This window comes from Prosopis cineraria, unplaced genomic scaffold, assembly GCF_029017545.1.
Source record: "Prosopis cineraria cultivar Desert tree isolate PC_DT_omini unplaced genomic scaffold, ASM2901754v1 PC12, whole genome shotgun sequence".
In the NCBI taxonomy this organism is placed as follows: Eukaryota; Viridiplantae; Streptophyta; class Magnoliopsida; order Fabales; family Fabaceae; genus Prosopis; species Prosopis cineraria.
The window spans coordinates 26112583-26184671 of record NW_026555343.1 but is presented as its reverse complement, the minus strand read 5'-3'; the positions used below and the strand labels follow the sequence as shown (position 1 = coordinate 26184671).

General features: G+C 31.9%; 3 protein-coding genes across 7 annotated transcripts; all 3 read left to right on the top strand.

Moving 5' to 3' along the window:
- The first annotated feature begins 27841 nt into the window (after positions 1 to 27841).
- On the top strand, positions 27842 to 43571 carry LOC129289393 (probable disease resistance protein At4g27220). Of its 5 annotated transcripts, none has more exons than XM_054926146.1 (11): positions 27842 to 28320; positions 28452 to 31422; positions 31606 to 31762; positions 31991 to 32685; positions 33326 to 34147; positions 34370 to 35091; positions 35235 to 35972; positions 36740 to 37477; positions 38007 to 38846; positions 39492 to 39795; positions 40431 to 43571. In XM_054926146.1, exon 2 carries the CDS (start codon positions 28510 to 28512, stop codon positions 29911 to 29913), a length of 1404 nt encoding a protein of 467 aa, XP_054782121.1. In that variant the 5' UTR covers positions 27842 to 28320; positions 28452 to 28509; the 3' UTR covers positions 29914 to 31422; positions 31606 to 31762; positions 31991 to 32685; positions 33326 to 34147; positions 34370 to 35091; positions 35235 to 35972; positions 36740 to 37477; positions 38007 to 38846; positions 39492 to 39795; positions 40431 to 43571. The 5 variants fall into 5 exon arrangements, with proteins under 5 accessions (XP_054782121.1, XP_054782122.1, XP_054782123.1 ...); XM_054926147.1 differs by having other exon boundaries at positions 27842 to 31422; positions 40431 to 40920; positions 41080 to 43571; XM_054926148.1 differs by having other exon boundaries at positions 27842 to 31422; positions 31991 to 32633.
- LOC129289195 (uncharacterized) lies at positions 30997 to 40709 on the top strand. Its single transcript, XM_054925998.1, has 12 exons — positions 30997 to 31422; positions 31991 to 32058; positions 32634 to 32685; positions 33326 to 34147; positions 34370 to 34426; positions 34528 to 34975; positions 35545 to 35972; positions 36740 to 37252; positions 37304 to 37477; positions 38007 to 38846; positions 39541 to 39795; positions 40431 to 40709. The coding sequence occupies exons 1-12, from the start codon at positions 30997 to 30999 to the stop codon at positions 40707 to 40709; spliced, it is 4362 nt and encodes a 1453-aa protein (XP_054781973.1).
- A 2883-nt stretch (positions 43572 to 46454) lies between the features above and the next one.
- LOC129289394 (plasmodesmata-located protein 8-like) lies at positions 46455 to 49592 on the top strand. The gene is made up of 3 exons (XM_054926151.1): positions 46455 to 47150; positions 47252 to 47615; positions 49242 to 49592. The coding sequence occupies exons 1-3, from the start codon at positions 47136 to 47138 to the stop codon at positions 49364 to 49366; spliced, it is 504 nt and encodes a 167-aa protein (XP_054782126.1). The 5' UTR covers positions 46455 to 47135; the 3' UTR covers positions 49367 to 49592.
- The last annotated feature ends 22497 nt before the right edge of the window (positions 49593 to 72089 follow it).

Here is a 72089-nt window from a genome sequence, read left to right as displayed (position 1 = left end):
AAGTTATGTTGTATTGTTTTAAGACTTTAATGATTTATGATAGATATGAAGCATGCTATTTTTTGATATTTTTTTATTTCTTTATATATACTTTATTTGAGTGGGAGCTCTAAAGTGATAAGTCATTTAAGAGCTATATATAATGATTATAAAAATATTTGTAAAATTATTTATAGATGTAATGATTTTGTTAGAATCAATGTGATGGGAGATATAAACGTAGCCTCCTGATTGTTGACCTAAGAGTATTGTTATCAGATAAAGCATAATAGAAATATAAGACATTGTATTCTCTCATAAGTATTTTATTCTTAGTTTAATATAGAAAACTATTAATGTGAGATAGTTTCGTCTTAAAACTAAGAATGGCAATAATAAGCATTATCACTGAATTAAATAAGGGTGACAAGTTAAAGGAGGATAATTGGGATATATGGCACCGTAAGGTGTCATATATTTTAGAAGAACAAGATGCTGTTGAGCCACTGACTTGGTCATGGCTGAGCCAAAGGTAGGAAACTCGACTTAACATAGGAGAGACTAAGAGGCATTTACAACATGAAAATGAAAAAATAATATCACACAAATTACACTTCTAAGTGTTATGGCAAACAATCTGATATGCAAATTTGAAAAGCACTCCACTGCTTAGGCCATGTGGGCTGCCTTAAAAGAAAAGTTTGGTGGTACCTCAACTACTAAATTGAGAAGGCTGACAATTAAGTTTGACACTTATAAGCTAAAGCCAGATACTCCTATATGGCAGCACCTTAGGGAGATAGCCAACATGATCCGCGAACTTAAGAAAGCCAGGCACGATTTGTCTGATAAACAGTAAGTACAGGTTGTAATTAGATTGTTCCCAATTAGCTAGGAGCATATGAAGGTTAGCCTAACCCATAATGAAAACATCATTAACTTTAAAAATGTGGCTAAGCAGCTAGAGCTAAAGGCTGAAGTCTAGAGGCTCACAAGTTATCTAGACAGGCTTACCTTGCTGAGGAAAGTGGTCCTTCAAATGCTAAGCCCAAAAGGGGCAAAAAGCAATAAAAGAAGGGTAACAAGAGTGGCCTCAAGGTAAAGAAAGACAAACAACCTTTCAAAAAGGGAAAGAAGAACGAAAAAAGGAAAATTAACATTAAAAAGGTCAAATGTTTTGCCTGTCAAAAGATGGGCTATTTTTCAAAGGATTCTCCTGAGTAAAGTGGACGTGATCAAGTACTTGTGGAGTATGTGACTTCACATATTTCTTATGTTTCCAGTAATGTTTTTCTAATAGAAACTATTTTCTCTTTTTGGATTATAGACTGAAGCTCCACAAACCATGTAAGCAACGATCATGGATCCTTCGTAGAGTACCATCAGTTGCTAAATCAAATCAAGTAGCTTTATGTTGGCAACAACATGAGGATTGAGGTGAAAGGCATATGAACTTGCAAGATGATCTTGCAAGGTGGCAAAACCTTAATTCTCTATGATGTTTTACATGTACCGGACATCCAATGGAACTTAATGTTTTATTGCTTGCCTTTTAAAATTTAGGTTTGTAATTAATTTTCATGCTGACATTACGTACAATTCAACCTTTCATGGTTGTGTTTTTCTTTCAAAAAAGTCCTTTATTATTGATATTGTTGACAAAGTTTAATTTCATGATTGCTTTACCACTTCTTTCAATAACATTTATATGAATATCTGACATGCTAGATTAGGACATATTAATCAGAATAGAACAATTAAACTAACTAAAGAAGGAATGCTAGGTCCAACAACAAACATGGAAATGTCCTTGTGTGAAAATTGTTTAGCTGGTAAAGCAATGAGAAAACTTTTCGATAAAGGTGTTAGGGCTAAAAATCCGTTGCAATTAATCCATTCTGATATAAATAGTCTTATGAGTATGAGGGAAAAACATGAAGCTTGGTATTTTATTACTTTTATTGATGATTTTTCACATTTTGGTCATGTCTATTTGATATCACAAAAGTCTAAAGCTCTTGAGTGCTTTAGATTATACATTAATAAGCTTGAAAATCAAATGGACAGTAAAATTAAAGCATTGCGAACTGACCGAGGACGTGCATACTTGTCTGATTAATTTAAAGAACTCTGTAAAGAAAAAGAAATAATTAGACAACTAACTATTTCTGGAACTCCACAACAAAATGGAGTTGTTAAAAGAAGAAATAGGACTCTTCTAAACATGGTTAGGTCAATGAAGGTACAAGCACATCTTCCAATCTCATATTGGGGGAACGCTTTGTTAACTGCAGCCTTTATATTTAATCGTGTGCCCTCAAAATCAGTTACTTCCACATCCTATAAGTTATGGACAAAGCGTAAACTAAATTTAAATATCCTAAAACCATCGGAGTCAGCTACATATGTCCATAATGATTTCCATGAATATAAAAAATTAGGTCTAAGAGAGAAGAAATGTATCTTTATAAGATACTTTGAGCAATCAAAGGATTATGTTTTCATTAGTGAAAATAATGATAGAACTATAATTGAAATTAAATCTGAGAATATCACCTTTTTAGAAAATGAGTTTTCTAATAAGGAAGAAGGTGATCGAACTGTATCTCTTTACAAGACACGAGAGCAACATAATATAGAACAAAGAGATAGGTTTAAATCATTGCAAAATGTTGATCTAAGTGGGAGCTCTAAAAGGTTTGCTAGAAGACCCAAAAAGAATCAAAATTCATAAGAGACCCCCTTCAGAAAAGTAATAGAGAGAGTGTGCTAAAAAGACACTTTTAAATTGAGGGTGAAGCATTGATGTAACTCCTCAAGATGATGATGAGTCACATTTTGTAAATGAATCTTTATGTAGACCTACTAAGGATAAATGGAAGAAAACAATGGATGAAGAAATGGATTCTATGAGAACTAACCAAGTATGAAAATTAGTTGATTTACGATGTGGCTAAAAGGCTATTAGAAACAAGTGAGTTCTCAAAATCAAAAGAAAAGTTGATGGATCAATTGATAAATACAAGGCTTGCTTAGTAGTGAAGGGGTATGCACAACAAGAGAGAATAGATTATGAGGATACATTTTTTCCTATTGTATGCTTCAATTCTATCAGACTGATTCTGGAAATAATAAATAGTCTAGAATTAGAGTTGCACCAAATGGATGTAAAAATTGTTTTTCGAAACGGTGGTTTGGATAAAGAAATTTATATGCAACAACCATTAGGTTTCCTTGAAAAAGAAAAAGAAGATAAAGTATATAAATTAAATAGATCAATTTATGGACTAAAACAATCATCCAGATAGTGGTATTTGAGGTTTCACAGAGTAATAACCTTATATGACTTTCAAATGATTAAGGAAGACCCAAGAACTTTGTGATATTATCTCTTTATGTGGATGATATTCTACTAGCTAGAAATAGGATTTGATAATCACTATTAAAAAATGGCTTTCATCAAATTTTGAAATGAAAGACATGGGTGAAGCAAAATACATTCTTGGAGTTAAAATCCAAAGAAATCGCTCTAAGATACTCCTTTCTCTTTCATAAGAGAATTATATAAGGAAAATTCTTGAGTGTTTTAATATGAAAGACTGTAAACACATGGATACTCCAGTAGCTTCAAGTGTGAAGCTTAGTCTTGATATGAGTCCTAAAACTAAGATAGCCAAAAAGAAGATGGAAATGGTTCCATATGCTAGTACAGTTGGAAGTTTGATGTACACAATGATGAGCACAACATCAGATGTCTACTATGCTATAGGACTTGTGAGTCACTTCTAATCCAATCCCAATGAAGGACATTGGAAGGCTGTAAAATGGATCTTAAGATATTTAAAGGGTACCGTTGACTATGCAATGTATTACCAAAGGAGTGATCTATACCTGACAGGATACTCTGACACTGATTTAAGCGGAGATGAAGATGAACAAAGATCGACTTTAAGCTATACTTTCTTGCGAAATAATGGGGCCATTTGTTAGAGCAGCAAGAAACAAATATGCATTTTACTACATTCTATAGAAGTAGAGTTTGTTGCATGTACTGCAGTAGTACAAGAGGCCATATGGCTAAAGAGATTTTTGAAACATCTTGGATTTGGAAATGAAAGTACAAATCCAGTGTTAATTCATTGTGATAATACTGCAACCATAGCCTACACCAAAGATCCTAAGTACCACAGCAAAACTAAATATATAAACATCAAGTACAACTCTATAAGAGATTATATAGCACAAAAGGTTATCATTATTCAATACATGTCCACAAAATATATGATAGTAGATCCCTTAACAAAACCCATAGCCAAGGAGATATTTGAGAAACATGTAAGGGCTCTTGGCATGTCTAGATTGTAAAAAAGATAGACTTGATGTAATATTTTAGTTATATTAATGAGAATTTTCATTACTTTCATATGTGTGCGCTCGAGAATATACAATGTCTAGTATGTCGTACAGGTTGATGTGGTTGACTCTCTCACACGAGTAACTACCTTTGACATTTAAATCAAAGTTGAGACATTTGTATTCCCTAGTAAGGCAATAGAAGTGTTGACATGGTAGAGAAGAAACATAAATCATATGTTGCCTTGATCAAAGAGTAAGTCAAGATGAGATTTATAAGTATACTTGGATCGAGTCATGGATTCCCATATCCATGATGCCTGTAGCAAAATAATAAATTCTTCTAAATTGACGTCATGCGAGATCAATGGAATAGAAGAATTTTGGTTTAGATACAATGAGTATATGAACTTAAGTTTGTTTGGTGTTAATAATAAATGAAAACAACATATGTTCCTACAAGTAAGAGTAACACCATAACGTGTATTTCATACCACATGTGCTTAAGAATCACAATAGGAAGCAAGTTAATCCCTTCATTACTGTGTGAATCCTAGAAAAGAAAAATCCTTTCAATAATGTCCTTTGACTTTGATATTATCATGCAGATATGTCATAGTGTCTGCTACTTCAACATACATCCTATGGTCATGATTGATGTGACCTAAACGTATCATGTTAGGAAAGCGATTGTCTCCTATCAAAGTAGTATATGGGTGAAAGGAAGATTACCTTAAATATACACACCCATGCTCATATTCAAGACATGTCTCTTATGAAATGATTTGTTGATTCATAAGTGTGGATGCTATGTATATAAGAGAGACTATCTGAGTCTTAAACTAACTCAAGAGGGATCAAATTAGTCATAATAAGAAAAGTGTATATTGCTAAATTTAGGACATTAAGGCACAAATTCAATAAAGAATAAATTCAACTATAAAATTATTTATACTGGCCCTTAATAGGATTCCCAGTACGAACACTCGAAATGAAGATGTCAAGCCTATGCAATCATGACAAAGCACCTCATGTGAAAGAAGATAGATAAAGACCTATGATATCTTACCTACCAAGTATGAGTAGGAGATATTAGGTTATCCACCCTTGATGGATTGGTCTAGTATATAAGCCTATGGGGTTTTACCACGAATATGAAAAAGTTTGGGTTCTTAAGCATAATATTTCTTAGGCCTTTTGTAACATCCTAAAAATTTTAAGACTCAAATTTTTTAAAAAAATAAATAAAAAATAAAATAAAATATCTATAATTAAATTAAAATTTAGAATAATTTAATAGAGGCCCAGAGTTTGAATTTTACTAAGCAAAAGTTTGGTTTTATTTGATTTTTAACTATGAGAAAAATTACCAAAGTTGACCCGGGCTTTTGTGCAATAATAAAAAATGTTGGGCCCTTTCTTGTAATTTTCCCCAAAATTTTTACCAGCATTTTAAAGAGCAAACAGATGCAGAAAACGCAGAAAATGAACAAGGGAAGGAAACGCACAAATGGGAGAGTGAGAGAGAGAGAGAGGAAGAAGAAAGGAGAAAGAGAGGGAGTTAGGCTCGGGGGGGTGTGAGACTTAATGGTACCAGGTTCAGCCCCAACTTCGTTATGTAGGAAAGGTTTTTTATGTAACAGTCACACCCCCCCGAGCCCACTGCTGCGAGTGGTGGACTGGGCCGTGCCACCTCACGGCAACCAAGCCGGCTTTCCCCATGGTAGTTCATGGGTTATTCCCCGCACCCACTACGCTCAGGGAGCCTTCCCAGGTTCGATCCTCTAACCTCTCCTACATAGCAAAGTTGAGGCTGAACCTGGTACGCCTTTTATGTAACAGTCACACCCCCCCGAGCCCACTGCTGCGAGTGGTAGACTAGTACCAGGTTCAGCCCCAACTTCGCTATGTAGGAGAGGTTGCGGGATCGAACCTGGGAAGGCTCCCTTAGCGCAGTGGGTGTGGGGAATAACCCATGAACTACCATGGGGAAAGCCGGCTTGGTTGCCGTGAGGTGGCACGGCCCAGTCCACCACTCGCAGCAGTGGGCTCGGGGGGGTGTGACTGTTATATAAAAGGCGCCTTTTATGTAACAGTCACACCCCCCGAGCCCACTGCTGCGAGTGGTGGACTGGGCCGTAACCACCTCACGGCAACCTAGCCGGCTTTCCTCCTGGTAGTTCAGGAGTTATTCCCCGCACCCACTGCGCTAAGGGAGCCTTCCCAGGTTCGATCCCGCAACCTCTCCTACATAGCGAAGTTGGGGCTGAACCTGGTACCATTGAGTCGGGTGTGACTGTTACACCTTTGTATGTAAATAACCCCATGATTCAATTTAGAGATTGGAGGGAATAGTTTTTTGCCCACGTCCGAAACCAATGTAAAATAGGGGGATTAGTTTTTTTACAATGGTATCGGTTTTCTATCATATTCTCTCCGGTATTGTATTCTTTCTCTGGCCAGTGTATTTGCTGTGAGACCACGAACTGAGTTTGGTTTGTAACTTCATTTCCACATATGGTATATCACTCGGCAACATATAACAAGTATGCTTTCCTTCTCAAAATCTTATTCAATAATATTGGATGATGTTTGTTATGTTCCTCAGGTCCCTATAATTTCAATGTTTCCAGTCTCTATAAGAACTGAAAATATTAGGAAAAAACTATATGACTAAAAAAAATCCAATAAAATTATTGAAATTAATGATTATGTTTTCTCTATCTTTTTTTCATATATATTGTGAATATAGGTTGCCTTTTTTTGCCTATTTGTATTCATATATTATAGTGCAAACTTTTCAACAGAACACTAACATTATTAAAAAAAATATAAACACAAAAAATATGATTTAATTTGCTGGACTCGTTATATTAAAGTTTCTTGAATAAAAAATTACTACAATGATCCAATGATATGGGTCAATGCAAAATATTCCACATCATATCCAAAAACTATCATTTGAATAACTTGATAACATCATGATGTGTTTGGTTTGGTTTCGGGATGTGATGAAATCTGCACCATGGTTCACATTTAAAGGTTTATTTTATATGTTTATTTTACATTTTTATCTTTATTTTTAATATTATATTTACCAAAATAAAAATTTATAGAAATTGTAAAAAAATTTAATATTAAATCTAAACTATTTAGAATATCTAGATAGTCAATTTATAAAAAATTATTAAATTAATTAATATTAAATTAAACCATTTAAATTACATTTGTATTGTTAGATTAGTAATGGTGATAAAGTAGAGATATTAAAAATTTTATAATTTTTATTTTAATAAATGTAAAATAAAAATATAAAATGAACCTTTACATTTGAGCCATAGTACAGATTTCATCACATCCCCAAACCAAACCAAGCTCATCATGATGTTATCAAATTATTCAAATGATAGTTTTTGGATATGATGTGGCATATTTTGCATTGACCCATGTCATTGGATCATTGTAGTAATTTTTTATTCAAAACAGTTTAATATAACGGGTCCAGCAAATCAAATCATTTTTTTATAATTTTTTTTAATAATGTTAGTGTTCTGTTGAAAAGTTTGCACTATAATATATGAAAAGGTGAAAAAAGGCAACCTATCTAACAATATAAATTTTATTTAAATGATTCAATTTAATATTAAATTTTTTTTATAATTTTTATAAATTGACTATATATATATATATAGATATACCCTAAAGAGTTTATATTTAATGTTTATTTTGTTTTTACAATTTCTAAAAAAATTTATTTTGATAAATATAATATTAAAAATAAAGATAATCTCCATACTATCATTTTCAAAAAAAATGTTTTTTTTGGAAAAAACTGTGATTAAAAGTATAGACTTTTTAGTGTATATCTAAATAGTTAATTTGTAAAAAAGGATTAAAATATATTTTTGCCCTTGTATCTTTCTTTGAGGAGCACTAAGCATTCTGTACTAATAAATAAAATATTTTTTATCCTAAACTATTTTTCAGAGTAGCAAAGATCTCCATCCATTAATGGATCACAAGGGAGATTTTCACTTCTCTCAAAAACAGTTTAGGAGGAAAAATACTCTACTTACTAGTACAAAGTATCTAGCACTTTTTGAAGGAAAATACAAAAATAAAAAATATTATTATTATTATTATTATTATTATTTTACCAAAATAAAATAAACAATTACAGAGATAGCACAAGCATCACCATCGGCATCCGGTAAGCAAGCGCGGGAACTGAGTTCGGTGATGATCATCCAGTGAGTATGGTGGAAATGCCACTGCATTAACAGTGCTGCGGCTATATGTACAATCTTAGTTCATGTCTACTCCATGAAAACGCGTGGATCCTTGAGTACCGACAATGGAGCAATGGAATATAGTCGATCCCAGTTGAGTGTAATATGTAAATAAACAATTAAAATATTACTAATACATCATATGACATTTTTAGCATAGTTTCATACATTTAATAAGAAGTAATTAAATTAATTACGCGCAAAGTGAAAGAAAACAAGATTGAGAATCTGCAACAAGCCAATAACCATTTGACCCGCGCAACTTGTAAGTAATGGAATAAAAGTAATTAATCGGGCAGTGAATACAGGAGCCGGGTCATGTAATAATCATGGCAGACAAAATGTTTTTTTTTTTTGGGCCAAAAATGACAGACAAAATGGTTGGAACGTTAGTATTACTATGACATGACAAAAATCTGATTATTCATTTAATCTTGATTTTTTCATGGTATTAGAGCCATTAAGTGGTTGGAGGATGCTTCTCCCAATGTTTGGTATCATATATAATGGTAAATCTATTAAAAATAGAGAAATTATATATAAGTTTTATGGAATAAATTTATTACAAATTAATCCCGCAAAATTTGGAAACCATAGCCAGGTCTCTTGAGACTTAAATGTAATTTAAAATTAAACTATAAAGACAATAATATATATATTAAACATATATTACATTAATTAAATAATTAATTTATAACTATTTTATCAACAATTTATAATTATAATTTTACTTTTATAACTATAACTTCATATATTCAATAATTAAACAATCATGTGTTACTAATAAAGTTTAATGTTAAATTATAACTTCACTTTTTTAATAGTTAGTTAATCTTAACTATTAAAAAACTGAAGTTACAGTTTTAAAAAGTTAAAGTTATAATTATAAATTATTAATGATGTAGTTGTAAATTATTTAATTGATATAATGTATATATGTTTAATAAGGGTATTATTATCTTTTTATCCAAATCTCAAATTACATTTAAGTCTCAAGGAACCTAGTTGTGGTTTTTGAATTTTGTGAGACTTATTTGTAAATAAGTGTATTCCATAGGATTTATATGTAATTTTTTCTTAAAAATATATCCCTAATTATTATGTAAATCTATCTAATCATAACTCTGAGACTTTCATGTGCTTCAATTATAACGGTATTGTATTTGGGAGAATTTCATTTAAGGACTTGGGAAGAAACATATTTTCTAATGGGTCCCAAAAAATTTTAAGATATCATTTCAGTTATCAGGGATTAAATTAAAAATAAATTGAATGTAGAAAAAACAAAAATACCCTCAATTCAAATATTAAAAAAAAACCACCAGCCACTGTTGCCGGAGCACCACCACAAGTAATTGAAGCCTCGTCGGCAACGACAATTGTTGGACCTCCTTCACCGGAGCTTTAGCCACCTGGTAGACCACCTCCAGTAGTTGCTAGAGAATTATGGAGAATTAAATTCTCCAAAGGTGACTAAGGTAGGTGTAGAACCCTTGACCTATCCACTCAACCCATTCAATCATATAATGCATGAAATTATATATATATATATATATATATAAACCTTGTTTCCAAACTACTTGATTATTATGTTATTTATTAATCATGTAAGTTTACTTGTTAATACCTTAACAAGTCTTGTTAATCACTTAACTTTCCTTGTTAACCCTATAATTCCCACAACAGAATTAAATTACTTATTAATTGTATAATTATACTTGTTAATACTTTAATAGGACTTGTCAATATCTTAAGTTTCCTTGTTAAGTTTATGACTCCCATAACAAAACTACATTACTTGTTAATTGTGTAACTACACTTGTTAATACTTTAACAAAACTTATTAATTACTTAATGTACTTGTTAAGTCCATGACTCCTTCAACTGAATTGCATTACTTGTTAATTATATAACTTTACTTATTAATTGCATAGCTTGACTTGTTAATTATGCAACTTTACTATATTAGCTTCTACGTTTCACTTTAAGTCATAATTCAAGTTGCTCATCAACTGGGTTCCAAATCTTATTCTTATATCACACATGACCTATTTAACCCCTTACAAACTCATTTGAACCCTTATTATGACTTAAAGTTTAAATTTCTACATTTTGTTCACCATGATTAGCATTTCAAACTTATAAATCTCTTATGTAATTGATGGTGGCTTAATTAATCTCCATAATTCTTACTTACACTTCTTTTATAATAGTTTCATCAAATGCACCTCATTGATACTCATGTAAAGTCATTAAGAAATATTTTACCTTCAATTGATGAAAATCAACCAATTGATCCATCAAAGACATCTCACTAATAAGACTTACTACCATGATATTCAGGCATATAAGAACACTTAGAATTAAGATCAAGCAATGCATAAATCTTGTGAGAACAAAATATAGTAACACTTATGACTACTATATTATATGATCGAGTTTCTTATTGAGCCAATCTAAATACCCGCATGTGAAATATAACCATGAATTCTAAATCTCTCTCTTGAAGTACCTTTTCTTGCCATTTAGATGTTGCCCTAATAATTCAAACCAATAAGTATAGAACTCGAAGAAGTCCACATTAACAAAAGGTTCAAGTTACCTGATTTAAGGGCAATCCTTTATATGATGTCTATTAATAATAATAACAACCACAGGTAACTTTATTATATTATATTACCTAGAGTATAACAAATGCATAAGAATATTTACTGAGAACAAATCCACTACTCTAATTGCTAGTTGTAATAAGTAAGAGCAAATTTAGGGTCAGTAACTCACTAAAATTTCTTACACCCTGTGACCTCACATCTCTTTTCTCCTTGGGGTACTATCTTATTTTATTTCACATTCAATTACATACACACTTACTATAATGGGATAAGAAGCAAACTAATTGATTTATAAATATGTTCTTCTAAATTCAAAATAAGGTAATTCCTTCACAAACCTTTAGCTTCTTTCTTTTTTTTTTCCCATCTTTGAGTAGATGTTGTATTTCTATCATGAATATGAAGAGAGATCTTTCTATACTTGAGATAAAGCTTCTATTAAAAGCCTTAGAGTTCTATTACTTCCGTCATGCCCTTACAACACTTGTAATCTTGGGGGCACCTTCTCTCTAAAATAAAAACACAAAAATTATTAAACTCAACAAGATTTATAACCTATAGAAGAACATGAACTTCAAAAACAAGGACATCTCACTAGATTGAGTACAAGTTCCGTCAGAAACTCTTTTGTTACATTCCATGAGGGTAAATAATTTTGGAATTTATAGGTTATCAAGAACCATACAACTCATAAAATTATTAAAAAGAATTCAAATAATGATATAATCAAGAAAAAATTTTTGTAAATGAATAATATAAAACAATAAATTTTTAAATCCAATCTAGGAGGGAACTTACCATATAAAATCATATACGATAAAACAACAATTCCTTTAATAGAATAAATTTAAAAATGATAAGTTTCTAAAAATTTACTTTGTAGTGGGACTATATCAGAATGAATAACAAGTATGGACACACAATCTACAAGAGTAAACAACTAACAAACATGGACACACAGTCCATGAGGGTATGTCACCAACAAGCGTGACTCGAAGCCACAAAAACAAGCGTGAGTATAAAGCCCACAAAATCAAGCATAGGCACAAGGCCCACAAAAACAAGCGCGAGTACTATACTCATGAATAACCATTTCTCTATCTCACATGCATTGGCCATCGCACAGAGCTAGCAACTCTTAAGTACCCTGCTAGTTAAGCATACCATTGCTGCTAAGGGCTAATAAAACTGTCATTAGCATTCAGTATTCTAAACTTAGTTCCCCAAATTAAATCAAGCATGTATGAAGTTGAAACATTCATTTAAGGCTATTTCTTTCAAAATATAATTTCAGCTATCAATTTTTTTTTTTTCAATTTTTCTCCATGCATGAATCATTGTGTTAACCACTATCATATAAATTATAAAATTTAAATAATAGAAATACTTAAAATAAATAATTAGTTAATGATGCACTGGATCTAAATATTCCTTAACAAAAGCATAATTATTAATGAAAATAAAGCATATTCTATAATGAACCAATTAATATAAAAGTGAAGAATTGTATAAATTATAAAAATAGAATTGTATAAATTTTGATTAGTAATAACCCATCAATATTCAGTATCAGCTACACTATCTAAGATCAAAATTATTTTTAGTGAATAACATCCCAATAATAAATCCAAAAGGAAATAGATGAATATTTTCTAATAATTATAACAAATTAAAAAGAGCCACTAAATTAGAGAATTTAAATATCTTGACAACTTCCCAAATGTTAAATGTAAGGTCTTTCTTACTTAACTACATTGAACTCCATAATCAAGGTAATCAAGGATTAACACTGAGAGGATTACCAAAGTTGTAAAATTACATAAATAAGAAGAATTCTCAAATAATTTACAATGGGATCCCTAAGCTTCAAGTTTCAATCTCTGCCACACACTCAAAATGTTTAAATCAGAGTTTAAAAACAATGTGAAAGTTTGGAAATCAAATGAGACCCAAAACAATGAGTTTCAAAACTCAAAATAGTATTTTGTACAAAAAACATCCCATGTGTCATGGCTTATGACACATGTACCGCGGCTCACTCACCTCTGTGCCATGCACCACAGCACATTGCATGAATGTCATTTGATAGCAGTAAGAGCAAACTTTTGACAGGTTCTAAATCTCCGCCCAACGTTCGATTGAGGTGGTTTTGGTGTTTACACAAAGCTTTCTCCTAACTCTAGCTAATGGCATAGATTTCACGCTCAAATTCATTTTCTATAAAAAGTTAGATACTAAAACCCATTTTATCACTTTCTCATTAAAATTTCACATCAATGGTGTTTTAACTCAACCATAAGTGTCAAAAGCCTACACCGACCATCTAATCACACTTAATGGACTCTAGCAAACCCGTGCAATGTATCATACACAACCAAAAACACATAAATTTCAAAATTACCACTCAACCCTAAATTTCATAAAACACAAGGGGGGAAAATTCATGCACAAAACCATCATTTTCATTTCAAATCATTTAAAATACACATGTTCCTACTTGCACAAGTATTTTGGCCCTAACCACGGGTTTACAACCAAAACTCACCAACTCGGAGCACAAAATACATAAGTTGTACACTATAATAATACCAGTAGTACAAAATAATGACATGTGATCCTAGTTGGCAATTATACAACATTAACACACAAAAATAGAGTAAAGAGGAATGAAAGTAGGATTTCACCACAATTCTATGGCTCGAAATGTTTTTCCCAAACTCGATCCAATGAGCTAAGCCCTAAAAATATTAAGAATTAAGGATTAAGTACAACCATTCAGTAACTAAGTTTCACCTAATATATACAGTTGCATGTCAATTATAAACAGATGTAAATAAGCAAAAATACATAAACACAATACATATGATGGGTTTGGCCATAGTTCACAATACTAACAACTATGTGACCGGGCCCAAGGCATATATTCATATCTCCAACATGTTAATGCACATCTTGGGTTGCAATAATACCAACTATATGCCCCTAACAATTACTGGACCACAATACTAACAACCATATGGCTAGATTTAAATACATGATCAAATGTTAACCTTATACCCTCCTGTTACCTTTAACATGAAATCGGTGGCTATCACATGGCTATATCCTTCACGGACTAACTCAACCTTCCACTTGTGAGGAGTTATCAAGCCAGGGTTAACTCACTAACTTATGTAATCCAGTTTCCCTCAATACTATTAACCATAGGGTGTCGTACCCCTAACTTAACCTCCTCATGAATTGGTAGAGACTAGTTAGGTTCGAGTCCCTTACAAAACAAGTGGACAGTCTCAAATCAACTATGAGATAAGGGCTACCTCCTGATTCCAATGGTGACTGTCAATACCATGTGGATTTAACCTACTTCTCCTCTCCTTAGGTGAACTCCCGCTAATAATCATGTTATGTGCATTCAACTCAAACATATCATGTCATATGACTCACATACTCCTACTCAATTACCCAAAATACTCTATATTACAAATCACAATTTTTACTCACAATAACATGCCAAGATAAATTCATAAATCATAATTGGATGACATGTAAGAGATTTTCATTTATTAAACCATTCATAAGTTCATCATTTGCCTAAAATTGCATCTATAATTCAAAATATAAATCATGATTCAAAACAACCCATTTTCAACTAATAACAAATTAATATTCAACTATATAAAGTTAGGTTTTTTTTTATTACCTCAAACCTTTGAGAGATCAAAGATTCACCCCTTACATAAAAAACTTCCAAAGTTTATCACAAGCTTGAATGGTGCCACAATAATTCATATTACAAACACAATACAAGGATATCATCATTATCCTATTTTGTGAGTTTTCTAACATTAATCTTCACACACTCTATTCTATAAATCTATAAATTTGCTACCCATTCATACCCAATAGATTCAATAGGTTTCATTAATACACATTATCATTAATAGATCTTCAAACCACCATTAAGGGATATCAAACTCTCCCAACTATTTCATTAATGGCAATTTTTGCATATTAATGGCTCTACCCAATAAACTCTTGATAAAATCATCAAGGTAGAGTTTATCTACCACAAACAACTACCATTATATTAATTTATCTAATGAAATTGGACCTATAACTCCTATAAACTGAAAATCACCATTAATACTTGAACCCTAACTCAAATCTCTATAAATGAGGGAGAGAAGGGAAGAATGAAGCTTATCACCCTTACCTTATGTGTTAGGAAGCTTAAAATTGCCTTCACAGGTCCCAATGTGCATGCCTTAATAGAGCTTCAGATGTGCTCTTCATTTTCTCTTCTCCCCCTTTTTGTTCTTCACACGCAGAGATGAACTGATTAAATCAAATTTTTAGCCGTGCGTCGTGACACACGATACCCTTCATCATGTTGCATGGCATAGAGAGGCTTGTTGTATTTAAATCTGCCGTTATGCGTTGCGGTGGATTGACCACATGCTGCGGCATGTGACACAAAGGGCTTCACCTTACTTTTTCTTCCTCTTTGCTTGCCTGAGTGGCCCACCATTGACCCAGACCCACTTTTGAGGCTACAATCACAATTAATTTCACCAATTACCCCCCTTTAGCCACACACCTCAATTCACTAATCATGCTCATTAAGCTAATAAATCATGATTAAATTTTCTTGAATGTTACATTGAACCATTAATTTTTTTAATAAATAAATAATTTATCACTTGGCTTTAATAAATCAAGTAAATTAAATAATTAAATATTAATAGAAACATTTACTAATTAAAAACAAAAAAGTTTATTTTTCACAAACCCAATGAAAATAATTTATTTTTTTATGAGAACTTTATAGAATAGATCACAAACATGGACACACAGTCCATGGAGTAGTTAACCAAACGTGGTTGGACATTAACTCAATAACTTAAACCAAATATCTGACCATTCTGTCATGCCTTAAAAATTTGATGTGACCGATATGGGATATGAACATAAACACATATCCTTTAAGCCTTACTCAAGGAAACTCTAATTTAATATTTTAATGCATTAGAAATGGAAATAAAAATCACTGCGACATTTTTTTATTAGAAGAATAATCCCAAATTTTCTATAAAAGTTTCAACAGAACTTTCTCTATAATTAGGACCTCTCGAGATCACTACAACCACCATTTACAGAACCAAATCAATAATACGGAGCTTTGCTCCATCACAACACCCAAATAGTACAGATTACATATCAGGATCTTATCTATAGTCGTGGAGTATAAAATAATGCCTAATTAAATATTTACATAAAAAAGGAAGATATTCTTAAAAGATCCTCTAGTCAATTCAACAATGAGCCTCTCAATGATCCTTAAAAGGTGCATGATGATTATATTGTCTGAGACCAAAAATATTTTTTTTAGTGAATAACATCCCAATAATGAAATTAAAAGATTCAAGATAAATAAATTCATCAAGTAAATTGGTGTACAATTTAAAAAGAGAACGTCAATAAAATATAATAAATGAATTTGGAGATTAAGATATTCCATATAGCTTAAAAAAATTATTGAACTAGCAAAATTTACAATGACAAAACCTTAAAACTTGATCTTGTAAAACAAAAAAAAATTAAGAAAGTAAATAAAAATAGTAACATTCACTGTTTAAAATCATTAAAGTGTATATATTCACAAATCAATTAAATCGGAGGGCTTGCAGAACAAATAATAAATGTGGACACACAGTCCATAAAGATAAATAACCTAATGTAGCTTACACCATGAAAATAAACATAGACATACAGTCTGCGAGAATAAGTGATCAAATGCAGCCGAAGCCACAAAATAAATGTGAACACACAGTCCATGAGAATAATACTAACCAAACATAGTCAACTTAATAAAAAATTCATCTTCTATCAACTTAGATAAACTTGAAATTTCCTCTTCTTTCAGCAATCAACATTCAATACCCAATAATAATAATAATAATAATAATAATAATAATAATAATAATAATAATAATAATAATAGTTTCTCATACCCAGATGGCATTAATGAAATAGGGTCAGTTACCAATAAGCATGGCTTAAAGCCACAAAAACAAGCACGAGCATAAAGCCCACAAAATCAAGTGTAGGCATAAGGCCCATGAAAACAAGCGTGAATACTATGCTCACGAATAACCATCTCTCCATTTCACGTGCGTTGGCCATCACACAAGGTTAGCACCTCTTAAGCATTTTGCTAGCTAGACGTACCATGATATGCCGAGGGCTAATGAAACTGATATTAACATCTAGCGTTTTGAACTTAATCCCCTAATTAAATCAAACGTGCATGGAGTTGAAACATTCATTTAAAGCTATTTTTTTTCAAAATATAACTTTAGTTATCAAATTTTCTTTTCAATTTTTCTCCATGCATGAATCACTATTAACCATTGTCATATAAATTATAAAATTTAAATAACAAAAATGCTTATAATAAATAATCAGTCAATGATGCGCTGGATCTAAATGTTTCTTGACAATAGCATAATTATTAATGAAAATAAAGCAAATTATGTAATGGACCAATTAATATAAAAGTAAGGTAAGTAAGAAGAACTGTATAAATCATAAAAAAAATATTTATACAACTTATAAAAGAATAATATAGAAATTTAATAAAGAAATTTTATAAACACTTTATAAGAAATTATTTGGAACACTACCCACTTATCTGAGAGATTTTCCAATTAAGTTAACAAAGCTTTTGAAGAATAATGCAGTGCAATTGAGAGTGATTCCTTTAATTTCTAGACTTATGAGATAAAAAAATTATAAATAAATTCTTGATTAAGGCTTAAAAGATGTGTGAAATAATTCACACCTCATGTCAATCATGCTTTATTTTTAAGGTGTGATACAAAGTTTTTAAAAATAAAAAATGAAAACAGAAACCAAACATGCCCTAAAAATGTGTGTTCCGAGAGAGTAATACGTGTGCTTATTGGCTAGCTAAACATAGTATTAGTCAAAAGAACTCTTATAAATTTTGATGGAGCCTCCTCCTGAGTTCCTTCTGTGGCTCTCTCGAGATATGATGGGCAAGGTCCCATCTTGCTCTAGTTGATAAAGTTTTTTTAGGGCTTTGTTATGTTTTCCAATAAAAAAAATTTACTCCATCTGTTTAAAAATGTAAGGTATTTTTTGAGAAGTTGAATGTTTAAAAATGTTAGACATTTTTAGTCTTTTGAGGTGTAATCATTGCCTTTTTTTTTCAAAAGTGCCCCTATTGATAGATGACTTTATATTTATTATGGGGCATTTAATAGGGGTAAATATGATAAGATAGAATTAGTTTAAAAGTAGGTAGCTACTTTATTAGGGTGAGATTTAATTAAAAATACCTTATATTTTTGAATGGAGGGAGTGTATATTAAGTTTAAGCATAATTTTTATACTTTTTCTTTTTTGGTTTTGTATTTTAATTTTAAGTTACATGTTTGACTTTATCATTTATAAATGTAAACGAGTATTATAACTTAAATAAAAATATTTCAATTTTATTATCAATAAATACCAAAGTATAAACATTTATAAGTAACATTAGTTAAATTTCACTATAAATTATCTTTGATAATATTAATTAATTAAAGTAATGAGAAATTTTTAGTATTTAATTACCAAGAAAACATGTGGCCTTTTAATTTGATCAGTTTAGTAATTATAATTTTTAAGTAATAATAACTTTAACATTTAACAAGGATAATGTTTAATAAAAATAATTGTAGATTTTAGAAATTTAAATGAATAATTAGCAATAATAAGTCATAATATAATTCATTATATTATTAACTATTGAATAGTAATTAATAATATAGTCTAATGTAATATCCTGCTCCTTCTAACACATGATTAACTCCAAATTTCAAGTAATAAAGAGATTTGATTAAGAGAATTAACATAATACTAAATTACAAGTGGTAGAAAAGTTGGGACCCTAAGTTTACAAAACTAAAACAATTTTCAAAGTCTTCCATTAGACAAATCAGAATTCATAATTGTGCAGAAGCATGAGATCATTTCAAAACATGAGTATATTGCACAAGAATTTGAGAACAAGACAATTCTGTAAAATTTTGGGGCATGCGTCGTAGCTCGTCGAACATGCGCCGTGGCATGTTCGCCTATGTGCCATGCGTTGTGGCTCATGGCACCCTGCGTCATGGCATAATTGCACAAGTTTTGACAATAAATTCTGCTATCCATTTGACAGCTTTTGGGGCAACTTTCGACATGCTCCAATTCTCTGTCTGACGTCCTATTGATGCGACTAGATGTCTACGAAAAGCTCTTTCTAAGATCTAACTAATGGCTTTAGTTTCATATGCAAAATATTACTCAATCAAAATTTGGACACACATTTCAAAACTTATACTTTTTCAACAATTTTTGCAAAACCAAATGTCCAATCTATTTACCAAAAGTCAATAGCCATTGTCATCAATTTGACCACATGCAAAACATTAAAACTAACTCGGAAATGACACCATATCACATAATACTTATAGATCAGAATTTCACTACTTAACCCTTTAATCTTAAAAACATACGAGGGGGAGTTTAAGCACATTTTATCTAATAATCCATAATATGCTCCATTCTTACTTGAAACAGTACTTTGACCCTATCACAAATATTATATTTTATAAGCTCCATTCCTAGGGCTCAAAATATACTTACAGTTCACAAAACCCATAATACAAGTAAGGATTAAATGAACTATCCCTAGTGGGCAATTGAAATTATCAAATACTCATAATGGTTCCAAAAATAAGAGGCATACTAAAAAGGATCGCAATCCTAAGCCTCTGAGTGCTTTCCTCTTTTCGATTCTCTTGAGCTATTCTTTGTAATATTGAAGACAGTAAGGTGAATACCATCACTCAGTAACCAAGGTCCAACTAATTCATACTAATACATGTCAATTAGTTTAAAATGCAAGTTGCAACTAAAATCAATTCTTCAAACTATATAGAATGTTGAAGAGTATAATTCACATTTCTAAGCATAATAGCACATATTGAGGAAATAATGCTTTTTAACAATTTTCATATCAAAGATAGTATGTCATATGATTCATTGACATATACTCAAAAGTGATTAAGACTTAACTCATGATTATTATCGTTAGGGTCACAATACAAACAACCATATGCCCTTACTTACTATATGCCTGATCACACCTCCCTTATATTCTCCTTATTCCTTTGACATAAAACCGTGGGCTATACATAATGGGATAGTCTATAATCCACAACTTTTCTGGCCTAAACACTTATGAGGGAATTACTTGGCTAAGGCTCACCTAACTTACTTATGGAACATGGTTTTCCTCATTTTCGCACACTATAGGGTGTCATATTCTCTAAACTGGCTTCCACGTTGAACCAGTGGATAGTTAACTAGGTTTAAGTCCCTCATTAAACTAGTGGGACAATTGCTCATTGAACAAGTGGAACATTATGAATATAATCAATCTGGGAAAGCCATCACTCGAATGGGAGCCCTACTATATGGATTTTATTTTCTACTCTTCTTCCTAGACGAACTCCTGCCTCTCAGATCATGCAATACATATTCATGCAAAATTCAAATTTAACATAATTCATAGCACTTCACATAACCAATTTCATTAAACTTCACTATTTTACAAATCATTGAACTCCTTAAACATATTTTCATTGAACTCCAAATTAAACAAGTCATTAAACTCTGATTTAAACAAGTCATTGAATTTCAACTCAACAAATCATTGAACTGCAATTCAAACAAGTAATTGAACTCTAAATTTCAAAATTATTATACCTTACATATTCACAATCATTGAACTTTATAAATCTCAAAATCATTAAACTCCTTGCAACTTAAATCATTGAAATCCAAGTTTTTGTAATTGTTGTACCTCACTCATTAGAAATCATTGGACTATATTAAATCATTACTTCAATAGTGGGCTTTTCAAACAGAACAAGCCACATTTACATTTTAACCAATTTCAAACAATTCAATCATCAAACATTATTCAACAAACTAATCAACACACAAAAGTATAGGATAGAATTTTCTCAATTACCTCAAACCTTTAAGAGGTTAAAGGTTTTGCCTCTCAAATACTTACTGCCAAAGCTTCCAAGAAGCTAGAATGGTACCAATGATAGTTACTGTAACAACCTAAATTTTTTAATCTTGAGTTTAGAAGTTAATTGGGGGTGAAGTGGAAATTAAAGTGGGATTAGAGATTCAGATGATTAATTAATATTTTGACTTTTGTTATGTGTTGTATGAATAGATATGGTTGGTAAGAGTTCATTTTGGGTCAAAGCAAGTGTGTATGGTGAGAATAAATCTCATTGTGGCATGCGCCATTGCTTGTGTTGCATGTGTCGCGGCGTATGGACCAGAAAATCACTTCTTAAGTCGTGAAATTGGGTGATTTTTAGAAATAAAAATTTAGAAACACACGAGATAGAGAGAGGAGAAGGACTGAGGAGTGAAGACAAGTTATTTTGAAGCGGTGGAAGGTGATTCAGATTGGTAACTTGCTAAATAAGCTATGTATAACTCTTACCTTCCATTCTACACAAATTTCTCTGAAAATGAGTTATAAAGAAATTGAATCGGTGGAATTTGAGGGGTTTGATTTTTGCCCAATAGTAATAAAAAGGTTCTCGAAAATTAAATTGGAGCTTTATGACAGGTTTAGAGCTGAATAGTAGAATTTTGAACCCATAGGCTCAATTTTTGCTTTTAGAGAGAGAAAGTTAGGGCAAAAATTTGATTTGAGTAAAATAAGACTGGTTGAGGTAATCTAAAATAGTAATTAGATAGTCATATTATTAAAATGGATAAATGAAAAACAGTTTACGAATGAATATAGCCCTAAATGGTAAAAATAAATTTTTGATCAAAATGGACTAAATGATTAAAATGTGCCAAATGTGTTCAGATTGGCATATTGGACATGTGAGTAGAGAAATAAAGCTTGAGATAAGCTTTGTGTGAAAGTTGAAATTCATGGGTAACCTTTCTAGTGACAAAAGGGTTGAGGTAACTGAATAACTTCCTTTGTTTGACTGTTTATTGTAATTGTATGTTAGTATGCTATGTAGTGCATGAAACAGTTTTTAAATTAAGCATGTTTTATAGCATTGAGTGATTGGTGTGTGAAATGACTTTTGGTTGAAATAAGCATTAAAATTTGTGTTTTGTAATGTAAAGTGTTATTCATATATATTATGTGCAAGAAAGTGTAAAATAGTAAATTGGAACCTTAAATTCGAGAAAGCATGATCATAGGGGTGGGAGTTCATCCAAGTATAGGAGATGATAAAGACCATATGGCAAGATTTTCTTAGTACCTGATAGGGTGCGGTGTTGGAAACAATTCTCCTTAGTGCCTTGAAAGATGTGGTGTTGGAGAAGATCTCTTTAGTGCCTATTGAGGGACGGTGTTAGAGATGAGAGACTCCTAATATCTTTGTGATATGGTGTTGGAGTCAACGATGTCTTATTGTGTGTTTTAGGGGAAATCGTAGTCCGTATTGTGTGTTAAAACATCTTTGGTCGAGTGATTCTACCACTACAGGTGAGCTCAAGACTAATGAGAGTATACATTGGTCTAAGATGAACCTATGGTTTCGTGTCGAGGTAATTTAGAGATTTGGTATGCTAGTATATTATGCAATATGATGAAATATCTTGAGATACCATTGAATTATTTGTGATTGAGGAAAAGTTCAAAAAGGAAATGAGATATGATATAAATGCTATTTTATGAGGTTTCAATGGTATACTATGTTTACTTCCATATTGTTGCATGTAATAGTCAATAGAAGTGAGTTATTCTGTTACTGAGATTTTTATCTTACCCCTGTGGTTACATGTTTACAGGATCGAGAAGTGATAGGGCAAGGGAAGAAGGCTTAGATCGGGTTGAGTTGTGAAGCTGTGTACTCTAAGGTTGTGTAATAAACTGAATTGAGATTTGTATATATAAGTGTATATGAGTTGTCATAGGATTGCATGCATGTATTAAATTGAGATTTTATAAAGATCAAGCTCGATTATGTGTATATGTGTTGTTTGAGACAAAAGGGCTATGATTTGTGTATGTTTGTGTTAACATGGTCGGTTGTGTTGGTAAATCTTTAGCCAAGAGACAAGTTATGATGAAATGAGTAATTTAGGGGCTAAGATTGTATTATGAATATGATTGTATATATATGAGTTGAGAAATATTCAAGTGAGCTAAATTATGCCAAGAAATGGCAAAGTGGGTAAAGTTAGTGAATAGTGGAAATTTACCATAGAAGGGTTAAATTTTGAAATATGAGTATGATTATAATTAATTATGGTCAATTGGGTGTATTAGATCTTTGTAGACTTGGTTTAAGGCCTAGTATGGTTTAATGAGAGAAAGGGATTGAATTGAGCGCTTGGGTGGGCAAAATTTTTAGAAAAAGTGACTTTTTGCACTCGAGTGTTCAAATTTTGATTAGATCATTAGATCGTGTCCAAACTATCTCATTAGTTAATATACGAGCTAAGCTTCGTGTGGGCGCTTGAATTACTCCAATCGGATGTCATATGTGAAAATGACGCACGCCAAAAGTTTATCATTTTTGCTATTAAAATGGCAGCAGAAATATAGACATGTGTACTGTGGCGCATGGTGACACATGTCGCGGCACACGGCACAGCAAGGGCAAGCGTGTGGCTCTGTGCCATAAGCCACAGTGCATTGACCATTAGCCGCGATGCACATACCAAATTTCAGTTTTATTTTTCTGTTGAAAAGCATGCAATTGGGATAAGAATGCTGGTAGGTTAAGTTCACTATGTAATTGAGGAATATATGATTTTCTTCCGTTGTGTTTTTCTCTGATTGTGTTGTGAATTGATCAATTTTACAAAATAAATCTTCAGTCAAAGCTTTTGAATTGAAATTTGTTTATTCTAATTAATGTGAGATAGTGGTAGCACTGTAGTCTTCTTTTATATTGAGAGAATATATGAGGACGTTACAGTTACTCTACAAGAATTTACAATGCAATTCATCAATATCCCCATTTAAGCTAATTTTCACTAATAACTCAACATCTCTTAATACTCAAGATTTATTCTTAACTTATGTAAAAATACCTATAAGGTTTCTTAGCCCCTTTTAACCCTCGTTAATATCATTGAGCTCTTTAATGGTCATTAATGAAACCACATTGTTCCCAACCACCAAATTTATGAGGATTTTTGGACATTAAATGCTCCTAAACCACAATCCTCATATAATCATGAATACTAAGTTTTCTTAGCTTAATCTACTCTTATTAACTTATTTAAGTCAATGGGTTTGGACCCATAACCTATGTGGACAAAAAAGTACCATTATTAATCAAATCTTAACTTCTACCATCTAGAAAATGGAAGACGAGAGAAAGATTTAAGTGTAAAAAGCTTATCTTTGTGTTTACGAGCTCTAAAACACTCCCAAAACTCATATTTCCCAAGCCCTAACTCTGCTCTTTTGCCTCTCTCTCAACTTCCTTTGCTTTTCCTATTTTTTGCTTCATTTCGTGACTTATGATTGTAATAAAGTGACCATTAACCGCAGTGGACGCACTATGCATTGTGGTGCATGGCATAGAGAGCATCTTCCCATGCATGTTGTTACACATGCGCTACGATGACTTATCCACAAGTCGTGATGCATGGCACAGAATCTCCCTCTTCAGAATTTCTTCCTCTTTCATTCCCGGATAACCCGATTCTCCTTCAAACTTGCGTTTAGGGTTGAAATTGAAACCAAACATGCCCATTAGGCCTTTCTAACCACACACCTTGCTAATACACTTAATTAATTTGATTAAGCTTATTTAATCTGATATAAAAATTGAGGATGTTACATTTAACAATAATAACTAATTAAATAATATAAATACTCCCTCCGTTAAAAAATGTAAATTATTCTAAACTGAACGCGACCCCAGTTAAAGTATTTATTTGTCTTCAAACTAATTCTATCTTTTCATATGTAATCCTATCTAATAGGTGTTTTACTTTAAAATAAATATAAAGTAATTTATTTAATAGGAGCACTTTTAAAAAAAGCAATAATTAAACATTAAAAGATTAAAAATACTTTATATTTTTGAACATTCAATCTCCAAAAAATGCCTTATATCTTTAAAAGGAGGGAGTAATTAATAATAAATTAATTATTTTTTAAAAAGCTAAGAGGTGGTATTTCATGAGGTGGTAAAGACTACATTTCTTGTTGTTTATAATTCAAAATATGTTTTAAATTAATATTTAAAATTTGAATTTCATTTTTTTAAGACATGGTTGATAGAGGTAGCAATTGGCGCATGGGCCTCTCTATATTTGTTCATGTTGATATTTAGAAAATAATTTATAAATTTTATATGAATATTTATAAATAATAATATTTAAATTATTAAATATTTATTAAATTTTATTTTTTACAAGATTTTAGAGTATCCAGCGCTTCTTAAAAATGACTTTAAAATGCTTAATGTTTTTAGAAAAAGAATTTAGAAGTAAATTAATAATAAAAGAAATGGTTATAATCCTACATATCACTATGAGCTAGCCTCATACATATGTCACGTTAGTAAAAAATGACAAAGTAATGGTTAATTAATAGAAGGCATTTTTTACTCTTTGGAAAAATGGTTTAGAGGGAATATTGCTCTACTTATTAGTATTAGGTACCTAACACTTATTGAAAAAAATTTAAGGATAAAAATACACTTTAGCCTTAGATTTAATGTAGATGATCTAGATTTAATATTTATTTTTTTATAATTTTTATAAATTAATTATATAATTTACTCTGGATATTATAGATTTAATAATAATTTTTTATAATTTTTATTACTTTTTATTTTGATTTTTTTAAAAAAATTACCATTTAAAAAGTCATATTTTCTCTAAAGACATGTAAAAAATAATATTTATTATAAACGATCTTAAAAATAGTAATTACTGAGAATTTAAAATACAAAATTACGTCTAATCAAAATTTCTATATTCTCTCTAACTACATTTTAAATTAAATTTGACACTTTTGCTGTTGTGCCTTAAAGATTAGCAGATAAGTGACATAAAGATCTTTTTAAACCAACGGAAAAAAATGTATTAATTTTTTAAAAATAAATATTTTTTAACTTATATTGATTTAATTTTTTAAAATTAATAATTTTAAAATTATATTAAATTAATTATTTTTTAAATGTATTAATTTAATTAAATTTAATACTATATTTTTTTTTTATCTGTGTGGAATTGAAATTCCCATAACTTTATCTTTAACTTTTTCAACTTATGCATTAATTTTAAGATATTATTAACGGTGTTTATATTAAGGTTATAATAGTTATTACATTTATCTTGATCCTTTAGCCTAGTTTTAATTTTTATGGTCCTTTACAATGAATATTATTTTCTCCAATTGCTTAACAATAAGTTTTCCAAAATTTTAAATATGATCTGTTTAAAGAACTTCATCTGATTCTTTTTACAAGTTATCTCAAACAAAGATTAGGTCTTTTATATAGATAACTTTCTTTTAGTTTGTATAATTTTTGATGTACAATTCAAAAACTATCCTCCAGCAAATTTTAAGAAGAAGTACTATATTTTATTCCTTTTATTAAAAAATATAAGGTATTTTTAACCGAATCTTACCTCTTAATAAAGTAGTTACTTACTTTTCAACTAACCTTATCTTTTCATATTTATTCCTATTAAACGCCCTATAATAAATATAAAATCATTATCAATAGGGACACTTTTGAAAAAAAAAGACAATAATTATACCTCAAAAGATTAAAAATATCTTATATTTTTAAATATTCAACTCTTCAAAAAATGTTTTATATTTTTGAACAAAGAGAGTAATTTTCAAGAAAACTCTTTCCATATATCAAATCATTTTTTTTAAAATAGAAATGAATTTAAAAAATAATTTACTTTTAAGATAATTTTACTGTTCTAATTAACTTATATTAGTTTTGATGAGTTAATTAAAAGTGAGTTATAAAGATAAATATGTATAATCAATTTGTAAAAATTAAAAAATATTTTAATATTAAATTTAGAAAATCAACATGCAGTCTGGATCTAAGTTATTCAAATTAGTGATCTAGCAAATTTATTCATTTTTTATAATTTTTATTTTAGTGAATACTCCCTTTGTTAATAAATATAAAGCATTTTTAATCGAATTTTATCTCAATAAAATAATTATCTACCTTTAAACCAACTTTATTTTTTCATATTTATTTCTATTAAATACTTTATAATAAATATAAAATTATTTATCAATAAAAATACTTTTGATAAAGAGATAATAATTATATTTTAAAAAATTAAAAATTATTTATATTTCGTAATTTTTAATTTTTTAAAAAATATTTTATTTTTTTGAGAGTATAAAATAAAAAAAATTTAAGATCTGTAGTCTGGACAGTACACGTGCATAAGGTCAGCTGATCGGAAGTCAACCGAGTACAGTGCTTTTACCGTCTTCTTCTTCCTTGTGAGGATCCGCATTTCACGCGTCTTCCATGTGACTCTTGAAAAACCACCCACTCTTCGTTTCGTTTTTGTTGGAAAGCCTACTTTTGCAGTTCCCATTCTTCAACTTTTTCAACCTTGTGTTGCTTGATTTCTTCCCTGCATTCTCCTTTCTGACAATGCTTTTGTTGCTTGCTTCCTTTGCTCCGCTCACTCAGTCATTTCACTTCCATTAACTGTTGAAATTGCTACTTCCTTTTCCGTTGATTTAGTCTCAGCCATGGACCTGAAACACTATGCGCCTATGCATTCCATGTTCTAGTTCATCTTTGTTCACTGTTTACTCTTGTAATCTCAAAAAGCTGTTGGGTGAAGAAGGTAGAAACGAATGGAGTTTGTATTGATTATCGTTGTTCACTGTTGACCATGTGCTGCTTGATTTCTTGCCTCCGTTCTTCTGTCTGATAATCTTCCTGGTGCTTGCTTCCTTTGGTCTACTCACTCAGTCACTTCACTTCCCCAGGCTTTTGAAACTGGTACTTCCTTTTCCTGTCGTTTCCTTTGTCCATTGATTTATTCTCAGCCGTGGACAAGAAACACCATGCGCTCCTGCTTTCCGTGTTCTAGTTCATCTTTGTTAACTGTTTACTCTTCCAATCTCGAAAAGCTGTTGTAAATATAGCTGAAGAAATTCCAAAAAGGAAAGGGGAAAAAGGTCGAGAAGGATGGAGTTTGTATCGGTTGTTTTTGATAAATCGTTGAGTGCCTTGTTGAAACCTGTTGGCCGCCAACTGGATTACCTTTACAACTATGGGTGCAACGTTAATGAACTGAAGGAACAGGCTAGGAAGCTTGAAGAGCGAAGGGAGACCATAAGTCGTCAAGTTGAAGAAGCGATCAGAAACGCTAAAAACATTGAAAATCCTGTCAACAGTTGGTTGGACAAAGTGAAAACAAATCTCAATGAAGTCGAGTCGTTTCTGAGTGATGGAGACCACCAGAAGACGGGTTGCTCGAATGGTTTCCCTAATTTGAAGTTGAGGCATTTGCTAGGCAGAAAAGCAAAGAAGATGAGCTCACAGTGTGGTCAGTTGCTGCAGGAGGCGAATTTTAGTGCAATTTCTTATCACCCGAAGTCGGAAGCAACAGAGGCTGCTCTTAATGATAGTGTTTATGTACCATGCAAATCAAGAGACGCTGTCATGGAGAAAGTTATGAAGGCACTAAGAGATCCCACAGCTAAAATGGTTGGTATCTATGGGCAGGGTGGTGTTGGCAAAACCACTTTAGTTAAAGCAGTTGGAAGGACAGCTAAGAAAGAAAAGCTATACAATGTTGTGGTAATGGCAAATATAACAAGCACCCCTGATGTAAGAAAGATTCAAGGGGAGATAGCTGACATGTTAGGCTTAAGATTGGATGATGAAAGCCTAATTGGAAGAGCAGCTCGTTTGCGACAAAGGTTGGAGAAAGAGAAGAATGCTCTAGTAATTTTGGATGATCTTTGGGTAGGATTTGACCTGAGCATGCTGGGTATTCTATTTAATGATGATGGCGAAAATGACATCAGTCAAATGCCTATCAATGATGTGCTTAACTCCACCCAAAACAATTTGAAACCAGAAAAGTCTCCTGTTGATTCAGTGAGATGCAAGATTTTGGTAACTTCTCGAAGCAAAGAGGTAATGTCAAATAAAATGGACATAAGGGAAAGTTCAATTTTCTCTCTGGATGTCATGGCAGAAGAGGAAGCAGTAGAGTTGTTCAACAAGGTAGCTGGAGTAACTGAAGACGATCCTGAGTTGAAATCATTATCAGCCAAAATTGCCAACAAGTGTGCAAAATTGCCTATGGCAATAATTACAGCTGGAAAGGCTTTGAAGAATAATAAGAGTAAATTTGCTTGGGAAATTGCACTACAGCAAATGGAAAGGCAAGAAATAGTTGAAGTGCTAAAACCCGTGGAGTTCTCTACGAAGTTGAGCTATGATCACATGCAAAGTGAAGAGCTCAAGTCTTTTTTCTTACTTTGTGCTCACATAAGTGAGGATCCATCAATTGTAGACTTAGTGAAATATTGCATTGGATTAGGCATATTTCAAGGAGTCTATACTGTCAAAGAAGCTTGAGATAGAGCTAACATATTGGTGAGCAAGCTCAAAGCTTCAAGTTTGTTGTTGAGTACTCGTTCTTCTGGTCATGTCACCATGCATGATTTAGTTCGTGAAGCTGCCCTGTCAATAGCATTTAAGGAGCAAGACATTTTTACAATGAGATATGGCAAACTAGATGAATGGCCTGACAAGGAAAATTTTGAAAGGTATACAACTATATCTTTACACCACTGTGACATCAATGATGAGATTCCAGAAAGTTTAAATTGCCCTCGACTTAGGGTCTTCCATGTTGAGAATAATGACCCTTCCTTGATATTACCAGACAAACTTTTTGAAGGAATGGGAGAACTAAGAGTATTGATATTAATTGGCATAAATCTTTCAAGTTTACCTTCTTCAATTAAAGGCTTAAAAAAGCTTAGAATGCTCTGTTTGGAGCAATGTGTTCTAGGTGGAAACATTTCTATTATAGGTGAGTTGAAGAAATTAAGAGTTCTTAGCCTCTCAGGATCTAAATTTAAAAATTTTCCTAGTGAATTGGGGCAATTGGGTAAGCTACAATTGTTTGACATCAGTAACTGTACCAGACTTCCAGTGATTCCACCTAATGTCATCTCAAACTTGATCAATTTGGAAGAGCTGTATATGGAGAATGACTTGATCCAATGGGGTGTTGAGGGTCAAACAATCCCAACAGATATTGCTTGTCTTTATAAATTATGGCATTTGCAACAATTGAAACGTTTGGACATTTATATACAAGATGTTGCAACTTTGCCAAGGAGCTTATCCTATGACAAGTTGGATGGTTATAAAATTGTCATTGGAGATTTTGAGACAGTTTTGTTCAAGGATTTCATGATGCGTTGTATGTCTGAAGCATCGAGAGCCTTGGCACTGCAATTGAAAAAAGGCAATGGCGTCTATTTCCACAAAGGGATCATCAAAATGCTGTTCAAAAGTGTTGACCATTTGTTTTTAAGTGAACTAGATGGTGTTTAGAATTTTATCAATGAGTTAAACTTGGAAGGATTTCCATGCCTTAAACATTTGACCATTATAAAGAACATTGACGTTCGATATATAATCAACTCAATGGAGTTGGGGAAGCATATGATGGCTTTTCCCAAGTTGGAGTCATTGTGTTTATATGAATTACGAAGTATGGAGAAAATATGTAACAGTTTGCTTACCAAGACCTCCTTCTGCAATTTAAGAACCATCAAGATCAACATTTGTTGCCGATTGAAGAATCTCTTCCCCTTTTCAATGGTGGGACATCTTACAAAGCTTGAAATAATTGAAGTTTCTGAGTGTGATTCTTTGCAAGAGATTGTTGTTGTGGAAAGACAAGAGATTACATGCAATGATGTGGTAGAAGATAACATTGAGTTTCCTCAATTGCACACCTTGACATTGCAATCTTTACCAATATTGACTAGTTTGTGCACTAATGAGAATATGCTTCCAATAGGAGATGAGCAAAGTTCCACTTGTGTTCCAGCACTCTTCAACATGAATGTATGTATAATCCCTAAGCTTCCTTAATATATATGCCTCACTCTGCTTTTCAATTTCTACATTTTATATTATGTTTCCTCTAATCCAAGGAGATGGATTGACTTTTAATGTTTTACTCTTCTATTATTTTTTGAAAAATTCAACAAATTACTCAAGATATTATAAATGTTTTCTTGCCTGCAGGTTTCTGTTCAAAATCTAACACACTTGAATGTGAAAGATTGTAATAATTTAAAACATTTATTCTCATTGTCCATGGTTGGGAGTCTGGGCAATCTCCAAAGTCTTTTTCTACGAAGATGTGTGACAATGAAACATATATTCAAGCCTAAAGGTGAAGGTATGTAGTTTGAACCTAGATCCTCTTTAACTGTGCAGACCATGCGCCATGAGAAATTAATTAATATGTCTATCTCTTTCTAATTTCGTAGATTATAGGCTGGAAATGATACTAATTAATTACTGTAATTTCTTATGATTGGATTAGATGATTAACTTGTCTTCAGTATTTTCTTATTTATTGTTAGTTTTACTGCTGACTGATGAGACTTTAATGGCTGCTATATAGGGGATTGTGGTCTTCCCTCAATTGAAGAAAATGGAAGTCTCCGATATGGAGGAATTGGAAACTTTATGGTATGACAAAATTAGCTTGCAATCGTTCTGTAATTTGGATTATGTGATTATTAAAGACTGCAACAAACTTGTCACTATTTTCCCAAATTACATGGTGGGAAGATTTAGTAGTCTTGGTAGATTAGAGGTTATGAATTGCAAGTTAGTGGAAAGATATTTGATCTTGAAGATTCAAAACAAAGAGATGGCAAGAAAGAGACAAACTTATGGAATCTTTATATTGAAATGCTACCAAAGTTGAAGCATATATGGAGTAGAGATCCGAAAGGAATTCTTGATTTCAAAAATGTTCAAAATGTACATGTCATGGGCTGCTCTGAAATAGAAAATGTCTTTCCATTTTCCATTGCCTCTGATCTTTCAAAGCTTGAGTATATTCAAGTATCTATGTGTCCCAAAATGGAAGAAATCGTTACTAATGAAGGCAGGTCATGCAACAACTGTGCCAAGTTTGAGTTTTGTCATCTGACTACTGTTGCATTCGAATGACTACCCCGACTCATGAGCTTCTATCAGGAAACACATACTATCAAGTTCTCAGCATTGAAGCGGTTGTATTTGTTTCGTTGTGACAGGTTAGAAACAACGCGTTCAAAAGTAGAACCAATTCTCAATGCAATTGAACAGGTATACAAATTAAATGCATGAAGTGAAATTTGATGCTTGATCAATGAAATTATTCGTGATAAAGAATTCCTCTGCTTGCAAAATATATCTAATTTCTTCATTTTCTCCCTTGTGATATGTAAGATATGATAGCTATTTGAATTTTGAATTTCCTATAAGCCACTAACTTTTGCTTGTCAATATCACCAATCCTTTAATAGAAAAATAGATATATCTCAGTCAAATACATATTCAATATTATGTGTATGCCATGCTTCACAACATGTGTAAAATATTTTAATATATATCTTATTGGTTTCTTTTTGGTCAAAATATTCCAAAACAGCTGTGAGAGCCTATGAGAATCTTAATTGGTAGCTTGTTAAGCACCATCTCATGTTTGAGAAATACATGCTTAAAACTCCATTTGTTTTGTATTGGTAGTTTTCTTTTATTATTTTACTACACACAACCATGAACACGCACACTCACCTCTTGTACTGATATCCTAGAGTTTTAAAATTTATCATATCTCACATGTTAGATTGTTCCTAATGCACACATATTGGTATATGTGAAACATGTGTTGTCATACTTATATTTAGTAGTTTTTTTTTGCCAAAATCTTATATTTAATAGTTTAATTTTTTTATTTTTTCAGCTGATATCCAAATTGGAGGCCATGGGAATAGGCCCAAGGGAAATGGAGTGGCTGCAGGGCTGTGTTGTTAATGATGTTTATCAATTGCACAATATAAAAGCATTTTACTTGGATGGATTGAGGAGTTTGGAGATGTTATTTTGGTTTCTTCAGAGAACTCCTAATCTAGAAAACCTGTTTTTGGTCAGGTGTCTCAACAAAGAGATGTTATCTAGTGAAAGCCTTGTTGCCTACGAAAAAGTTGGGACTGTTGTACATCTGAAGAGTTTGAGATTGTGGTACTTTCATGTTGTACAGAACATAGGCTTCCTAAATCACCCTATTATCCAAAGGGTTGAGCAGCTATACCTGGTTGATTGTTCTGGTTTGGTCACTTTATTTCCTTCCTCAATATCTTTCACTCACTTGACATATTTGGAAGTTAGCAGGTGTACAAGATTAAAGAACTTTATGACACCATCCACTGTGAAATCATTGGTTCAACTTATTGGAATGAAAGTCTCTCAATGTGAAATGATGGAAGAAATTGTGATGGAGGAGGGAAAAGGAGCTGATGAGATTGTTTTCAGTAAATTGAAAAGTCTGCAACTTGTGTATTTAAGAAACCTCAAAAGTTTCTGCAGCTCCAAGAATGGGCTTGCCTTTAAGTTTCCGTCCCTTGAAAAATTGATTTTAAGGGACTGCCTTAAGATGGAAAATTTCTGCGAGAAAATCACAAGCATTCCAAAGTTAAAGAAAGTCGAAGTTGTAGAAGAAGAGGGGGAGAAATGGTATTGGAAAGGTGATCTTAATACTACAATCAAACAGATTTTCAAGGATATGGTACGTGCAATCCACTTTATTGTGGTTCTAAGGTTAAATTCTTATATACTTCTATTGCTTTGGGAAGGTGGTCTAAGTAGTTTCAAATAATAATCTTAGGGATGGCATTTTCTCAAATTTCTATGAAGAATATATAAAGTTAATTAACGAAGCATCAACTTCATCTTTCATCTTGGCCCACAAAAAAAAAAGCACTAAATCTTTTATCATTTGATTTTTCAGGTTTTTTTTGAATACACTGAGGACTTGCAGCTTTTTCAACACCCTGAGTTAGAAAAAGTATGGCAGGGCAAAGCTTTGGAAATCTAAAATCTTTGGTGGTGGTGAATTGTTTCTTTCTCTCAAGTGCATTTATTTCCAAGTTGCTTTCTTACTTAAAGAACTTGGAAAATTTGAAAATAGGTTCCAGCCCAATGGAGGTTATTTTTGATATAGATGAATTAATGAAAATGAATGCAGATTTCTTTCACTTGAAAATATTGACTTTGGATGTGCTGTCAAATCTAAAGTGTGTGTGGAGCGAGGATCCTCATGGACTTGTCAGCTTTCCACATCTTAAAGAAGTAGTTGTTAAAGATTGTGTGAATCTGGAAACTCTTTTGCCAGCGTCGATGGCTGAAAATCTAGTGAAACTTGAAATATCCAAATGTTATGCATTGGTAGAAATTTTTGGAAAGGATGCAAAACCAACATTTAAACAAAGTAATACTTTTCAGCTGCAAAGTTTGACCTCTTTGTTTCTGTATGATTTGCCGAAGCTCCAGTGCTTTTATCCTGGGATGAGCATTTTAGAATGCCCCAAGTTAGGGCTTTTACGGATTCTTAAGTGTACTAGGTTGGACGTATTCACATAAGAAGTTCCAAGTCACCAAGAAGCACATGGAGATGAGGATGGAGTAGGAACTTCAACCCATAGACAGCCCCTTTTCTTGATTGATGAAAAGGTAATAATGGGTCGATGTAAATTTTTTCTAATTCCTTTCATTTCTCCACTATCACTTTTATATAGTGAAAAATGGCATCCATCACACTAATTTGTATCTCTTTTCTTTTGTGTTTTTTTTTCCCCAATGGTATATATATATAGGTTATTTCCAACTTGGAGGCATTGTGGCTCAATAAGGAAATGATTTCGATTTTTTGCCAAAGACGATACCATACATACAAACTTGACAAGTTGAAAGATCTTGCTTTGTTCTTTGGAGACAATGATAACGAGGAAGCATCTACTTTGCCCTTTGAATTCTTTCAGAAGCTACCCAATTTAACAAGTTTTTCCATATGGCATTGCAACGCACTCAAGGAGTTGTTACCCTCCCAAAAAAACAAAGATATTTATATGCTTGCAAGTGTGAGAGCTTCATCACCATATTCACTATCTTTTCTCTCTTCTGCAGTATTGTTTTACAACTTGAAAAATTTGCTCATAAATGAATGTCATGGGTTAGTTTTTCTGATGCCGAGCTCGGTAGCCAAAACTTTGGTGCAACTTGAGAAGATGGTCATAGAGGATTGCAAGTCATTGGAGCAAATAGTGTCTCCAGAGATAGGCACATCTGCTTCAGATAAGATAATATTTGAGAAACTAACAACCTTAACGCTAAATTCTTTGTCAAGCCTTGTGACATTTAGTTTAAGGAATGTTGCCTTAGACTTTCCAACACTACATGTTGCAACGATATGTGATTGCCCGATGATGAAAATTTTCTCTCAAGGAGACATTTGGGCACCTAACTTTATGGCAATTCAAGCATCACTGGACCCTTATGATCTGCACTACTTTAAAGATCTTAATTCCACAGTAGAAAAGTTGTTCTGGGATCGGGTATGTGTTTCTTATTTTTCTGCATGGATGCGTGCTTGCATATTCATTCAGACTCACATATTGCATGCCACCTGTTGACTCATAGAATAGGCCAAAGTTCTCATTTAATCATCGCCTTAATTTTTTGGTATATATTTTGAAATAGCAAAACCCTCCAGATATAAGCTTCTTTTTAACCCAAGCCATTTTGGTCAGTGTCTTTATATCTATTAGCTTTTCAAATGATTCTTTTAAAAACTAAAAATCAATTATACATGAATTTCATAATAATTTACAATATGAGAAGTGTTGATTTATAAAAAAAATTGAAAGGTGTGGGAATATAAAATACCTTCCCACTTGCAAAGTAACATAAATAAATATTGATGTAAATTTTTTTTCTTTTTATTTTTTTGTTTGATATACAATATACAATACAGAATTTGGGAACAAAGATACCAGATGGCCTCTAAAGCATATTACTATGTATATATGTAGTTCTAGTATTATATATACAATACTAGGAATTCATACTTACATATTATAGATCTTTACCTTTGCAATCCTTCTATCGTTTTGTTTTGTTTTGTATCTTTTGGGTGAAGAAACAAAACCTAAGATACTTGAGAGAAGGGTAAAAGTGTCTCCTAAAATTTTCTTGAAACTATTGAGTAAATATTTTTCCCAAAAAGATAAAAATGACAATTATAAACATGCCAATGAGCCCACTTGCAGAAATCACATGCCTAAACTCATACCTTCTGTATTAAATTGTGTTGCTCCCATAGGTACGTGATGTACAAGATTTGAAACTTGGAGATCACCTCGAGCTAGAAGATGTATGGCATGGTGTTTTTGACATCCCAGAAATGGGTTTCAGCAAATTGAAGTCTTTGGTAATGGAGCGTTGCAAAATTTGTCTGGTTATTCCTTTTCATTTACTTCCTTACCTTAGCAATTTGGAAGAATTGGAAGTAAGAAATTGTGACTCTGTGAAGGCAATATTTGATGTGAAAGGTTTCTCAAGGAATGGTATGAAGGTGATAGATTCAGGACCAACATCCCCCTACTCTCTTCACTTGAAGAAATTGATCCTGGAAAAGCTGCCAAATCTGGATCATATCTGGAATGATGATCCTCAAGGAATCCTTAGCCTTCAGTGTCTGCAACAAGCTTGTGTTGATGGATGTAAAAGCATTAAAAGTTTGTTTCCAACATCAGTGGCCATAGATAAACTTGAAAAACTTGAAGTGAAATGTTGTGAAGGATTGGAGGAGATCATCGCAAAGGATAAGACAGAGGTAACAAGTAAGGTGTTCATCTTTCACAATTTGAGCTCATTGACATTATAGGAGTTACCTGAGCTCAAGTATTTTTACTTGGGACTGCACCACTTGGAATGGCCACATTTAAATCAACTAGATGTGTATCATTGTAGCAAGATGAGGACATATGCAACAGAATTTCTTAGTCACTTGCATGAAGGACATTCAATGGATCAACAAGCCATTGTATTGGTTGAAAAGGTACGATTGTGTTGCTCATATATGGTTATTTACGGGTTCAGTTTTGAACCCTTGCCAAGTGGCACTTAGATTTGTTAAAAGTTACATAGATTTCCCCTAATATTTTTAAAACATATGCATACTTCCTGCAAAATGAAAAATAAATTGCACAAAAATCCACTCTTTTTAAATGTGAACCGCCCCTTATTGGGGAAGTTGTGTGATTTTAGTAAAATTCAGTAAATGAAAACCCTTTTCTTTTGGGTTTTTAAGGGAGATTTCTGCGGGTTTCTGAAAATCAGACTTTGCTTAGTTTTTGCAAAACTCATTGGCGTAATTTATCTTCTACTTATATAAAAAATTTGTGGAAGCTTTGAACACATTTGGAAATTTATTTGTAATTTCAACAAAATTCAAGAAATTGTTATTGAACTTGTAGTTTAGGCTTCATTAGTAAAATATTCATTAAGAGAGTTTAGATTTTAGTTCCTTTGTGAATGAATTAAATTATGGATACCTTAGTTACCTCCATATTTTGCATTTGATTTAGGTTGTCCCCAAGTTGGAAGAACTGTTATTAAGCGAGCACGACATTATGATGTTTTCACATGAAAAGTTTGTTGAGAGCCTCTTTAAGAGTATAAGATGTCTTAAATTGATGTGTTTTCATGGTGACCAAACAGCTTTTCCATATATATTCCTTCGGAAGGCAAGAAATATAGAAAAACTCCTTGTGGGTTGTAGTCGTTTCAGAGAGATTTTCCCTTCTGAAAGACCTCAGTTTAGCTCTATTTCACAATCAGATGATTCAGAGCCCTTCACCCTTCAAGCATTTATTTCTGGAGTCCTTTCACATCTGAGAGAGCTTGAACTGAATAATCTGCCAGACTTGATAGCTATAGGTTTAGAGTATTCATGGCACTCAATCCCTGGTGTGCTTGAATCCTTGCGAGTTGTGGGATGTTCCAGTTTGATTTACTTAGTACCATCGACTGTATGTTTCTCCAATCTGGTGGATTTGACTGTAAATGAATGTCAGAAATTGGAGTGTTTGTTCACATTCTCAACGGCCAAAAGTCTGACTTTACTCAAGAACATATCCATAAGCAGGTGCGATTCAATGAAAGAAGTAGTAGCCGAAGAGGTTAATCATGTTTTGGCCAACGAAGACATCATTATATTGCACCACTTAGAGGCTCTGTCTCTTTACTCTTTACCAAAACTAGAATGGTTTTACCCAGGGAGTTCCACTTTGAAATTTCCATGCTTACATAATCTTTCAGTGAATGAATGTAGCAGAATGAGAATTTTCTGCCCAAGAAGTCACCCAATTGCGCCCCAATTGCCTTGCGATCTCAATGATGAAATACAAAAGGCACATGATGCAAAAGTAAGCATTCTCTCTCTTTCTGATCATTCATATCAATGATATCATTGATCAGAAAATTAATTATTTTTTATGTAGATCGAATAAAATATTCAACTATTTTTATATATTATGTTTTTCAATTAAAAAAGAAAAGTTTTAGCATTGACCTCCATAATTGAAAATTTGTGTTCTGTTTTTCTTTGTTGAATAATAAGATGTTTGAATTGAACCCCTTGGTATAAAAATGTGTACTGGCCTTGTAGCTTAGTGGCATATAAGCTCTTGATGAGGGGAAGGTTGTGGGTTCAATCCTGCTTGTAGCTTTAGGCTGTTAGTACCTACCTCTGTAATTAGGAAAAATAAAAATAAAAATGTGTGACAATTATCTTATCACTAATGCTGATTGCGATCTGATTTGCGTACATTATTGTTACTTATATAACAATTATCAAATTTGTGTTCTGCCGATATATTTAAATCTAGTAAATTCTTAGTTTATAAATTAAAAAAAAACAATTAGAATCTAAATGAAAGTAAAAAAAATATAGTTGTAACTTGTATCAAGGGAACTTATATATGTTTTTAATAAAAGAAATGAAGATGTATTTAAATATTCTCTAAAAGTAGAAGTAATATTCTCTTCTACAAACTTTCATGGGTACGAAGACTCTTATCTGTGCGTGGACAAGCTTCAGCACTTTTTGATCGCTTTTAGGAAGAAGAGAGAGGGCCAGATGTTCATCATGGGACATTCTTAAGAAAATTGGATTCGTTGGCATTTCACACTTGGAAAATTTTATCCAATGCAATGGATCATATTCTCCCCCATCGGGAATATAGTGTGATACCTTCGAGTTTCTTCCCTTGTGAAGAAAAAAATGAACTTCTTTTAGAAGCGGTAAAGTTATTTGAACCTGATAAATTGCCAAGCGATCTAAATGCTGGGATGCAAGAGGCGCGTGATACTGAAGTAAGTATTCTCTCCTTTCTCTTTCTCTTTCTCTTGAGAACTAGTCTTGGCTAGCATGGAATCTAAGTAATGAGATGCGCTACTCATATTAAGATTTTTATATTTTATATAGATTTATAGATTATGAATTATAGATGTTCAAAATGCATATTTCTCTTTTTCATCATGAAGAGATGCATGTTTCGTTAACGCTAAGGAAAAGTAATTTTATAACTTTTATGTTATTAATTTTTTTGTTGTAAATTATAATCTATTGGATGTTCAGAAAGTTACATATTTTTTACGTTGCTCAAATAAAATTTTCTACTATTTCTATATATATTTTATTTTCAATTGAAAAGAGAAATGTTAGTATTGACCTCCACAGTTAAAATTCCATACTTTTTTTTTTAATTGGCATGGAAATGAAAGTCAAAAAATATATTTGTTAGTAAGTTATATTCTTTAAAAAAATATTATTATTAATGTGTTTTACTTAAATTTAACTTTTTTAATGGAATTCATGTATCTTTATAATAAAAGAAATGGAATTGTATTTAAATATTTCACTTTATTATTATACTCGGTTGTGTTCCATGTACTGATCAAAATAATTCATTAATTTTTAATGCAATAAAATTTGCATGTGTTTCAAGACTCTGCTTTCTCAATGTGTACAAACTTTGTCTCCTTTGGATTGCTCCATTGAAGAGGACAGTAAGCCACCAGCAGATGTTAATCATGGGGCATTATTTAGAAAATTGGACTCCTTTGCATTTCATGCCAGGAACATTTTATCACATGCAATGGATCATATACACCCCCCTCAAGAATATGATTTCTCTTGTGAAGAAAATAGTGAACTTCATGTACAAGCGATGCAGTTGTTTGGACCTTCCCAAAAGCTTCAAGAAAATTCTTATGATAATTGGTGATTTCTGCAAGCAATGAGTTTGAATTGTTCAATGTAAAGGCCCCAGAAGGTTGTTTCTGACATCGGTGGCCATTGATGAACAAGCTCCAAATGCGTTGTGTTTCATTGTTTTTAGCTTACTACTTTTGATACAATGGAAGTAGCCAATCTGTATTCAGATCTGAATCACTAAGCTAGCCACTAACAAGCCATTGTATCGATCAGTTGAAGAGGTAATATATATTGTTTCATTATTTTATGAAGGTGGCCATTTTTTTTCTGTGGCATTAAAATTGAGAGAAGGTAATTAATTAACTTTCTTTTAGCATTTATTCAAGAAACCTGAGACCTTTTCAAATTCGCCAGTACATTTTCAATCTGTGTTTATAAAGGGTAAATGGAAGAAGGCATGAGCACATCCAAGGTTGCTGAGCAACAATGTCAAGGGTGAAGGGAAGATGAAGACTTGATTATAACTTGGGTCGCTGGGCAGCAATGTCAAGGATGATGAACGAAATATCAAATGAAGACTTGACTCACATCATCAGGGTTATTGTGCAACAATGTCGAATCAGGATCCTTGATAGCAGTTGGCAAGGCAGCATTCAAAGGCCTCATTGCCTCAATGTTTTCCAATGAATCGTTGACGATGAGGTTGTTTCCCCTTCACTTGCCTCTACTGAAATCTGTTTATTATTATTATTTTTTAATTCTTGATGTAAAACCCAAAATTCAAAATTGAAATAGTTGATTAGAACTTGTAATAAAATAAAGCCTCGGTATGATTTAGGAGATCTATGTTAACCTCAGTATGATTTAGGAGATCTATGTTAAAGTTAGAGTTATGCCATGTTAAATCACAACAAAATATGTCCAGGAGATTAATACTACTATTATTACTACTACTCTTCTTTTTGAACTATGTTAACTATCTTTTTTAAGTATCAACAGCTGATAATTCCTTGAGTAGAACATCGTACACCATTAATGGTTTTTTTTTTTTTTTAATTGGTGTTGTAGGCATTATAACTCTGAAAAATGTCTAGTCCGTTGCTTGAGTAGTTAAATATTGGACAAGAGAGGGTTTAGGATCTGATTGGCTTCATTTTTCACATCGAATTTTCTTCTTTAGGTCAAAACGAGTCTCATATTTCTGACATTAACATTACCTGAATTTCTTTTATTTTTCTCTCTTCGGGTTTTCCTTGTGAGGGCGGGTTGCCAGCGGCCCTGCAGAGATGTGCTTTGCAAGGGCTTCCCCCTTCCCTAATCCCCAAAGGGTTCTCCGTGTGATAGCGAAGTGTTTAATGGATCTCTTTTCTCGAGTCGCGTTGGGCGAGGGCTAGTGGTAGTCTTGGTGAAGCGGGTTGGTGTGTGTGGGTCTGGGTGTGTGTGTGGAGGAAACCGAGGCGTATTGGTGGTGGCTTGGGGATAATGAGGGTCTGCAAAATGGAGGTGGGTTGCGGCTGTCAAAATGGGGAAGGATTGTTTGCTGGGGTTGGGCTTCGAGAGAAGAGATCGTGGAGGTGCTCTGATTGTATGGGAATGGCAGATGATCCTTGCTGGGTGCCACCAGATTTAGCAATGACCAGGTTGGTATTGAAGCTTGGGAAGATTAGATCCCTGGCAAATACATGGATATCGGAGAATAGATTGCTGGATGGGACGATTGAAGAATAACAGAGGATGAGACGGGGGTCTTTTAGGATGGAGGGATTGGGAATCATTGTACAGAGACCAATATTTCAATTAGCTCAGCTATGAGTACGATTCCTTATGGTATGACTTTCACACCTCCATTTATTTTGCAATATCTTGGACTTTTTCGAAGGAAGAGCATTATAGATCTGGATGATTATTTCTTGCTAATGGTGACCCTTTTGTTCTAAGCCATCCTCAATCTAAAGGGAAGGCATTTTGATTTGGGGGTTCTTATGGAGGGGAAGAACTTTTTTCCTTGTTCTAGTGATTATAAGGAACTACATTTGCTTAGAGTTTTTCAGGATATTGCAAATATTGTTCTGTTGATCTTAAGGTCTGGTCTGAACCGATTTTTTTGAATATAGTGTGTAAGGGAACGAACTTTGTTTCAGTTTTTCCTGTGTTGTTTACCTTGGACTACTGGTGGTGGGCTTTTGTTTACTTGGTGCGGTTGCTATTTTCAATTTGGAGGAGGAACACGTTGGACAGGGTTTTCTTAGATTACTCTTCTCTGATTTGCCATAAATCAAGAATTGGGCTATATTTTTTGTGCCATTTGTATTTATATCCAGATGTTGCTATGTTTGAAGATCCTTCTGTTGGGGGTGGTCCTTGACTTGTAAATCTATCCAGACCCATCTTATGGTTGAGCTTGATATTTGTTTGCCTCCTAGGAGTAGCTTTGCATGGCCTTGTCTTGGTTATATCTTTGCTGATCCACTTAGGTTTATTGGTGGAAAAGTTAAAGATGACTTGAGGTGGATTCCTCCTGGAAATAAGTGCCTCATTTCTTTATTTGTTGAAAGTTTTGGAGGCTTTGGATGTGTCTGCTTGTTCTCCACTTGTGCCAGCTGTTTTCAATGCTATGTTTTGTTCAGAAGGGATTTGCTTGGCTCTAGTGGATGCTTCAAATCTTGGCAAAGCCTTGAGGTTTAGTTGCTGCAGGTAGAATCCAAGACTTCTTTCGTTAAGCTGTAGGTTGCTTTTCCTATACAGCTTTTAAGGGGATGTGCTCGAAAGATTGGGTGTTGAAGCTCCCGTCCCTTCCCATTTTTATCATAGTTACTGTCTTTTTGGTGGCTAGAATTGCTGTTTTCAGTTTCTTTTGTCCTTATTTTTACTTTGTTTTCAGTTTTTATACTCTTATTTGGATCTATAACTTTGATCTTGGGTTTTAACATAAGTCTCTTTTGTTGGCCAAAATTTTTTCTTATTTACATCGCTCCCAAATTGAGTCAGTTGTTTTTAATCATTTGAGAAATAAATCATAATGATTTGACAATGAAAGTTTGAGGAGAACCTCATTCACAGTATGAGGTATCTCATACATTTGCACTCATTGCACTGTCAAAAATATTTGCAATTGGATTTCACCTGATGAAAATTTCTTCATGCAATTTATTTGACTTGATGTGGATCATTCTAGTAGTTTGGCAAAACCCTTGCGGAAAATGTTCTCTTCAAGATCCAAACTGTTGTCTTGGTCTCAGTACTTGCCTCTCAGCCAATCCCTTTTAGGTCATGACATTTTCTCATTATCTCTACTAGTGGATGGATTGAATTGATTACTGAAAGAAAAAATATGTTTATGTGTTTGTTTTTGGGAATCCAAGGGCTTATTTTCAGATTTGCATGACTGTTAGCTTTGATTGGACCATCTTAAAGTGATGATTTTTTGTAAATCTTAGTGATATTTTTAAATAAGGATGATACAAATTTTTAGTCCTTTAAAGCTTTTTTTAAATTTAATTTTTATTGAGTTCTTTAAGTTTGCTTTGATTATTAATTTGATTTTTATTATTTAAAAATTTAGTAATATTGTTAAAATTTGTTGACATGGATAATAATAAAATATTGATGACTGCCATAAAGATTAATGAAAATAAGTGTAATTATTCTACTAGGAAAAATTGACTTTGAAATTTTAAAAAATAAGAGAACAAATGGAGATCATATTGATAAAAATTAAATTGATTTAAAGGTTAATTTGTTTTACACACACACATGCTAAACCATTAATATACTTTATATTTATATGTTAAATTAGAGTTAATTTATGTTTTAAAATTTAAAAGATTTACATGATAAGTCAAGAAAATGTAAGATATTAGTTCATTGTCACTTTTAAATACATAGAATTGCACACGCACACAAACCAGATTATATATTTCTTGTAAAACATCTCGAATATTTTCTATAGACATCTTGTTGAGGATGATGTTTCATTTATCTTAGTATGAATTTTTTGAAACAGTTCCTTTTAAAACATGCATGAATGATAAATTGTAATTTTTTGTTTAATTTTTATGATTTTTGAAATAAAATTTATTATTTTTTAAATAAAAATTGTAATTAGAGTTTGCTATTATGATAATTTGTTTTGCAGTAACAAAAATTACACTGAGTTATATTTTTTTGTTTAACTTTTGTGATTTATAAAATAACAGTTGTTATTTTTTTCTTGGGAGCTTGTTATTTTGGGATAAAAATTATATTTGACAAGTTGTGAATGTTTTAAATAAAGGTAAAATTGTAATTGGGCTTGTTATTTTTAATAAAGGTAAAATTATTTTTTTACTTTAAAATTTATTAACATAAAAGTCTCTAGAAATTTTAATAAAATTATAGTATTTTGAGAGACTAGATTGTTATTTATGTAAGTTGGGAGGATTTTATTGTTATTTATCGATTGTTATTTATCGATTGTTATTTATAAAACATGCATGAATAAGAAGTTGTGATTTTTTATTCAATTTTGATGATTCTTTGAATAAAAATTTTTATCTTTAAAATAAAAATTATAATTGGGGTTTGTTATTTTGAGAACTTGTTCTTGAATAACAAAAATTATATTTCATAAGTTATAATTTTTTGTTTAAATTTTATGATTTATAAAATAAAAGTTATTATTTTTGTTGGAGCTTGTTATTTTAGAACAGAAATTATGCTTGATAAGTTGTGAATGCTTTAAATAAAGGTAAAAATGTGATTGGGTTTGTTATTTTTAATAAAGGTAAACTTATTTTTTTACTTTAAAATTTATTAACATAGAAGTTTTTAAGAATTTTAATAAAATTATACTATTTTGAAAGATTAAATTATTATTTATATAATTTGAGGGGGTTTTAATATCATTTTTTTCTTTTCTTTTTCCCCCTTGTTTGGCTTTCCTTAATTTCTTTGATTTTCCTTGTTACACTTAATTTTCCTCTTCACTCTTGCACCTTCACAACATCAATATATATTAACGCAAATCAAGAAATTCACAACTTAAAGTCAAGGAATGCTATTATATCCCAAACAACAAAACAATATGAATTAACATGTATTCTTGGAAAAATATGGGTGTGAATAATGAACAAATGAAAGAATACAAACTAGTAAACTCAAAAAGGTTAGCAAATGATATAATCTCATTTAAGGTTGGCCTTTTGATTAATAATAATTAGCTATTTTTATGAATGCCTTAAATATCATTTTCACCATGCAAATGCAATTATAACCTTGACAAAGATTAGAGACAAGTTTTAGAAAGTGAAATAGTATAAGTAAATCAATGCATATTATAAGGAAGCATTAGACTCAAACATCCTTCCATCAAGTGTTATGCTATCCTAATCAATTCATGTAAGGTAAAAGTTATATCTCATTAAGCACAATGCAATTTACTAATCTCATCTTAGGAATCAAGACTTTAGCCTCAAAGGCAATTCAAGTAGTGAACTTCAAACCAAAAAGAAAACTTAAAAAAAAAAAGCATTTTTTTAAAGAAGTTTAAAACAAAACAAAAAAAAAAAATTGGATCCCTCTTGAGCATGTGACAATGTTTTTATTTTTTATTTTATGCCTTTTTGTGTTGAGAGTTATCATGTAGTATGCTTTTTTTACGATGTTTTTAGACATTTTTTATTATTTTAATTTTTTAATCTCTTGTAATATTTAAAATTTATTTTTAACTCAATATTATATAAAAATAATTGATAATTGTTGATTTTATGTAATTTTAAAAGTAATTACTTTTTATCCTAATATTAGTTTTTATAAAGGATATATTCTAAGTTATAATAATTATATTTTTTGTTCAAAGATAATTTTATATTTTTCCAAATACCTTTGGGGTCAAGCCAAACTTCACATTTGGGCCGTCGACCAAGGATTTGTTAAAAAAAGCCATCGTGTCATCACATTTATAACCAATGAACCTTGATGCTATAGCATGTAACCAAAAAGAAAAAGGTTGATGCTATTTATAACAAATGAAGATACACAAATAGGGCAATGACAAGTCAAGCTCCTTTATTTAATCACCGACAAAAAAACACAAAAAGAAACCCACTATATCTTACTCTCATAACCAATAGCTACACTAAAATCTCCATTCATATTGCAGAGAAAGGAGACCAAAAAATAATGTTGAGAGATCTTCACTTGCACTCCACTCAGTACAGTATCATTATCATCTTCATGATAACTTTCAAGCTCTCTCCTCTTTTTTATCTCTCTTCTTCATCAGAACTCAGTTCTCATGATCATGGCTACCAAACCATAATGCCTCAAACCTTCATCTATGCAGGTTGCTCTGAAGGAAAATATCAACCCAATACTGAATTTGAAACTAACTTAAACACTTTTCTCTCTTCAGTTTTCAGTTCATCCTCTCAGTTTTCCTATCACAGCTTTGCCATTGGAAATAATAACAATGAAAGCTCAACAACATCATCACTAACAAATCAAGCCAGCACAATCTATGGCTTATACCAATGTATGGGTGATTTGCAGCCAATAGACTGCAGAAAATGTGTTGAAAAGTCTCTTCGCCAAATAACCCTAGTTTGTCCCTATTCCTATGGTGCTGTTTTGCAGCTAGAAGGGTGTTTTCTCAGATACGAGCATGTGGATTTCTTGGGCAAGGCTGACACAAGCCTTAGGTTCAGAAGGTGTAGGAAACCGGTGAGGCGTGTCGATGTTGAGTTCTTCCAACGAAGAGATGCTGTAATTGCAGATTTAATGGCGGCTAATGATGGATTTAGGGTTAGCAGATCAGCTTTTGTTGAGGGTGTTGCTATGTGCTTGGGGGATTTGAGAGCAGCAGATTGCTCCTCTTGCCTTGTGGAAGCTGTGGAGAAGATGAAGAGCTTATGTGGAACACAAGCAGCAGAAGCTGCTGTGTTCTTAGCACAATGTTATGTTCATTACAGGGCCTATGGATACTATGGAGAAGCTTCTGGTATGTCGTTTACCTATCCCTTCTTTTCTTTCTGTCGTTTACCAGACATTAAATTAGTCAAAATATTAATTCAAATATTAATAATTAAATTTGTATTCGATTTATGATTAAATTAATTATAAACAAAACATTTTGTTAAATGGATTAAGATATGGTTTAATGGTTTATTGGTTTAACTGAGTAAGTTAACTCAAATTTTCATGCTATATTAATTAATATACTAGAATTTTAGGGCATTCTTCCAGAGGTTCTTTTTTCTCTCTCTTCAAAATTTGTGTCATATTTTATCACTATAGATGCAGCTTGATCAGAATGTGATTTATTTGAATATGGTAAAATTCTCATTAATTAATAGTGAGTGTAGTCGTTGAATATGTGCAATTTTCTATGGCTAGTTGTAGAATATATCTTGATGAAAATTTGAATGATCTTAATACTGTTAATGATATAAATGCAAAAACAAAGAAGAATTTAGATTGTCTAAGGAAATAAATAATAATCAAGATTCTCTATGGATCATATACTTGTCATTTGTTTTATAGGAGATGTTTTAATTATGCAAATTTCAATTGAAATCTTTCTGGGTTGTCTTTTTTCCCCCTTTTAATTTTAATATATATTTTTAAAATTTGTAATAGTCAGAAATCATTTTGTTGTAATTTATAGGTACTTTTTAAAAAAAAATTAGAGTAAATAAAAAGATTTTTAAATTTAAAACCATTTAAATTAACTCGAAAATCCAGATATCTCAATTGTTCCACTAACAAGATTGCTCAATTGAGAAGATCTAACTATAAAAGCAAAAAATGTATGTGGGGGATCATTTCTTTTGTTTTTGTTTTTCCCCCTATTCCCTTTCTCTTTTTTGTTTTATTTCCCCCTGTTTAAGCGTTACTTATTCAGATTGCAAACAATCAAAACTTGACCCAACAATGAAGAGTTGACCACACCTGAGGTGAAATAGTGTCTTTGCACGATTTTTTCCTTTAAATAAAATAAACTCATATGAATTTTATTAAAAAGGGCACCAGTATAAATTTTAAAGGAAGTAAATCCCAATTAATATGTTCACAAAAAAAATCCAATTTACTCTAGAAAATATTCAATATATGAATGAAGTTATATATGAATATACTCCATTCAATTGAAAGTGAGAGAGGGAAAAGAGTGAGATGTTAATATAATTTTAACTTATACCAATTCAATCAAAAAGAGGAAAGAGAGAAGGAAAAGAAGTCACAGCATATATAACATATGCTTTTATGCTTTATTTTGCGCAATGTTCTTTGACAATATTCAATCTTCTTTAAATAATATATCCACGCTAAAAGCATTTGAAAGGGGTAGGGATATAACCATTCACATGTTAGTACTCACCTAAACTAAGAATCTATAATGCTTATGTGCCTATAATTATTAGTTATTCCAGAATGTCTATTTCTGTCTATTATAATTTTTTATTTGATTAAAAAAAATAAAACTATTTTGATGACTAAAATAATTAATTTTTCTCTTCTTAATTTATTTTTATCTCATTTTTAATTTCACTTATATTCTATCTTACTAAATGTCTCTTAATAATTAATATCGTGGGCTTTCATATCTTAATATGGTATTATTGTGCAGATTATTCCTCCAAGAAGGAGGATCAAGTGAGGAAAGCAACAGCTATTCTCTTGGGATTACTAGTATCTCTAACCATTCTTGTTGGGATTCTCTGGATTTGCCAAAGAGCAATGCCTCAAAAATAGGTAATTGTGTACGTGCCAAATCATGGCCATGCTTGTAGGGACTTAAAATGGCTGGGATTTTAGAATTCATAGACTTATCCTTGAATCAAATTCCTACGAAGCTATTGAAGCGACAATAATCCTCACTCACCCGGACTCTGTTGTTATTTCTAAGATTAGAGCTTTGCTGGCTCATGACTGGGCTTTATATAATTTTTATTATGATTATTGTTAATTAGATCCATCATTCTTGCAGTTTATAATTTCGGTACTCTAATCCATATTTAAAAAATTTCTATCAATATTTTAATAAATTTTATTAGTATGATTAATTGAAATCACTTCAATACTTTTGAATATGGATCAAACAAAAAGATAAAATGAGGAATCTAATTTATTGTAAAAACATAATGCTTACTTTTTTTTTTTTTTGGTAGAATGCTTACTTTATTTGTTATAGAAGCAATGCATCTATGCCACTCCACCCAAAAATGAAAGAAGAACTAAAGTATTTACTTTATTGATTGGCTTGACACAGTAGTCCACCATGATTTGATATGGTTTGGGCCTTAAATGGTTCAAAATTAGATGATTGGGATGGCACATGTGGTAGGGAGAATGGTACAAAAAAGACTTTTGACAAATCAATATATGGAACTGGACCGAACTGGCGGGTTGGATTAGTGAATTGGAGAACTGGCCATATGACGTGTCCAAAATCTTGACTAAACTGATGGGTGAGATTGCAAGAATCTTGTTGATCTAATTGATGGAACGAGATCTAATAAACATATGGGAAGCTTGGTTTTTGTTGAAATTCTCAGCATGCTTAAATGGAATTGGAAGGTACGGATCCAATATGTGTTGAGGGATCAAAATCAAGTGGCGGATAGGCTAGCAAAAGAGGGACTCACTTATTCGTCTCTCTGTTCGAGGTTGCTCCTGGTGTCATTGGGAGCTTTGTTACTGCTGATAGTTTGGGATTTAATCCCCTTGTTGTGTAATTTCAGTCTAATACTTTGGGCGTAGCTCTCTTTTGGACCCCAAAAAACAAAAACATAGAAAACCAACAGAACTCGATTGACTTGATTGGAGAAGTTAAAAAATAAAATAGCCAAGGAAAAGAAAGTTGGCAAAGAGGGGGGAAGAAGATAGAAGGGACAGAAGAAAACCAATCAATATGAACAAAATATAAGAATAATAGTGAAGAGGCAGAGAAAGAATTTGATTTCAGTAGAGGAAAAATAATAATTAAGGACATTCATAAATCTAAAGCTGAAAAGAAGAATAGAAAAAGAAAATAAACCAAAGACGAAGGAACAAGAGAGGGGGGAGGAGTAAATTAAAAGAAAAAGGGGCAAAAAGATCTCCATTTTCACATCATACTGTTCAATCCTAGAGCTCAGATGCTTTAAGCTTCTTATTGCTGGTATGTCCAATTGTGAATAGACTTGGGTTGATATGAGGAGTCTTAACTGGATAAAATTGAATTTAAAAACTAATATATTAGATAAAAAAAAATAATCTTTTAATCCTTTAACTTTTAACTCACTTATAACTCAATCCCTTAACTATAACTCGCTGCGACTCAACCCGTCAACTTTTGATTCATATATAACTTTGTCCTTATTTTTTTAATTTTTTTTAAAAAATTTCTTATCAAATAAGAGGGATAAAAATTCTTATATATTATTTTAAAATACTCTCCTCTTGCTCATTGATGTGAAATATAAGCTAACATGAAAAAAAATTAACAAAAGTTAAGAGACTAATTTGTAAGTGATTTAAAAGTTGAGGAATTGAGTCATAGATGAGTCATAGTTGAGGGATTGAGTCACAGCGAGTCATAGTTGAGGGACTGAGTTACAAGTGAATTAAAAGTTAGAAGACTAAAATGTTACTTTTCCCGACAAAAAATAATGAGAGAATGTTAGTTGGATCCCAAAACACTAAAGTAATACCAGTTAAGTCCTAGGCAATTTTTTTTTGAAAAATAAGTTAAAAATATTGATCCAAATTATTATAAATTTAGGAGTTTTAATTACAAATAAGTATTAAAATATCAAATGTAATTTTTAGACTATAACAAAAATTTCTTTTATAACTGTTTGAATTGATATTTATAATTCATTTTGTAAAAAATTTTTTCTAGGGACTTCATTGGTATTAATTTAGTTTTTTGAGACCTAACTGTCATTCTTCCAACAATAATTAAGGACACAAATTTAAGCCTTGTGATTTTGAGGGAAAAAAATTGTGTCCTTTCATTACTCTTCACCCATTTATTATATGGGGAGCTTATAGACTCACTCTTAAGAAGAAGATCCTTAAGAAATGGAGTCTTTTCATTGCTCTTGTCCATTTGTTCTCTTCTCTCATTTTTGAATGGCTGCTCGTCATTCCTTATAATTTTTTTATTTTTCAAGACCCCTTAATTATGCATTTGCAACACTCCCCCCTAATTTCATTTATGCCATTTCATATGCTCGCAATTGCATTCATACCTTTAAAGAATTTACTCAACACATAATATTGATTGTGCACAACATATACTTTAATGAATGGTTTCAATTGGCATTTTAGGTCACATATGTGCAAGAAGAGATGGTGGAGAAAATTTGCACCTTGTAACGAAGATTAGTATATCTAATGGTATATTTTACATGAAGGAAAAGAGGAGAAGCTCAAGGGCCAACTTGTCAATTCCAATTCCTAATTTTTATTACCTTTTTCCTTTTTATTTCATTCTTGCATGGGAATCCTCTCCCGTTTAAAAGTGGGGTATGGCATATGATAAGATTTTTTAATAATAAAATCAATAAAATTAATAAATTAAATAATGGTGATGGATCCATTTATCTTATTGACAAATAACATCTCTTACAAAATTAGTGACGGATACATTTCTGTCACATAGATTAGTGATGCTGTATTTCTAACGGATTTAGCAACAAAAATTTTTGTCATTAAAATAGAAATTAGTTGCAAATTTTGCCATTTAGTGATAGATATGTCCATCACTAATATCAATTTTCCTACTAGTGTACTCTCTCTCCACAATTCTCCCAATTTAACCATCCAATTTTTGATCCAATTCCTCCATTAATCAGCCATAAACCCTTGGGACTTTCACTTAATTTGGAGTATTTGGGTTTGAGTTGTTCAATTTATTGGTGCTTTTGCTACCATGGCGAGTTCAATTGGAAGCTAGATGAAGCCTTGGTTGCGATCTCCATGCGTGGCTAAGCCTTTCATTCCCAAGTAGATGAAGCAACACTTATGAGCTAACTATTTTATTTAATGAAGCATTTCTTAAATCTTTCTTCCTAATTTCAAAATGGATTTTGATGTTGTAGTGTCGGAACAATGGTATTTGTTGTAAGGATTTAGAGAAAAGAGAAGAAAGTGAAAAGTATAATTTTGATCTTGTATTGATTAATGAGAAGGTACAATGTATATACACACGTAACTGAGTCAGTTTACTAAATTGACTAAAATGATTACATCGACAACAATACAACTAAATATTTAACTAATGGCATAATCTCATTATACTTTAACAGCCTCTTGCAAGCTTAAGGTATCATGAACCTTAAGCATGGACTTACAAAAATTCAAACTGTGATTTGGACAAAGGTTTTGTAAACAAATTAGCAACTTGATGAGTAGAAGGAATATGCTACACAAGAAGCTAATGTTGAAATACACATTCACGAACAAAAAGGAGATCCAGTTCCATATGCTTTGTTCTATGATGCAACACATGATTTCAAGAGAGTAGAATAGTACTCAAATTATCACAAAGAACTAGTAGAGAACAACAAGAATGGAGAACCTTTAGTTCCTAATGCAAACTTTGAGGCTAGAGGAGTTCAACTGTAACATGAGCTAAACTTTTGTACTCTACTTTAGTGTTAGAACAAGATATAAATGGTTGCTTTTTAGTAGCCCAAGAAACAAAATTGCCACGAAAAAACACACAAAAACCAGATGTATAATGTCAATTGTCAATGTCACTGCCCCAATCAACATCCCAAAAGCCAAGCAAATCAAGGGTAGAAGACTTAGAGAACACCAAACCATGATTGATTGTACCATGAAGATATCTAAGGATTCTTTTGACAGCTTGCCGATGACTTGCCTTTAGATTACTCATGTTCTAACATACTTGATTAACACTAAAAGAAATCTCTAGCCTAGTGATTGTAATATAGTACAAACTACCAACAATTGAATGATACAGTTGGGCATTAGGAAAAATGACATCATCAAAATGCATAAGTTTAGCAGTTGTAGTCATGGGTGTGATAACACCCTTATAGTGAAGCATTCTAGCTCTCGCAAGTAGATCATGAATGTATTTGGGTTGAGATAGAGTTAACAAACTAGTATTAGGACATTTAACCTCAAGGCCTAGAAAATAATGTAATTCACCAAGATCTTTCAAAGCAAATTCATCATTAAGCCACTTTTTAAGATAATCAATATATGAGGAAGTTCTAGTGACTATGATATCATCATCATAAACTAGGATGTAAGTAACATCTTGAGAAGAGTCATGAATAAAAAAAGATGGATCAAACTTGTTGGATACAAAATCAAATTTCTATAAAGCTAATGTTGTTGTTGAAACCAAGCTCTTAGAGCTTGCTTCAAGTCATAAAGACTTTTATGTAACTTACAAACCAAGGATGGATCAGAGGATGCAAAACTAGGAGGTTGGCACACGTACACTTCTTCCTTAAGTGTACCATTTAAGAAAGCATTATTCTCATCAATTTGTGAAATTGACCAAGAAGTATGTAAAATCAAGGTCAAAACAGCATGAATAGTAATGGGTTTTAAAATAGGAGAAAATGTTTCATTGTAATCAAAACCATGAGTTTGATGAAACCCCTTAGCAACTAAGCATGCCTTATGCTTATTCAATGTACCATTAGGATTTTCTTTGGTTTTAAGAACCCATTTATAGCCTATCACAGGTCTGTTAGAAGGAGGGGGAACTAGAGTCCAAGTGTTATTTTGTTAAAGGAAAGTATATTTATCAATCATATATTGGCACCAATAAGGGATTTGAATGGCTTCAAAAGGGTCTTTAGGAATAGGATGAGATTAGATAGTGGACATGAAAAGTAATTTAGGCTTATGAATACCATTTTTAGGATGAGCAATCATTGGATGAGTGTTGACAACAAGTGGATGAGGATGGGATAGATTGTCAGAACAAGAAATAAAAGGTAAACAAGGAGAAGCAATAATAGAAGGAAGAGAATAAGGAGGACCAGTGTAACCTCCTCTCATATATCCACTTAATATAAGAGAAAATTACGGTGTTACTATTAACTCATATCACACAATAATCAAATTCATTTTAAAAGCTTCGGCCGAAGACTTACTTTATAAAAATTAATTAAATCTCAATTCAATTAGAGAAAACACAGTGAAAATAAACCATACACTTTCCAAATATATAGTGGACTTAAACCACCAACATTCTTAACTCAAATGCATGCATTTCTGCACACAAAATAAAATTGTATTTTGGTCCATGAGTCGTAGTGGACAGTCAGTGCACCGCGGCATGTGACACAGAGCCACACGCTCATTCTATTTGTGTCCTGCACTGTGGCATGTGCATCCATGCACTGCGACGTGCCTGTCTGAATTTCAACTATCATTTTGACAGAAAAAATGACAAACTTTTAGCATGCGCCAATTTCTCATACGACATTCGATTGAAGTGATTCAAGCGCCCACACAAAGCTTAGCTCGTATACTAACTAATGAGATAGGTTTGGACACAATCTAATAGTTCGATTAAAATTTGGACACCTGTGTGCAAAAAATCACTTTTTTTTGAAAATTTTGCGCACTCAAGTACTCAAATCAATCCCTTTCTCTCATTAATCCACACTAGGCCTTGAACCAAGTCCACAAAGATCTAAAACACCTGATTGACCATAATTCATCACAATCATAATCATATATCAAAATTTAACCATTCTACGGCCAATTTCCACAATTTACAAATTTCACAAACTATGTCATTTCTTGGCATAACATAGCCCACTTGGCTACTTTTCAACTCATACATATGCCATCCTATTCATAATATAATCTTAGCCCTCAAATTACTCATTTCATCATAATTTTGGCTTTTGGCTTAAGATTCACCTGTTATAATCACAATACAATCTGAGCCCTCAAATTACTCATTTCATCATAAATTTGGCTTTTGGCTTAAGATTCACCAACACATAATTATTACAACACAAACATACTCACATCAAAGTTCCTTCGTCTCAAACAACACATATACACATAATCAGGCTTGATTTCACAAAAACTCAATTCAATACGTGCATGCAACCTATAGCAACTCATAGACACTTATATATACAATCTTTCGATTCAGTTCATTTCACAACCTCAGAGTATATGGCTTCTCAACTTAAGCTGGTCCAGACTCTCTTCCCTTGGCCTGATTACTTCCCGGTCCTGTAAACATGTAACCATGGGGTGAGATAAAAATTTTAGTAACAGAATAACTTACTCCTATTGACCATCACATGCAACAATATGAAAGTAAACATAGTATACCATTAAAGCCTCATAAAGTAATATTTACATCATATCACATTTCATTTTTCACTTTTCATCAATCCTAAAGGATTTCGTGTTATCTCAAGATATTTCATTATATCATAAAAATACTAGCATGATCTCTACCAACCAGTCCTCCAAATCAACCCGACATGAAACTATGGGCTCATCTTAGACTAGTATATACTCTCATTAGTCTTGAGCTCACCTGCAGTAGTAGAATCATCCAGCCAAAGATGTTCTAACGTACAATACGGATTATGGTTTTTCCCCCAATACATACAATGGGGCATCATTGACTCCAACCCGTATCATAAAGATACTAAGGAATCTCTCATCTCCAACACAATACCTTAATAGGCACAGGAGATCTTCTCTAACATAGCACCTTTCAAGGTACTAAGGAGAATTGTTTCCAACACCGCACCCTAACAGGGTACTAAGAAAACCTATCATATGATCTTTATCATTCCCTATACTTGGGTGAACTCCTGCCACTCAAATCATGCTTTCTCGAACCATTTAAGGTTTCCTTTTTACAATTTACTTTTTCTCATGCATAACATATATATATATATATATCACTTTATATTACAAAACACAATTTCAATACTCATTTCAATCAAAAGTCATTTTACACACACAATCACTCAATGCCACAAACATGCTCAATTTAAAACTAGTTCATGCATTACATAGCATATTAACATACAGTTACAATAAACAGTCAAACAAAGTAAGTTATTCGGTTACCTCAACCCTTCTGTTACTAAAAAGGTTACCCATAGATTTTAACTATCACTCAAGCTTATCTCAAGCTTCCTTTCTCTATTCACGAGTCCAATATGCTAATCTGAACACATTTGGAACATTTTAGTCATGTGGTCCATTTTGACCAAAAACTCATTTTTACTATTTAGGGCTATATTCATTCATAAACTCTTTTATAGTTATCCATTCTAAATCCATAACTACCTAATTACTACTTTACATCACCTCAACCAATCTTATTTCACTCAAGATAGATTTTGCCCTAACTTTCTCTCTCTAAAGACTCAAAATTGAGCCTCCGGGTTCAAAGCTCTACCGTTTAGCTCTAAACTACTCACAAAGCTCTAAGTTAACTTTCAAGAACCTTTTTATTACTATTGGACAAGAATTAAACCCTTCAAATTCCATCGATTCAATTTTCCTATAACTTATTTTCAAAGAAATTTGTGTAGAATGGAAGGTAACAGTTATACATAGCTTACTTGTCAAGTTAACGATTTGAATCACCTTCCACCACTTCAAAATGACTTGACCTAGCTTCTCAACCCTTCTTTTCTCTCTATTTTATGTGTTTCTCAATTTCTCTCTTCTAAATTTTTTTGAAATTCATGACTTATGAAGGTAAATTTTGGTCCATACGCTACGGCGCATGCAGCATGAGCTGCGACGTGTGGTAGAGTGAGATTTATTCTCACCACACACACTTGGTTTAACCTGAAATGCACTCCTATCACCTATATCTGTTCATACAACACACCTATAAGTCAATATACCAATTGATCATCTGAATCTCTAATCCCACATTAATTTTCATTTCATGATTAACCACTAAACTTAGGATTAAGAAATTTAAGATGTTACAAATAGAAGGTAAAGAAATGGAAGAAGAAGAAATATATGATGATGATGATAATGGAGAAATGGAAGTAAAAGAGGAAGAGGATGGAATTAGGGGAATAAGAGTGGAAGGATATGAAATCAAAGATGGTCAAATAGAAGTGAAACATGAAGTGGAAGATTTGTATGAAAATAAGGATTCATTAAACTACATATCATTAGAAATATAGATTTACCATCTAGCGCAAGACATTTGTAGCCTTTGTGAGACAAGCTATAGCCTAAGAAAGTACACTCAATGGATCGAAAAGACAACTTATGAGTATTATAGGGATGCAATGATGGATAACAAACACAGCCTAAGACTCAAAAAGAGGAATAAGAAGGAGATTGATGAAACAAACGAGTAAAAGGAACTTTAAATTTAATGGTAGATGAAGTAAGTATATTAGTGACAAATATAACAGTGAGAAAAGCATTTTTGTAAAATTTTAAAGGCAGACAAACATTAGCTAAAAGAGCTAAACTAGTATCAACAATATTCCTATGTCTATATTATATAGTTCCCATCTAATAGTGAGCATAAGGATAAGAATAATGATGACTAATGCTATTAGAAGCAAGAAAAGAGTCAAACCAATAAAATTCACTACCACTATTAGTTTGAATAGTTTTAATTTTAGTATTTAATTGATTTTCAATAAGAGCTTTGAGTTTCACAAACATAGAAAAAGCATTAGATTTCTTTTTAAGTGGATAAAGCCAACAAAATTATGAGTAGTGATATATAAAAGAAATATAATAAAGATGATCATAAGTAGACAAACAAGAGGTATGGCCCTAAAGATCAATGGAAATAAGTTCAAGAGAACAATTATACATAGTAGTGGATAAAGGAGAGAAAATTTTATAAGACTTTCCTAAGCAGCATGCAAAACATAGTGTTGTTACCTTTATTTGAAAAAGACACGTTACACTATTTGAGCAAAGCAAGAAAATATGTATATGGGAAATGAGCTAAACTTTGAGGCCACAAATCTAATGATGGTGGTGTTTGTATTGCATTTAGTACAGAAATAGCAGGGGAATTAGTAAATAAAATAAGAGGAGATGACACAGAGTGATGAGTATTCAGAGAAGCAGTAAGAAAGAAACTTGAGATGCCAGGTAACTAAGATTGTGAAGGGCAAGATAGTGAAGATGTTATAAGATGGAAGGCATATAGACCATCAGGTTAGTAGTAGCCCTCCAACAAAACTTGATTTGCTGCCTACCAGATTTAATACAACACCAAGTACGATGTAATCCAAAACAAATATTATTGTCAAGAGTAAGTTTAGAAACACTAAGTAAATTATTAGTGACAGAAGGAATGTGTAAAACATCATTTAAAGTAAGAGATTGAGATGGATGTAAAGTAGAAAAACAAGTATAATGATGATGAAGAATAAGAAAACCAGAACCATTACCAACATGAATTTAAGATAGACCAAAGTAGATAGATGCTTGCATCAGATTATGCACATTAGGAGTGGCATGATGTGTAGCTCTAGAATCTACAATCTAAATATTGGAAGCAGAAGGATCATTAAAAGAGTCAAGAGAATAATATGCATAAGGATTAAAATGATAGGGAGAAGGAAGATAAGGTGAATAAGGCACAACAAGAGTTATGGCAATGTGAAAATTTGCTTAAGGTTAAGGAGTAAGAGATTGTAAAAGGTTTGATCAAACCTATTATAGCAGTAGGTTGCGGTATGACCTAATTTGGCATGAGTTAATAGGCACAGTTGCATTGGTTTTGACTACGGAAACTATAGCCTCAAACACCACATCCTCCACAATAGCCAGGTTGATCATATCTACCTCTACCATTACTATGAGAGGGCTAAAATAGAGCTTGAAGATGTGAAGGTGGAGCATTTAAAGAAGTAAGAATGGATCAAACCACATTAGTAATAGGTTTGACACCATTAAAGAGAGTCATCTTTAGAGAACGAGCAAGTTTGAGCTTATAAGCAATAAGCAGAAATTTAATTTCATCGAGCGAGAATGGATCAGGTTGAGAGTTGATAGAAGAAACAACTAAATCATACTTATCTAGAAGTCCATCAAGAATAACCTCAATTTGATCTTGCTTATAGATTGAATATCGAATAGAAATCAAGGCATCAACAAGTGCTTTCAGACACAGCACAAATTCTAAAATCGAACGATTATCTTTCTTTACATTTCTTAACTCTTTCTTGTATTGAGAAAATTTGGCCCCAGTATGAGCCAAAAAGAAATCTAAAATTTTCTTTTAGGTGACATGAGATGTAGTGCAGCTAATAAGTCAACAAAACATAGCATCCAATATGGTAGATTGAAGCCATGAAAATAACATTTGATCTTATTTGTACTAGCAAAGATACTCAGCAGAAACAATTTCTACTTCCAGATTAATACTAAATTTGAAACGAGGAGGAGATCAACTAGTTTCTAGAAAATAAAAGAGTCCATGACAACGGATAGTAGATTTAATTTGTTGGTGCCAAAAAAGGTAATTATGCTTATCGAGCTTTGAAGAAATCGAATGACTAAAGGTGGCGAGTTTGTTGGGCTTAGGGGAATCAATAACAATAAGCTTTTCATCGCCATCAGAATGAATTTGTACGTGACACAAAAGAGGCCATGGTTTAGAGCAAAGTGCTCTGATACCATATAAGGATTTAGAGAAAAGAGAAGAAAATGAACAATATAATTATGATCTTGTATTGATTAATGAGAAGGTATAATATATCTATACACATAACCGAGTCGTTTCATTGAATGAACTAAAATGATTACAATGATAGCAATACAACTCAATATTTAACGAAGTTACATGTGGCATAATTATCTCATCATACTCTAATATTTGCGTATTAAATCCTTGAAGTTTATAGCAAAATTTATCATGTATGGTATGTGTTTGTTGAATTGATTCAAATAACTATGTGATGGAATTTTGATTTTAATGACAATCCCTTATGGTTTTACTTGATGCTTGTCAATATATGTAGTGAATCACAATAGTGCCTTGTATATGTATTGTTTGATTATTTTAATTCTCAATTGAACATAATGACATTATGGTTAAGGCAAGGGTAGGGCTCATTTGAATTAATTTAGCAAGCAATTAAGTGGCATTTCAAACATTTATGTCGACTAATGTTGACTAATTGATCACTAGTATCATTAAGTGGCTTAGTGTTGAACTCTGGTCTCTAGAAATTCTAAGGTACATTTTTGGTGGAAAAAAAAAGAGAAGGAAATTATTGTGTACATTTGACTCAATTAAAAGGGAACATGTTGTTTGTGAATATGCCCACCACTTTGCATGCTCATAGATGTTATCTCTTGCATGATATTCAAGTGATAGAAAAGGACAAACCTCTTAGTCTAGAGATTTATAGACTCATTGTAAAGTCTCTAGTTTATCATGTAATTAAATATTATTGTCAGCTAGGTTTATTTAAGTTGTTACACTTGCATTTTTCTTTAGGAACTTGTATTTTGTTGTATTTTTGGCCAAATCAAGAGTTTGTCCCAAATTTTATTTTGCAAGCCTAGAAATACTTATGCAAGTGTGAACTGAAGTATAATTGAAGTCTAAAATTATTATTTTGGTAAATGGCATGCAATGGTGATTTTACACTTTTAATCTCTTTGGAAATGTGGATTTTAAGTAGTCTTTTTGGTATTATGATGATTTGATTGATAGTTAGTAATTGCTAAGCATGATGTTTTTATGTTAATATGATTTGTAATGTCTACCTTGATATTACCATTAATGGCCACATAATCACAGCATACAATGATAATTAGGAGTTAAAATTATTCTTAAGCTTATCGTAAACACAAGAGTTAAAACTATCAAACATATAAAAATAATTTTGAACTCCTTGGGGATCCCATAAAAACCCTTTAAATAAATAGTTTGAACTCAAGTCTAATAGCTTTTAAACATATGGGAAGTATAGAAAAGTTTGAGAAGTAAAACTCTTAAAAGCAAGGCCAAAAATGTCATTTTTGCATATTTTGGCACATAAGCCGCTGCATGTGGCACATAGAGTTCAATTCTACTATTGTGTTGTATGCTACGGCATAATTAAACATGCTACTGTGCATGTGCTAGATTATGATAGCATTTTGTTGTTATGATAACTTTTCATGGTGGATTTCCAATGAGTGCCATTTTTGTATCTTATATCTGATTAGAGTGATTCAAGTGTCTACGTGAAGCTTGTTCAATAAGCTAACTAGTGGTATAAGTTTTATTATAATTTAATGTTGTATGTGAAATTTGAACACCTAGATGTAAAAGTCAGATTTTAAAATAATTTTCAAGCATCTAAGTATTCAAAACTCAAAACTTATACCATTACCCTATTTTAAGGCTTGAACTAAGTCTAATAGATTGTTATACACCTAAGTGAGCATTTAAACCCATGATAATGTAAAAAAATACAAAATTTGGCCACTTTAATAACCGGTTTCTCCCAACATGGCCGAAATCACAAAATCATAAACAAATACTACTTGGCCTTTTTATTACCATATAACCTACTAAGTTTACACTAGCACCACATACATATAATATTCCTTATATTTGTACTAGTATTTTAGCCTTTACCATAAAAATCTTCACATATTCACAACATATGCAACATGGGGATAAAATACAACATAGCATGGTATAATACAAGTGCAACCATAAAATGTTACGCATTCCTAGTTGGCAATTCATATTCTTATACATTTAAGTTTATGTACACACAACCCAAAATGAAATTGTGTATTATAATTGTAATAGAGAAAATATACTAGTCCTTTCTTGATTCCTTCCCTTGCTCAGACTTAATGACAGAACCTGTAAAATAATAACCATAAGATGAGATAAAAATCTCAATAACCAAGATAATCTACACTATTAATTAATATGCCAAGTTACAAATAGGCTTTAAAATATGCATAGTAAGCACACCATATACAAATATCACCACAATACAATACATGACCATTATTCATTTGATCCTTTAATACTCCCAATTAAACTAATAGGCTATTTTACAAAACCAAACTATAAGTCTAGACCCTAATCTCACCATCCATGATAAGACTACTTGACCAGGGCATTCTAAACCACTTTTAGACCATAGGTATTCCCTATCATGAGTAACTGGGGTGTCGTTACTCTAACACTATACCCTTCAGATGCTAAGGAACATAGTTTCCAATTTTGCACTCTTTTGGGTACTAAGGAAAGTAATTCTCCAACATTGTATCCTTTTTGGGTACGAAGGAGAAATAAGTTACATCTAGTGTCCTAAGGTGTTAGTAATGCCATTTGGATTTTCTCCCCTATCTCCACTAGGGTGAACTCCCACCCACTAACATGTAACATTTCACAACATACTTCCACTAGACCATGCATATCAAATTCCATACAAATATAAGGAACACCCTTATCACTCATTTCAAAAGCATGAAGTTTCAAAAATACTTAGCTTTTTACAATATATATATATATATATAACCAATCATACAAAGTTCAACTTGTGAACAACTTTTACAAGCTAATAAAAAATATAAATTATCTAGTTATCTCAATCCTTTTATTCCTAAAAGGGTTACTTGTGATACTAAATCTCCTCTTAGGTCATACCAAGTTTCTCCACACTTTAATCTATAATAATAAGTACTATGTGTTAATTTTCAATTAACTAAAGCACTACTTGCTACCTATATCACCCTAATTCTCCCACTTCTCACTCCTCTTCCTAACAAAAAAGTTAGTCAAGGTTACAACTAGTTCATATCGTCCCCTCAAACTTCTCTCTAACTCTATCACAACATATCACTTGGTATCTCAACTTATCACACTTTAAAACCCTATAAATCAACTAGGGCTTGATCCAACTTATTCCAAATAACACCTAAGCTTCATATTAACACTTATTTAACTTAAAGAAACTTTAATTAAGCTCTAACATCACATACAATCCTTAGAGTTTGAGTATAATCCTCCCTAACTTAAAACCTAAAACCTCTAAATTTTTTACCTTTTCAGAAATGGATTAGAGAAGGAGGAGAGGGAGTTAGAAAGTGTTTCCAAATGATTGAGAAAACAAATCAGCTTCAATCTTGTCCAAATAAAAGCCCTAACTTGGCTACCTAAGATTCCCCTTTGTGGTCCCTATTTTCACAAAAGTCCCATATGAACTTTTAAGCTAATTTACACACCTTATATTTCAAAATCTAGACATTATGCTGTAGCATAATGTGCTTATGCTGCAGTATAATACATAGTGAGCTTAATCTTACTTGTATCAAGCCATCTTGTCCCAATTTGCCCCAACTTCAACCCTAGCTCAACCTTAAAGCTATTCAATGAATCCAAAATTTTAATTAGCAACAGGAAAATATAATTAAATTACTTAATCATTTTAACTAATTTTTCCTTTAATTAGCAACAAATTCTAGTTTAAAAACTCTAGATGTTACATGGTTCGAGGCCCAAATGAAGTTAAGGGCTCATGGTTAGAGTTTTGGACAATTGGGGCTGGATGTAAAAGAGGAAGTGTGATAAAAATAGTCACGGGTGACCAATTTCTTTACACTATTATTTTGGAGATCAAAGTTATAGTTAATTTTTGAAAATAATTTCCTTTGTATACTTGAATCATCTTAATTAGACATCAGCATGAAAAGGTGTGTGTGATGGAAGTTGGCTCATGGGTGTTGTCATGACAATAACTTTACTATCATGATTTTGCGTCATATACCACGACGCATGGCATCTTGGTTGCGATGCATGACACAAATGAGGGACTAACCTTTCTATATAGTTTGCCATAGTAAATGATGTAATGTTCAAAGTCACTCTCTGTGTCATCTCTGTTAGGTAATTTTGAGTCTTTTAAGCCTCTTTTTGAAATGTTTTTACTCCTAAATCACTTCATGCTTCCCAAATGTGTTTTACTCTAATTTAAAAGGGTTTAAATTGACTTTTATGATTTGGATGATTCTATTTGGTCAACAATCCCATTTTCCCAAAGGTTTTGACTAATTAAACATACTTTGAAACTTTTATACCATAGTAGTCCTTTCATATGTTGGTTTAATTATTAGGGTTAATGGTCATTTCTAGCTTTGAACTATTTAAGCCAAACTTGCGGGTGTCCTAAACTCGATTTTGGGTCATTCCCCCCCAAAATGTTTAAAAAATACATCTATTTTTGCTTTGTTGTTAATGTGTTTGTTAACCAAATTCTTTATAACAATATGTACATGTGGCACTCTTCATGGGATCTAAGTGGATGCCCAATCAAAAAATGATAAGGTAACTTTTGTCATTAAAGTATTCTCTCAGGACAAACACGCCTTTGGTAATTTTCCCCCTTAAATGTTAAAGAACCTAACAACATGTGTCTTATTGTTTACACATAAGAAATATACATTAATTTAAGTTAGTGAATCTCACACGTGTGTACACATGGCCTCCAATTAGATGCCAATCAGAATTTAAAAAAAAAAATTCCTCTATCACAGATGGAAATTAAAGGGTTAAAGGAACAATATAGCCATGATTTTTTTTGCTAAGGGCATTTGGTATCATTAAGTCAATAATAGTGCATGGATATCCATGAACTCCTTTTAGTAAGGGCATCCTTCATCATTCTGTTTAACTTGAGCCCGCTGACCCACAAACTAACCCACTTATAATTTTTTATTTTAAATTTTTTATTGTTTAATTATTCACTTCTTCTTCTTTATCTTCTAATATTTCTTATTTTATTCTAGCATCTTCATCCTTCTAGCTATCCACTATTAATAAAGGGATGAGTTATGGATGTCACAAGGCTATTGGTTTTTCACGGTTTTAAATGCGTAGAGCTCCAAAAAAAAAAAAAAAGAAAAGAAAACATGTACAAGGTGTTTCATATTCTTAATCAATGTGAAATTGCACAAATTAGCCGCATCTAATTGTAGTCATGTGGAAAATAATTTGAATTAATAGATAGAAAATACAAACAAAATAATTAGATCTTATAGCAATTTACTTTTTGAATAAGTATTTTTTTTATTATATGATATCTAATTATATAATGGTGGAATAATGTGGTACGATCAATTTTTTTGTTTAAATTATCTACTTCAAAAGTATAGATGAGATTGAAATCTAGCCGAGAATGTATTAAGATTTTTATTATTATTAAATTCAAATTAATATGAAAATATTGTATGCTATACTCATTTAATTTTTGAATAATTAACTTTATATAATCTAATTATATAATGTGAAACATCCTAATATTTTAAGATTCAGTTAAGCATTTGATTTAGGACTTAATCACTTTTTTTAGGTGAAATCAGGGTATTTTGGTAAAATACAAGGCCACCGGTCATATGTGTCCATAGACACAATCATTTAACGAAGAACAGCCATCCCATGATAAGGGTAGAAAGTTGTGTCCCAGACTCTCAAGTCATACTTGGTCATGATTGAGGCATGTTAAGTGCTCAACCATTCGTAGACTTAATATTGGTTTAGTTTTTTTAAAATTTTTAGGTCTTTTTTTGTAAATTTTTGAGTCAACTAACAGTCTTCCTCCAAAATATTATACAACCCAAATTTAAAATTTTAATATTTTGTAACTTTATATTAAAAAAGAAGAGAATGAACCTCCAAATTAATAGATAATTAATATTATTTTGTTGAATTGGAAACTCATTTTTTTAATTTCAACATTTGGAACATATTACATTATATGAACATAACAATTAAGAATTTAAAGGATTTACTTTGCATTTTAAAATTTGTTGAAGCTTTACTTGAGTAAAATAATTTCTTAAGTGTCATTCCTGATTATGAGTACAAATTACGCAAGATATATTATAAGTGTTGGGACTTTACTTGAGTAAACTAATTTCTTAAATGTTTAGTTTGAACATTTTTCAATGACCATTGGGCACTTTGTACTAAAAAAGATCTTCAAATACTCTCTAGGAGTATATGGTTTAAATAATTCTTTAGAGAATACACAGATATCCCAAGTATAATGAAAATCCAACAAAAAACCTCTTCCTCTAGTCACCAGTTAACTTTATCCTTTTTTGTTGATGTAGTATGTTCATAGAGCGCATGTGTAGAGACAAGTAGGACTCTAATCATATCATTTGGTAGAACTGGTAATATGGGTGAACCTATAGCCTGAGTTGGCTTGCAACAAGTTATGAGTTTGGCAGGGTGGCTTAGCATGGCCAACATTTTATAGGGGTTGAATTTTGCCAACCTGCACAACCTGCAACGGGTTTGTGGGTTATGTTAGCGGGCCAACTCACAAGTAAAAAAGTATTTTTTTTGTAATTTTTTTAAATTTTAAAAATTATAAATTTATCTCTTTTTATTATTTTTTTCATGATAAAAAATAATATATTCCCCTTAAAAATTAATTATCCAAATAACAGTAAAAGTTTTTCTAATTAAGACATGCTTATATTACTAGTTAACTATAAACTAATTTAATTTTGTGATCCTTTCCTTCTTTAGTCCTTTACATAACTGATTAGCATTATACATATATGAATTAATAAAAATGCTCTGTCTATTCCCTTTTCTTTTCATTCTATTTTGGAATTTTTGCTACAAAATTGATGCCCCAATTTAAAGTAACAAATTTTTTTTAAAAAAGAAAATAATTATAATTTAAACTCTAACTATTAGATTACTACTCATAATACATTTAGGTCATACTACCTAAATGTTATAATATCTCTGTACCAGTTTTTTTTCTCCTTTTATGTTCAAATTAAGATGATAATATAATATATGATTAGCACTTCATAAATATGTTTAATTTTTAAATAAAAAAGGCAACTAAACCTTTTTTATTTGCTAGCTTAGGTAGAACTATTTTATAAACAAGATAATTTAAATAAGCTATTATATGAATGAAGTAAAGTATAATAAAATATTTTATTCAATTTTGTCTTGATCATATTTAGATTATACACTAGTACAGAATTACGCATATTTGATGCATATATATTTGACGGTTATTGAAAAATTCATTGAATAAGGAAAGGCGGTAACTGGGAAAAATAATATTTGACGGTTTTAATAAAAACTGTCAAATATATAAATCAATATATTTGACGGCTAGATATAAAACCGTTAAACTTAAAATACAATATTTAAAATAGGAAATTTTTTGAAATTTTTTATATAAGTTTGACGGTTATATATTTAATCGTCAAATATAGTGAGACAATATTTGACGATTAAACCTGATAACTATCAAACTTATGCCATTTAAAATTGCCTCTGCCTTACTCATATCACGCGTTGCTCTGCAGAGACTAGACATGCCTGGAAATATTCAATCTCTTTGAAATTTCTTCTCCACCCAAATGTCTCTACTACTTTGACTCGTCTGGAAGCATTGATTTTTGAAGATCCTATTGTTCATCATCGTGCCCTAGCTTCTCTGAGCACAGAATCACGTCCGTAATCAGAGCTTGATGAAGAATCAGAGCCTTCGCAAGCGATTGGCCTGTTGCTCTGTGAAGAATCAGAGCATTCTTACGATCTTGCTTTGTCAACTTGGTGGAATCCATTGAAGCTATTCTATTTTGCAATTTGCTGCATTGATCAAAGAAATTCTGAGGTATGTTTAAGCTATTCATTCTCTTTTTTTGTTCAAATGCTGTTCAAATTGGTGACTGTGGTAGCTGTGGTCAATGATTGACACTTATACTGGATTGCTTGCTTTACATTGATCATTTTCTACTGTGGCTGGGTGCTCAATGAAAGTGCGCTGATGTTGTTTGCTTTTCTTTCCATGGATGCATGCAAGGTGCTCGACAGAATGCCTTTAAGAAATTGAAATTCACCTAAGCACTCTTAGCCAAAAAACTTAGATTGGAATATTAATTATTATACCTAATTAGAGCAACCCTTTTTACAAACTAATAATACAAAAATATGCTGAATGAAGATTGTCAAGTATTATTGCCTCAATTTCTCTGTCACACGTACATATAACAGGTAATTAATCATCGAAAACAGTCAACAAGAAAGAAAAGTGCTTGAACATTATAGTAAAAAAGAAGAATATTGCTCAGGGAGGATGAAGGAGGAATACAAGAAGGAAGGGACTACAAAATTCTTCTCTGCTTTCCACCATTGCTTTACTCCTTCATATACCCAATTCCTTTCCATTAAGCCCATTTCTTATGAGCCTAAATGTAGCCATTGGCCCATTAGTTGACAACTCATAACTTAACCCAAGTACTTAGGCTAATCCGTTACAATTTATAATTTATAGTTGGCATAAATGAGGAAGAGAGTTGGAAATATATAATATCTAATTATTTATATATATATATATATATATAGTATTGAGAAAAAAGTTTAGAACTTAGGGGACTTCTAAATAATGGTCAATCATAGGGCAAAATGATTTATGATTATCTCGACATCTGAGGGCATAAAGTATATGTAAAAAAATAATTATTTTCAAGAAATTTCACACGAAATATGGCCTATATATCTATGAATCTAGCCTATATATATATATATATATCAAAATTAACGTTTATTTAGAGCATCTCTTTCAAGGCATATCTATGAGTGTAGCTTATATATCTACTGTTATTAGAATCCAAAGATGAGATATCATTATTTGGTAGTTCTTTAATTCCCATGTCAAGATAAAAATCAAGATTCGTTAAAAAGAAGAAAAAAACAGAGAGGATACTGTTCTTGAAGTATTCAATTGGGCATAGATATATTTTGATTTACTGCTATTGGAATCCAAAAATATAGTAGAAAAATGCATGCTTGTGCACATGACACTAGCTAGATGTTTGGCATTTTTTTGGCTTAACCATCGACTAAGAGAATAAAAATATTTCACATTTATTTTTTTAGTTAACATTACAGAAATTGACTTGTTGCTATTGAATTAAGTTTGATTAAATTGTACAGGGATTGAATTTAATTCGAAGAGAGGGTAAAATGCTCGAGAAACTTTCAATTATAAGTCATTATACTGCCAAAATTTTGTTAAATAGTAACAAAATTTGTGGCTTTATTAAGTTTCAAATCTTTGAAATTATGTTTTGGTGAATTTGGTTGTTATCCTAACTAAGTAGGAGTGAATTAGATTATAAGCTATGAAGTTTTATTACTTATTAATAGATAGTGAAATTTTTACTAAAACTAAGTTCTTCAAATTAGTTTTAGTACTTGTAGTCAATAAAGTTTATTGAGGAATTATGTGTGAAAGCATGTGACTCATGATTCATTATTTGATTAATGAAGACCTAATATCAATGAGTCACTAATCACACTTTTCCTCAAAATGATTCTTTCTAGATCTGGAAGATGGACAAAGAATAGATGTCTTCCAGTCGATTAATGAAGGAATACTTGAATGGGGTGAAAGAGTTTATTAAGTTTACACTTGAGCACACAAACGATCATACTAGTATAGTGTGCCCTTGTGTAAAATGTTGTCTGATGAAGCGGGTTTGTGCATCTAAATTAGAAAATCATTTAATATGTTATGGAATTGATCAAAGTTATAAGTGTTGGCACAAATATGGAGAGACAAGAGATGCGAGTTGGGGTTATAGTAAGAGCTACTTGTCACATGATTTTGATACAAGTACATATGAGGTTGATGAGGAAGACCATCTTAAAGAGATGGCCAAGGTAATTGAAGAGGAATTGAAGGATTGTCCTGAAATGCTTGAGAGATTAAAAAGTAATGCGGAAAAGCCTTTGTATAGTAGTTGTACCGAGTTCACATTATTGTTAGGGGTGTTAAGTTTGTACAACTTGAAAGCGAGTAGCGGTTGGAGTGATAAGAGCTTTAGTGAATTGCTTGCACTTCTTAAAGTGATGCTACCTAAAGTGAATGAGCTTCCTATTAACACGTATCAAGAAAAACAAAAGTTACGTGCTATTGGCATAAGTTATGAGAAAATTCATGCTTGCCCAAATGATTGCATATTATTTAGAAATGAATATGAATCAGTAACAAAGTGTCCAAAATGTAAAGCATCATGCTTCAAAGATAATGGAAAAAGTTCGGAGAAGGCATTGTGGTATTTTCCTATTGTGCCTAGATTTAGACGATTGTATAGTAGCAAAGAAGATGCAAAAAATTTAACCTGGTATGCAGATGAGAGGATTAAAGATGGGAAACTGCAGCATCCTGCTGACTCTCCCCAATGGGGAAGGATTGATCATGAGTACCTTGAATTTGGACAAGAATCAAGGAACTTACGCCTTGCATTATGTACAGATGGAATGAATCCGCATGGGCTCCAAAGTAGTACCCATAGCACTTGGCCAGTGATTTTGATAATTTACAATTTGCGTCCATGGTTATGCATGAAACGCAAATACATGATGCTATCCATGTTAATTTCAGGGCCAAAACAACTCGAAAATGACATAGACGTGTATTTAGCTCCTCTATTTGAAGACTTTAAGTTATTGTGGGAGATAAGGGTTGAGGTGTATGATAGGTATAGCGAAGAAAAATTTAATTTGAGAGCCTTGTTATTTGGTACTATAAATGACTTTCTAGCATACAATAATTTATCGAGGTACAGTATAAAAGGAAAACTTGGATGCCCTATTTGTGAAAAAAACATAGATTCAATTAGGTTGGAGGATGGTATGAAGAATGCTTATATGAGGCATTACAGGTGTTTGCATCCAAGTCATAATTATTGACAATTGAAGAAATATTTTAATGGGAATTCAGAAGAATGTGGCCCGCCTTTAATGTTGACTGGTGACCAATTGTTTGAAAAGGTTAAGGATTTGTATATCAAATTTGGGAAACCTTTTTTAAAGAACCTTGGGACAAGTGGGTGGAAGAAAAAGTCTATTTTTTTCAAGTTATCGTATTAGAAGGTCTTGTATGTTAGGCATTTTCTTGATGTGATGCACATAAAAAAAAATGTTTGTGATAGTGTTGTTGGTACATTACTCCATACTCTTGAAAAGACCAAAGATAGCATCAATGCAAGGTTAGACATGCTTTCTATGGGGATAAGGGAAGACTTAGCACCAGAGGAGAAAGGGAGTCGCACCTTTCTTCGTCTAGCAGCTCACACATTGTGTAGAAAAGAAAAAATTTCTTTTTGTGAATTTCTTGCTGCAATTAAAGTTCTAGAGGGTTACTCATCAAACATTAAAAACCTTGTGTCAATGAAAGACCTAAAGTTGAAGGGTTTAAAATCTCATGACTGTCATGTTTTGATGGAAAATTTTATTTCGGTGGCAATACATTCTATTCTACCTAATAAGGTATGAGACACAATCATAAAATTATGTTTCTTCTTTAAATCCATTTGCAGTAAAGTTATTGATCCCAACAAATTGCCGAAGTTATAAAGCCAAATTGTAAAAATATTGTGTGAGCTGGAGATGTATTTCCCACCTGCTTTCTTTGACATAATGGTTCACTGAACCATTCACTTAGTA

Bases quoted from the DNA above. Each gene is read 5' to 3' on its own strand.
- LOC129289393 (XM_054926146.1), top strand. From the start codon at position 28,510: ATGGAGTTTGTATCGGTTGTTTTTGATAAATCGTTGAGTGCCTTGTTG.
- LOC129289394 (XM_054926151.1), top strand. The intron at 47,616-49,241 runs GTATGTCGTTTA...ATTATTGTGCAG, and splicing joins ATACTATGGAGAAGCTTCTG to ATTATTCCTCCAAGAAGGAG.
- LOC129289195 (XM_054925998.1), top strand. From the start codon at position 30,997: ATGGAGTTGGGGAAGCATATGATGGCTTTTCCCAAGTTGGAGTCATTG. The intron at 34,148-34,369 runs GTACGTGCAATC...TTGATTTTTCAG, and splicing joins AACAGATTTTCAAGGATATG to GTTTTTTTTGAATACACTGA. The intron at 37,478-38,006 runs GTACGATTGTGT...CATTTGATTTAG, and splicing joins CCATTGTATTGGTTGAAAAG to GTTGTCCCCAAGTTGGAAGA.